The 72089-nt window shown below is 38.1% G+C and overlaps 2 protein-coding genes across 4 annotated transcripts; one reads left to right on the top strand and one right to left on the bottom strand.

The window, feature by feature from the left end:
* Positions 1–5181: 5181 nt before the first annotated feature.
* Positions 5182–17970, bottom strand: TEX36 (testis expressed 36). The gene is given in 6 exon segments (XM_032224974.1): positions 5182–5366; positions 5369–5494; positions 7270–7305; positions 7308–7350; positions 13695–13826; positions 17920–17970. Coding segments are annotated over 6 exon segments (573 nt in total).
* A 10040-nt stretch (positions 17971–28010) lies between these two features.
* EDRF1 (erythroid differentiation regulatory factor 1) lies at positions 28011–71601 on the top strand. Of its 3 annotated transcripts, none has more exons than XM_032225431.1 (25): positions 28011–28187; positions 31627–31841; positions 36219–36285; positions 38843–38968; positions 40363–40487; positions 41728–41887; positions 43739–43840; positions 44109–44230; positions 44855–44966; positions 46744–46891; positions 48293–48401; positions 50316–50427; positions 51492–51752; positions 53585–53656; positions 53749–53899; positions 56037–56225; positions 56951–57151; positions 60010–60228; positions 63158–63381; positions 64946–65104; positions 66410–66559; positions 66704–66857; positions 67066–67181; positions 67709–67875; positions 71275–71601. In XM_032225431.1, exons 1-25 carry the CDS (start codon positions 28074–28076, stop codon positions 71435–71437), a joined length of 3738 nt encoding a protein of 1245 aa, XP_032081322.1. In that variant the 5' UTR covers positions 28011–28073; the 3' UTR covers positions 71438–71601. The 3 variants fall into 3 exon arrangements, with proteins under 3 accessions (XP_032081322.1, XP_032081323.1, XP_032081320.1); XM_032225429.1 differs by having other exon boundaries at positions 28012–28187; positions 71272–71601; XM_032225432.1 differs by lacking the exon at positions 43739–43840 and having other exon boundaries at positions 71272–71601.
* Positions 71602–72089: the final 488 nt, after the last annotated feature.

Below are 72089 nucleotides of genomic sequence, written 5' to 3'. Positions count from 1 at the left end.
TACAGTAGAGGTTACAAAATTTTTTGAAACTCACCACTGACACACCATGCACACACACACAGAGAGAGAGACTCACACAGAGAAAGAAAGAGAAAGAAAGGGAGAAAGAAAAAGATAAAAAAGAAAAAAAGAAAGAAAAAGTGAGAGATGAAAGAAAAAAAGGAAAAGGGACAGAGAAACAAAAGGAAGGAAAGAAAGAGAGGGGGGGAGAGAACACATGGCCGGCAAGCCACTCCCACCAGGTCACATGGCCAGCAAGCCACACCCACAGAGTGGGTTGGAAAATTTTTTGAAACCCACCACTGAATTCAATGTAATGGCATTTACTTTTAAAAAACCCTTTGTGGCATATGGATTGGTCTGTGAGGGACTGTCACTTTCTCATCATTTCTACCTGCCCTATAAGATAGAACAAAGTGGCACAATTCATGGCCTTATCCACTAATCTATGTCATCTGATGGGATCTAGAAAGTTGTTGTCGTTTAGTGCTTGATTTTTGGAATAGCAAATTCCCTCCTCCCCTTTCCAGTTGAGACTGGCCCAATCCTGCATCTTTAAATGAACTTGAACTCATGCTCCCCCCACCCTACCCCCATATCTGGAATATGTCCAGCTGTGTATATCTGGTGTGGTACCTATTTCAGTTAGTGAATATCTTATTCCTTCATTATATTTACTGATTTTGTTTTGTTTTAGGCAGTGTGTTAATCTGTGTACTGTCCAGATATATTGTTGAGTGTGGCAATCTTACAAATATAAACGTTAAATAAGTAAACACGTTTAGATTTTGGAAAAAAATCTATCAGTGTAGTATATTTACTTAGGAAAATTAGATGTTTTGCATGCTTATTGATTTGCAGTGATTTTGATAAATGATTAACCTAAACAATATTCAGAGACTGAATTGATATCTGCCATTACATATAAAAGAAAATGCTTATAGCTGTAGATTTTTTGTTATTCATATGGGGTATTTGTATAGTTTTTAAACACTGGTTATATCAAAGTATAAGAATGTTGTGCCATATAATTTGGGGGGCATTCTCAATACAAAATACAGCATAAAAATTACCATTTCTTCATTATGAATGATTTCTACTCTACCTCCTTGACCAGAGTATAAGCTTGAATTCCCACTGCATCTAATTTATTATACTCTTGTAGATATTGTTTTGTGTTACACTACATAAAGTATTTCTAGAAATATATTGCAAAACCTACAGGGGAGGAAATGGCAAAATAAACTGCTTTGGAAGTTATTACATTTTTATAATAGACCAGCACATTATTCCCATAGAAAAGCACTTTATGAAATGGTTTGGATATTGTCAACAATTTTTTTTTTTACGCAAGCTCATTTTATTTAGACTTTGTGCTGGCAACTTGGAACAGATATTTCAAATAAATTACATATGATGTTCTAGTACATGACCTCTAGTGTCCTTAATTTTTCCCCCAATTAGCATCCCTATCAATGAACTTGTGCCTCTCATCAGAAACACAGGGAATAGGTGTTTTTTCTTCTACCTACTTTCAATTCTAAAACAGAAAAACAGCTTCTTTGCCCAAATTAAGCCCAACTTTCTGCTTGTACAATCAGAAAACTGATTGCATTCAAGTTCAGGGGTCTGATTCCCAATACATACATACAAAATACAAAATACAGCATACAAATTACCATGATGAAATTCTTGTAGTGAACTCCCTTACAACACTTTCTTCCCCACTGGAAAGATCTAAATAACTCCCATTTAAAGATGCTTGAGACAGCCTGGCAAGACTAGAATTTTCAAGCTACTTATATAATATGGCAATTACTGTATTCAGAATTATTATTTTTTTTAATCTGATATCTATATTTAAAAATGATATATGACAGGGTGAAGAACAGAGCGTTTAAAAATATTAAAACACTGCTTTTTGTTTGGCTGTATTGCTAATGACGAAATTCCTTCAATCTCCCAATGAGAAATACGCATCCATTACATATTTCTACTGCTAGCAACTTTTAGGGCTATGTGGTAATCCTTTATGGCAGTGTTTCTCAACCTTAGCAACTGAAGATGTCCGGACTTCAACTCCCAGATTCCCCAGCCAGCGAATGCTGGCTGGGGAATTCTGGGAGTTGAAGTCCGGACATCTTCAAGTTGCCAAGGTTGAGAAACACTGCTTTATTGGGATTTATAACAGATTATACAACATTCATGTGTCAAGATTACAGGCAGGGTCATGAGCAATTGGTATAATGCAATTGATGGCTTCCCTGCCTGAAATATGTGAGAAATCTTAATACTATTGTACTATTACTTATAAAGAAATAATAGTAATATGTTGATTTATTATGTTCTACTCACAATAATCTTTCTCATGTTACACTCTATTCTGGGGTAATATCAATGGTCCTTTTGTCCTGCTTTGCAAGTTCAAGATGCCATGCCATCTTCTATACAAAGCTCATTCATTTTTCAGTGCACAAATATTAGTCTAACCTGTTAATTAGAATGGATATCATCTAATGAACAGGGATCTACATAATTATGTGCAATTGAAATATAAAATTGAAAATCTTTATGAAATCTAGATTACAGGGGAATTAGGTAGAATTAAGTAATTTGGAATTTTTTGCTTGCTGCTGTAAAAAGGCTTGCTGTATTCACTTGCAATGTTAAACCTGAGATAAATATTACAAGTGTAAAAAGAATGCGTTTTTCCTTCCACGAGAGGACCCAGACTGCCCTCTTGAGTAGCACGGAGTACTTCACATACTATGCGACTGGCATGGATTTTAGTTTGGAATCTGCTCAGGGATGAAATTCTTGGCTAAAGCTCTGGAAATTCTGATACTGCAACAGAGACAGGCTGCTTTAATCAGTGATGACATAAGAAATCACTTCCTTTTAACAATGCCATGCTCTTGGCTTTGTTACTTTCTAGTGATAATGTTAATTGTTACTTTCTAGTGATAATGTTAATTATTCTGTGTTTCAAAATGTGCAGCACCACACGGGATCTCAAACTGGCAGTCTTTTAGAAACAAAATCCTCACCACCATTTTTACCATATTTGTTGAGGGTATATACTGCATTAGTTTGGAAATATTCCATAAAACAAAGCATATCATCAAATGGTGTACAATTAATACACTGAGTGTGCATACAGGACATAATTTAAATGAGATGCTTCTGTATTGGCTTAGAATTTTATTGCTGATTCATCTCGCATTAGTACTTTGGCAAAAAGTGTAAAAGACTTAACTGCATCTTCATGGTTCTATGCTTCAGACAGAAAACTGTGGAATCTTCTCACTTCAGTAAAGACAATTTTAGCAACTAGCCATGCGAAAACGCTGATATTTCAATCATTAATCCCAAAGGTGCTTTTTTCAAGAGGCAGATGGACTTTCTTGTTTTTCTTTGAAGACGTTTCGCTACTCATCAAGAAGCTTCTTCAGCTCCGAGGAAGCTTCTTGGAAGAGAAGGGAAATGTCCTCGAAGAAAAACAAGAAAGTCCATCAAGCATTCAAGCATTAAGCTAAATTCATTTCAGCCCAATTACTTAAAAGGCCTTGAGACTGGGTGGCACATGACCTCAGTGGTTGACAACTGTTGATAACATTCAGCAGAATTAATGAGATTGGGCAAAATAAAGAATAACTAGTGATATGGTCTGTACTGTAAAAAAAATGATGTCCAATAACCATGTATTCCTAAAACTTTCTTTTGCTGTGAAAGAATGAATTTATGAATATAGCTATAAAACAAGTGAGGTCCATGGATTCGTGTCTTGATCAGGGGATACAATGTAACTAACTGATAGGCCTTATCAATTAAACCTTCAGAACTCAAGTAGGCATGGAAAATCTTTGGCCAATTCACAATGACCTCAGTTGTCCACACTTCCTTTGCGTCATATTAGGGATATTTACTTTCATCCACTTTATTCCTGTCTTATGTTTCCTATCATTCAGATCATAGTTTCCAAGTCTTTTATTGTCATGCTTCAATCCCCCACAATTTATGCTTTCTGTATAAGAGATGGGAGCAAGCTAAGATGCATCTCTAATGTTATGGCCTTCTATAAACTGAAGGCTCAAAATGGAGACCTGATATCAGGTCTGATAGACTGGGAAGCTGTCAGGCAATCAGACAATTGCGGCAGTTTAGAGTCAATGAACCAGAACCGGTGGGATCGAACTCAAATCATAGGGGGCCTGATCCAGAATCTTAGTCCAAGATATACAACAATTATGAAGGGAAGGGCTGAAGTAGTCCAGCTCTTCTCCTCAAGAGACAAGTCCCTAATTATGTTATTCAGGAACCAGGGCTATGTAAGAGCAACCTCAAACTCTTCGTGGGAACAGCTGCCTGTTTTAGGACTGCCATGCCATTGGCTTCTTGTTCTTGTCTCTTTCCAGACAACCTGAACATCTGGTTATAATCCTGGACTCAATTCCTGAGTTTTCTGCCTTGGCCTGGCCGTTCTTGCTTGCAATTTGCCCTGATTAAAAGGTAAGAACTGGCCTTGTCCTGTAAATCGCTCTTATTATTACCTCTTAAAGTGCTATGTCTGTTCCTTAACTGTTGCATAAACCCCCTGCCCCTTCCTCGTTTAAACTGGCCTCCCTGAACAGGAGAACAGAGCTGGAAAGCAGGTTAATGGGGTGGGGAAGAATGGGGATTTTGCAGTATCCTTCCCCTGCCACGCCCACAAAGCCACACCCACAAAGCCACATCATGCTCACCATCCACGGCCACAGAACCAGTAGTAAATTTTTCTGAATCCCACCGTCTAGCACCGTTTTTCATAATAAGATGGCAATGACAAATGAATAGTCACCATTTAGTACATACAAGCAGATTGTTACCATACAGTAGTTAATTTATAGAAGTAACTAGCTGATGTCACAATAAAAAGTGAAACATTTTAATATTTAACTTGAGACAGGAAAACTAAATGTATATTCAAAGCAACATTAAAAAGTTTCCTTTTCCTACGGCAGCATTGATCTTTTAAGAAAATAAAGTGTATGAATACAACCACTCATCCAATTGCCATGACGTTAAGGCCATTTAAGTTCTGGAAATCATTCCAAAGAAAGATTGGATCCCTTGTGTTGTTTTTTTTAAAGTATTTTTCAGTCCTACATGAAATATGCTTCACTACTATGAAAACCTGAACAATTATTTTATTTCTTCTTCAGCAGTTGAAAGATTTTCAGGTTCTGAGCTTTTAGTAGCCTCTGTAGGTGCTAGATGGTTAGAACCAGTGTTAAATTTTGAAAACCACATGTAATCATTCTTAGGTGCAGAATGTAGAGCCATGCATTTATCGACGTGGCTTTTAGGAAAGCGACCGAGAATGGACTTTTAATATCTGGATATTGGACAAATGAAGACTGATAAATGGAATGGTAGGCATTGCTGCTCGGAATCTGTTCATGGGCCAAAAAATAGTAGTTTTGCGAATAGTGTTGACGCTTGTCTTGAAATTTTCCTTACTCCTAGTCCCTAAAAGGAATGAGAAGGCATTTATTTTAGATAGCATGTTCGGTATTATGTTAGCAAACCACCAGGAAAGGCTTTACTAAAAGATCTTGGCTAGCATTTTGATAATTAACTTGCAAACTATTTCTGAAACTTATTCTCATCTGCTACATAGCAAAAGTAAGCTTTTGCAACCTCACTGCAGTAGAAGTGTGGACTTCATAAAAACATGCAGTATCTTGGCAAGACCAATCTGTTTTCCTTAAGCGCAAAAGAGAAGTGTAATTCCTTCATTCATTAATGAAAAGATTTTTAATATGTATCTGTTTCTAATTGAAGTTGACTTTGTACTGTATTTTTTGGAGTATAAGATGCACCTTTTCCCCTCAAAAAGAGGCTGAAGGGTGTGTCTTATACACTGAATACAGCATTTGTTTTTTTGCCTCCTGAAACCCCGTCCCCTTCACCAAAATAGCCATGCATAGCTTGTAGGAGGCTTTCAGAGAGCTCCTGGGGGCTGGGGAGGGGCAGAAATGACTAAAAAACGGGTTGTTTTTTGCTCAATTTTGCCCCCCCCCAGCCCCCGAGAGAATTTTATAAGCTTCCTAATGCTCTTTTTTTAAAACAAAACCTGGCCCGTTTTTGCGAAAAACGGGGCCGTTTTGCTTGTTTTGCCCCCCACCCCGGAACACTCTACAAGCCTCTTAAGGGGTATTCATGCCCCTTTTTTTTTTTTTTTTGGAGAAAAACGGGCCCATTTTCATAAAAAACAGGCTGTTTTTGAGAGGTTTGCAGAGTGCAAAAACTTTTTTTTTTTTAATTTGTCTCTTCAAAACCTTGGTGCGTTTTATACTCCGAAAAAATATGATAAGTATTACAGGCATAAAGAACAACTTCTGGATGGATGATCTTAGATCCATCCTATACATGTCGAATTTTTTTTTGATAATACAGGTAGTCCTCGACTTACAACAGTTCATTTAGTGACTTTTCAAAGTTACAACAGCACTGGAAAAAGTGACTTATGACCATTTTTCACACTTATGACCATTGCAGCATGCCCATGGTCACATGATTTACATTCCAATGCTTGACAACTGACTCTCACTTATGATGGTTGCAGTGTCCTGGAGTCATGTAATCCATTTTTGTAACCTTTTGACAAGCAAAGTCAATGGGTAAACCAGATTCACTTAACCATGTTAGTAATTTAGTAATTAGTCAATGCAGTGATTCACTTAATAAATGGGGCAAGAAAAGTTGTAAAATGGGCAAACTCACTTAACAAATGTCTCACTTAGCAACATAAATTTTGGGCTGAATTGTGGTCATAAATTGAGGACTACCTGTATATATAAGTCTCTACATTTTCAAGAACTAAATAAAGATTGTATAGTACATGGGGGTCAAACTCGATCACGTCACGTGACGTATCGTTTTGCCTTTGCAGAGCCGGGGCGGGCATGGCCTACGCATGATGCATCTGGCTCGCGGCCCGCCAGTTTGACTGGCCTGCTCTAATAGGTCCCAAATTTGGGGGAAATATGAATTGCCTTACTAAATAATAAATACTATTAATATACCTAATTAATAGCCTATAAGTTGATATATTATCAGTTTAGTTACGTGTTATAACTGACAAAAAAATTAAATAAGCAGTCATCAGTTTTGTGATTTAGCTTAGAAGGAAATTCTGTAATACAGAATGAATCTAAAGATTATATTACATATATTACAGAGAATTATTAAAAATTGTTCTTAAGAAATATCATTAAAACAGAATACTTACACAATCTAAATACTCTCCCATAGTCAATAACTATGTCTATTGTCATGGATTGAAAATGGAAATGTATTTACTGGTTTCTAAAAGAAAATGAAAAAAAGTCTTGTGCATTAATTCAGCAGGAACATAGCTTTCATATTCTACACAAATTAAAATGACATGCATGTATAAATATGTGATATAAATCCACTGTTTCTATTAGTAAAGAATATATACTATATTAATAACAGAATTTAATTTCATCTAATCTTAAGCATGCAGTGTTATTGAATTAATCACTTTATATTTATGGGAACAAATTACTAAAATAATTTCAAGTTATCTTTTAGAGGCTTACTTCTGAGTCCACTGCTAATAAAAACTGAACTTCAAGAGAAACTCGTAATTAAATCAATCCTGATACTGTATATTAAATGGCAGAACATGTATTTAAAAGGATTAAGCCCCAAATCTAGAAAACATGGATTCATGCTATATTTTATTATTTGCCATCTCCTAGGTTTTGTTCTCCTCACTAAACAAAAGCAAAGAAAACTCTAGTTTTCTTTGAAACAAAGTCAACACATTCCCTATTTTTCAACAAGACCCTAATAATGTCAATATTCTTATTTTAGAATCATAAAATTAAATAACCAAGCAGTGTATTTACCTAAAATAAACAATAATTTTAGGTGTTCAAATTATAAACAGAATATAGAGCAGAAAGGAAATTTATCTAAATCTTCTCAGGATTGTGTTAAGAACTAAAGGACAACAAACACTTAGAACAATACATTTCTAATTTTCTGTTACTATTTTTCTGTTTTTCCACATTCAAATTATTACAGATGCATAAAAATAGTACAGTTCGTAAGCCTCTATCTTCTCCCCAAATAAACCGTTGGCATTACTTGAAAGAAAAGTTCTGTAAAAGCTTGGGTGGTCCTTCTTTAAAGAATTGGTACCACTGAGCTAATTAATATGCTAATTAATATACATACATATATACATACATGTATGTATGTATATGTGTATATGTATATATGTAATACAATATTTCTCTTTCTCTGTGTGTATATCTTCTATGTTTAGGACAGTTACTACAATTGATTGGACAATTCACTGTGATATATCATTAAATTTCATAATTTTATTTATTCAGCAATTTTAATTCTCAGAATGTCCTTCAGACAGGTTAATGGATCCAGTATCAAATTAAACATATAAAGGGCATTGCACAATATACAATATTCTTTATTTCCCAAGTGGGATTGGACATACAAGGAATTTGTCTCCGATGCATAAGCTCTCAATGTCTATACAAATCACAAAGTACTATAACAATTCAGTAAGATACCCATAGTAGAAAGTAATAGGAGAAAATAATATAATACAGCCCTACTACATGGAGTTGGAATAGTTTATGCCTTGGATGTGAGAGGTTTGTAGATATTTTTTCAGCCCTCTTTCTGGCTTGTGCACTATACAGGACCTCAGTGGAAAGCAGGCTGGTTGCAATTGTTTTTTCTGCAGTCCTAACTATCCGTTGAAGTCTGTCGGGTTGGGTTGAGTTGTTGCACCCGAACAATACAGTTGGAGAAGTACAAATGACAGATTCAACTCTTCCTCTGTAAACCAATTAATAAAAATGGAGATCCATATCTGATCTAAGCTTGTCCAAAAACCTTATCTTTACCATACCCAAAGTCCTTTCTGCAACCAATGAAATTGTGGATTGACTTTTCTTTGAATGTGTAACTAAAATATCAATAATATTCTCTGAGCTTTTTCATCCTTTATAAAAAACCAGATGGCACAATAGACAACTAAAAACCTTTTTTTTTGTAATCCACATCCCAAGTTTACTGTAGAAATTCCGGCAACAACTTGTATTAAATTGGGAAAATTGTACTCCAGCAATAATAAATACATTAAATAATAAAATCTCCAGCAATATAGGAGTGCAAGAAGGTCAAGATATGTCTTATATCACTCAAGATAGCTATCAAGACCAGAAATTTTTCTGTTTCATATATTTAATATACCTATTACTCCCTAAATTGAAAAAGGTGTAGCTTGATGTTATCTTGATTGCATGTAATCTTTGAAAAAGCTCTGTATCTTTTTACAAAAGACCAATTTCTTCCTTGGTTATTTCACTCAGCACTACATACTGATGTATTATTTTAGAGTAATTATATAGTTTGTTCCAAGCATCATTAATAACAGGATTGTTATTACTTAATTGCTGCTATTTCAGTCAAGAGGTCAATAATTGATCAGGTCTTTCATCTCATCTTTCATCTCACTCCCCATATGCTTGCTTTTTTACAATTCAGTGAATATGCTCTATATACTTCACAAAGGAAATTAAGTTCCAATTTCGCAGACATGAAAGGTTCATATAATTCCAGCCAACAGTGTTCAGATATATATGCCATAGGGAAGATGCTTCTGTTTCTTTAGTTTAAATGATCCCAGATCAATAAACATTTCTGCAATCTCTAGATTGAAAACTTTCCATGTCAGAATCTAGGGGAAAAAATTAAAATCTCAGGGGGAAAAAGACATTGTCTTTAATATCCCGTTCTATACACAATCTAAAAAATGCATTCCATTCTGGTTATCCTGCTTGCCATCCGAAGTATATATGGCCCTGTATTATAGATATTAAAAATCTCATAATAGGATTTGAATTCTGTACTGAATAGCAATGGAAGCACACACAATTAGCAGTTTTAATTTGTAGCTTATATTTCAGCTGCATTTAAAAAAATCTCTGTATATGTAAATTTGTCCCCAAAGATTGACATAGACTGATCTTGCTCAACTCCTCTCAGAAGTGTATCAGATTTAACACTATAAATAATGGAAACTAATATTTCTTGAAACCAATATATAGTTTTAACTGTTTGTAATTTATGAAACGCTATAAAAAAGAGAAAGCCATGAAAAAAACCTTTTGAAAATCTGCATTTTTCTTTCCTACTGTTAAGTATTTCCTATTGCCAATTAATAAACTGTAGCATATCCTTATAAAAGAACAAGTGTGTTAGATTCAGTTACTTTTAAAAACCATTACTAATTATTATATGAAAGTGTCAAGTGTGTACTTCAGAGCTCAGAGGTAGGATCATCAGGGTTAAAAATATGACTGTAACATCTACAGACAATACCAAAATTGAAGTGAGATAATAAATACCCTAGAAGACAGTATCACAACCCAGGAGAATCTTAAATGTTAAAATTATAAATCTTATAATTTATAAAATAAAATAATGGGTGGAATTCAATAAAATGAAATTTAAAAGGGACAAATACAAAGTTATACATTTAAGTAGGGAAAATCCAAATCATAAGTATAAAATGGGAAGGGATCAAACTACCAGTAAGCAGCAATACATGAAGTAAACATCTGGCTGCCTTGATACATCTTTAGTTGAACATGAGCTTCCAAAAAGCAAAAGCAATTCTAAGATGCTTCAAGAGAAATATACTGAGTCCAAGCCTCAGTCAAGTCATAATTCTTCCCTATCTTGCTTTGATGACATCACATTTAGTTTATTGCATCCTGTTCTGGGCACATTTTAGGAAGGGCGTTGACTAATATGCAAAGGGAAAAGAGAATGAGATAAAGAGACTGGAGAGAAATCCTAAGGATCAAGTGGAGCAATTGGATATGTAGAGCATGGAGAACAGAAGACTGCAGAACATGAAAACTGTTTTCAAATATCTGAAAGGCTGTCATTTAAAAGATGGGACAGAATTGTTCAGTTTTGTTCCAGGACATAGGACAAGAAACAATGGATTTAAAACACAAGGAAGTGGATTTTATAACATAAATACAATTATGTTGCAGCAATCAAATACCATTCCTAATAGATTTGATAAACCAATAAAGTGTAACCCAAACAATTTTCACAGGAATTGCCTACCTTTTCCTTTATTACTTAATATGTATAAAGTGTGCTTGCAATTACTACAAGCAGAACAGCTACCAGATTACAAAAACACTCAGATATTAGATTAAAAATGTCTCCTTCCCACAAAAAAAAAATCCCCTTCTCCATGAAAACATACCACAAGACATTACATTGATCAAAATGAATGAAAAGTTCATACACTGTACTGAGTCCTAGGTTACTTAACCATAACTGACTTTGAATAAGTTCACACCATTAAGCTAAAATCCATGGTTTCATAATACGTAATGGCTGGATTCATACAATGAATTAAATCACAATGTAGTTTCTTCACTTTCGGATTATCATGTTGTGTGAACATTGAGTAAGTCATTGGAGATAAAACCTTTTCAGTAGTGGCACCCTGTCTGTTCCAAGGAATTTTGACTGCCATTCTTTTTCTTTTCTTTTTGGCATGAGGTAACAAATTTATTATTTAACCAAACCTAACCAAATAGTTTATACTGCAAATCTATTATTCCTTTTTGGGATTAAGACATGTGAAATGAATAGACATCTATAGGATATGTTATATCAACCTACATGTTACTTTCAGTCTATTGAAATATCTGATTTGCAATTGTGTCTGTTAGACATTGTCCTATTTTCTTTTTTCAATTCTGAAAGCTATTGTGAGGGTTTAGGCTGAAGAGCAGCTAAAAAATGGCATGCATACATAAATGAAAAGGAATTTGGAATAACTAGTGGGAATAAAGCAGAGTTGTGATACATGCCACTTGGTCATTTTTATACCACAACACCTGCCAAGAAGTACGGCTTATATTTATGGCTCCATCCATGGTTAGTTAATTATTAGTTAATTCCTGGTTTCTGTGTACAAACCAATTATGCACAGAGACATCTAAGGTTGTTATCCACACCAGGATTCAGGAGGAGTTAAAAAAAGAGTGATTAAGCCTATTGATCAACATGCTAGTTATCATCAGATATGCCGCGAAGCAAAGAAGTAGGTGCCATACTTTGATATAAACACATGCATACTCTATCAGTCTATATAAAATAATCTTTTTCTGCTTTGGGTATAAATAGAAAGCAAAGTAAACTTCCATTTTTTATTAGAATAGACAGCTAAGCTAAAGCTTTAGGGCTCTGTAAGAACAATAAAAAAAAACTCCAGGTGCTATAAAATCATTTCATTACTATCTAGCACATTTCAGACACAAATCCTTCCTCAAGGGCTAATTTCAAAATTCCTCCTATAAATTCCATATCAGTTTTTGTTAGAAGCTGTGCTGTATAAAAAGTTTTGAAGAAATAAAACCTCTTCAGGATGGATTTGTATACTATCTAAAACATAATAATTTTATCAAGAGCCTGAAGCATTTTTGTGTCTTTGCTTCTCCCTCATTTTTTTGATGTTATGAAGGGATTAGTGTTGAGCCTATGGTGACCTTGATTAAGTGTTCTGAACCTAGAATTTCTGGCTCCTTAGAGAAGTTGAAGAAATATAAAGGAATTTGTAATGTTCATATCAAAAAGTGCTGCACCATGTGTCAGTGATCAGGTCAGACCATACTTATCTATAGACCATGCGTCTGAGAAAAGACAGACATGTTTGCTTAGCAAATGTCTATATAGACATATAATGTCTATATAAACTGTCCTTACACTTTCATAGAATGTAAGGACAGTTTATATGAAGAAAATGCCTTTAATTTGTATTCTTCTAACAAATGAATGGAATATTAATATCACTAAGGTACATTATAAAAGAAGCCAGATTATGGTAGTTTTATTTTAATTTACTGTATTTGTTAAAAGGCACAGGGAAATGACTTTAGGTCATGAAAATTCTGAATAAACAGGAATGTAGCATTGAAATAAAGACAATTTCACTACATTTTACTGGCAAGTGCTTATTCAGCAGCTAAAAATAATTATACATTTAATAGATTTATCAATTTCGCTGTACCTCGGTGCCTTCCCCCATGATAAATATTTGTGTGATGCCATGTGATTAAAACTACATAACAAATGAAATTGCTGAGATTTGTAGTTTTGGATATTCACTCTGGATTTTGCTAGGTGTTTCTGTAAACCCCCTAAAGGAATGTCTAGACAACTCAGAGCAAGTTTTGATAGTGCACCCACTTTGCCTTTGGAAGTCTGATTAGCTAAGAAGAGGGAGGGAGGAAGGGAGAGGGAGAGGGGGGAGAGGGAGAGGGGGGAGGGAGAGAGGGAGGGAGGGAGGGAGGGAGGGGAGACTGAAGTGCTCACAACAGCCCAGGGACTGCAACCAATCTGAAAAATCCTGCATTGGTTTTGAAATTCCAAATTAGATTATAATGTACCTGCAATTCTGTTAAAGTCAGAAACAAACAGCCTGAGAAAACACTCGTCTGTTACTATAACAGTACTAGCTTAGCTACAAATTAAAATTGAGAAATTTAAAAATGTAAAACAAACTTAGATTCGTATTTGTGGTTACCTGGAGTATCGTAAAAAATAGAAAAAATACTTACTTTCTCACGTTCTTTGTACATCTGTGGCACATTTTTTCCAGTTTGACAATTGTCATCTATATTAAATATCTGCTTTTGCATTGTAGCTGTAAGAGATTCTGGATATATTTGCAAGTTTTCACACTGTTTGAACTGCAAAACACAAACAAAATAATCTATACAATTCAATACTTAAAAAATGAACAAGAGATTCTATAGTCTGTATTTTATTGTTTGTATTACAGCAACACCTAGAGGCCCTATATAGAAGCAAAATCTCATTCTATTTTCACTTTATAAAAATAACATAAATAATTTCTATTTTCCAAGTTACATGATATATAAAAATTAATATATTTTACATACACACACACACACACACACACACACACACACACACCTTGGTTGGTTGGATTTGAACAAAATTATTTGATCTATGTGCCACCCATCTCATCTGGGGAGGTCATATCAACTTCATGTTGGAAGCACCAAGGCACTTCCAGATTGAAAGGATTATCCGGTGACATCATCGTTGTCTGGAGGAAGCCCAATTGGGGGCTTCTTTCATATCCCCTATAAGACATGAGCTGGAGCAAAGGGTGGGCTCATCCCGACTCTCAGCAAGGTACAAATGTTAAAGCCAGTAGACATTAAAATGATATAACAATAAATTTAAAAGTACAAGTAAAAGATAGGGAGGATAGGGAGGAGAAGCGCAAAGGACACGGAGAAGGGAGGGGTCATCTACAACAGAGTAAGAACTGTAACTGCCACTTGTGACCCGACAAATGCGCGCACGACTAAAGCGTGCTGACGAAACCGCGGCGAGAAAACCAAGACATCATAAATGCGCCCACAACAACACGCCAACAAAACCGCGCCCACAAAAGCGCAATTTCAGTTAAGGTAAGGGTTACGTTCAGGGTTAGGTTTAGGGATTTCAGTTAAGGTAAGGGTTAGGTTTAGGTTTAGGTTTAGGTTTAGAACTCGCGGTTTTACTTGTTTGTTGAAGGCGCGCTTTTGTCAGCGTGCTGTTGTCGGTGCGCTTCTGCGCTCATTCTCGCCGCAATTTTGTCGGTCGCGCTTTTGTTGAGCGCGCATTCGGTGAACCACTGCCACTATGTAGGACATACAGACTGAAGACCAGCAGATCATCAATGAACAACAAATAGTCAGATGACATGATCAAAACTTAAACTTACAACACATGGACAAAGTCAACTATAGAACACCATTAAAAAGAGACAATAAACTAAGAATGAAACAAAAATCAGAAAATATATTCTATAGTAACTAACAGCCAGACAAGCACAGATTAATATCAGAAAAGCAATCAAGCAGAAAGCCTGATCAAAGAACTACTAAGGAGAAAACCACACCTCCACCAACTGGTAGGCAAGCTACTGCAGATAAATAGGGAGTAAATTTTACACTCACTAAAACTGAGGATGTTAACTATTAGGTTAATGAAACATCTGCAAGCAAACACTTGAGCTGAGATGGCGCAGTGGTTAGGGTGCAGTACTGCAGGCCACTTTAGCTGACTGTGATCTGCAGTTCAGCAGTTCAAATCTCACTGGCTCAGGGTTGACTCAGCCTTCCATCCTTCCGAGGTGGGTGAAATGAAGACCCGGACTGTGGGGGCAAGTTGCTGACTCAATTTGCTAAAAAATTTGTAAACCGCTTAGAGAGGGCTGAAAGCCCTATGAAGCGGTATATAAGTCTAATAAATAAATAAATAAATAAACAAACACAAGCTCTGAAGAGGATCAAGGACTCCACATGAATTTCTATACTATGTTAACATTGAGTTTCTTAAAAATGGAAAATAGATAGAAAATACATATTATAATTTAGATTTATAATGCTGCCCAACTCAATATTGATTCAATGTACAAATTAAAAACAGTTACAATACCTACAAACAAAACAAGAAGTATAATGTACATAAAGGACTAAACAGACATACCATAATTGAAACACGCTGTGTGCCAATGGGCAAACTCCCCCTCAGTTTGCATGGGAAAATCTGTTTTTAAAAAAGCACTTAAGGCTTGAATGGAATCTAAACCTCTGGGTGGGGGAAATAATCCAAAAAAGAGGTATTGTCACAGAGACGGTGCACTTCTTAGGTCCCTTCAAATGACATTATTTAAGGGATAGGCACACCTTCTCGGTCAGATCTTAGAGGGCAGAAACGGGAGAGAGACAATTCCTTCAGATAGCCAGACCTTATGCATGACGGCTTTATTTCAATTATACATGCCAGGTCAGCAGCTTCATTCATGAGTTAGTTACAGAAGAGGGAAGACTTGTTATACACCAATCTGTTGTTTGTTTGCAAGAGTTCAGAGCAACTGAGGATCTAGTTACCTAGCAATGGAACTGAACAGTGGAAGCTGGAAGGCATAACTGGCATCAAATATTGACTGAGACATTAATATGTGCAAAACTGGTAGAAAGGCATAGATAATAACCGTTAACTCATAAGACATGAATGAAAGTCGAAAGAAACAAAACGGCTTTGTGTGCCACTTTGTGGGAATGTTTGTGTGCCACTTTGTGGGAATGTTATCTAGAAGTTGAGTGTGTCAGAAAAAAACATAAAAAATATGTATCAAAAGAAACATAAAAATATAGTTGGGATATGGTAATTAAGTGTGCAGGATAAAACAAGAAGCTTGAGAATTAATGGGTACTGAATGAATGTGGATTAAATACAAAAGTGCTTGACTAGTATAAAGGAAGTACATTAAAGCAGTTTGGTCATACAGAGAGAATAAATGAGGTTTGCAAAACAAATACATGAACAAAGAGAATGGAATGGAAGATTCATAAAGATGTGGATAGGCAGATTTGATGAGATTCTCAAAGAGAACTATGAGAACAGCAAAGAACAAAAAGCAATGTAAAATGTGTGAATTCAGCCAATTTTACTCAATGAAATAATGTTGAACAAATTATCCCTTAGTGCAGTACATAACCAATTAAGTATTATCATAGGAATAAAAAAAAGACAATTCATAAGAATAAAAGGCAAGCATATTTGACAAGGAGGGTTGCTATTAAGGCCAAATTAAAAGTGAAAAGGAAACATAATAAAGTATATCTCTAGCATGATTGCATTGTACATATTTTCAACAAGAGCTTTCATAAGTAAGTTTTACTTTGCATGATGTAGAACAATAGCTCTGTACATTCAATATGAAACAAATAATCTATATTAACACTATTCCTTATTAAAGCACAAGAGCAATTTGGCATTTCATAACAATAACAGTTACTGCTTCTATTGTATCATATACCCCCATTAGACCAAGGTAATGAGCCATTCTCTTGCCAAAAGGGGAAAAAAGAGGGGGGGGGAAGCAAATTAGGTAAGATTGCATGAAGAAGGGAAAAATAAATTGGAGGGTGGAAAAGGATGGAGGGAAATGCTACATTGTATACAAAGAAAAGCATTACTGTTATATATAATGCTTCTATATCACAATCATACTTTCTTCAAATAAAAATGAAGAATTGTTTAAGAAACCATTTTTGGAGGGGGATGCTGTTAATTGGTAACATTTTGCACAGACATCAGTAATACTAGGGTAGATAAATATTTGTGTATACGTTAGACTGCAAGTGTTATACTCAATATATTTCAAATTATTCCTTATTCTTCTGCCCCCTTTCCTCCAAGCAGTCAGAGCAACATTTACTAGCTTGCTCTTCTTCTCTTACAAATCTGGTGTGACAAAACTAGGATGAACAAAAAAGGGTCACTTCCTCCAAGATATTGTAACTTTTTTCACGCACAAGCTCTTGGTCACACTCAAGAGAAGAGGACAAGATTATTTCCATATTAATTTTTAAACTTTTAATCTATTCCACCCAGGCGTGTGCTGTGCAAATTATAATTCTGTTTCATAAGGTTTGAAATTATTTTCCTTAAATCGCACAAGGAGACACGGGGCAATACTTGGCTAAGAAGAGGGAGTGCTTTTAGTGCTTTCGTGCAAAAGACGGGAATCTCTCTGTATTTATACCACAGAGGCCGGGATTAAAAAGAAACGAAGGGCGAAACACAGGCGTCTTTCCTTGGACGAAGCAACGTTTGGTAGCCCTAGATCGGAAACTATGACGCCTTTTTCTTTCCCGCGGACCGCCTCTCCTTCAGGCGTGGGCTCTTCCTTGCCTCCACGTGCCAAATCGACCAAGCGAGCCGGACTCTGAGCCTGACCGTTGCCACCTTCCTTACCCAGGTACCGTCCCGGATGGTGCTCGGATTGGCCCGGTTCCCTTTCGGCATGGTGAGGAAGCTGAGGCCGAGCCCCTCCGATAAGGACTCCTCGCGTGTGGGCGGGTTAATTTCGCCAGGGAACCAGAAGGAAGGGTCGCCCAGAGCAAAAGGTGCAGGAGGCAGTTCTGGTTGCCACGGCTACCGTTGCCAAGTTCCTTGCTTCTGCGTCACGCTGAGGGAATCCCCCCCCCTCCTTCTGTTGCGTCCAGCGCTCCGAATGGCTTTCCCGACCGTTGAAAAAAAGGCGGGAAATTGCTTCTGCGTCTCCTTACTTTTCTTCTTGAGGTAGTTTCTGTCTTTTAAAGAGCTTCCAGAGACATCTAAGGAGTCTCCTTACTTTTCTTCTTGAGGTAGTTTCTGTCTTTTAAAGAGCTTCCAGAGACATCTAAGGAGTCTCCTTACTTTTCTTCTTGAGGTAGTTTCTGTCTTTTAAAGAGCTTCCAGCGGACATCTAAGGAGTCTCCTTACTTTTCTTCTTGAGGTAGTTTCTGTCTTTTAAAGAGCTTCCAGAGACATCTAAGGAGTCTCCTTACTTTTCTTCTTGAGGTAGTTTCTGTCTTTTAAAGAGCTTCCAGCGGACATCTAAGGAGTCTCCTTACTTTTCTTCTTGAGGTAGTTTCTGTCTTTTAAAGAGCTTCCAGCGGACATCTAAGGAGTCTCCTTACTTTTCTTCTTGAGGTAGTTTCTGTCTTTTAAAGAGCTTCCAGAGACATCTAAGGAGTCTCCTTACTTTTCTTCTTGAGGTAGTTTCTGTCTTTTAAAGAGCTTCCAGCGGACATCTAAGGAGTCTCCTTACTTTTCTTCTTGAGGTAGTTTCTGTCTTTTAAAGAGCTTCCAGCGGACATCTAAGGAGCTTAGGTTGATGCGGGAAATCGTCAGGCGAAGAATTAAAGAAAGGGGAAGGGATTGTTTTGAGGCGGCAGTGAACAGACTCCAGGGAGAATATTATCCTTCGTTAGTATGGAGCGATGTCAACTCCATCTTTCCGCATGTGGCTTCTCAAGCAAATATGTGATAATTGAATTGCACAATTTAATTTATTGGTGAAACCGATCTAATTGTTGCATCACGTGTTTCTGTCGCAAGTTTTCATCAAAATCTAAAAAATAATAAGCCGCTTGGAGTCACCAAGAGTAGGACGGCTATATACATTTTCTTAATAAATACAATAAACAGCAGGAGCTATAAAATGCTTTTTAGAAGTTGCTGACATGGAAAATAAATGGTTGAGTGGTAGTTTCTTACAGTGACCATTTAGGAGAAAGCTGATGATTAGGATTTCTACCGCAAAGGAATGACTGGAAGAAAAAGGTGGGAAGGGATGACCAATGGGTTCACCGACAAATGCGCGATAGACATATGCGACGGACAAATGAGCGCCGTCAAAATCACTAATTGATTTTTGACAAATGCGCGACGACAAAATCGCGCCAGTGAGTAACCCTAACCCTAATAGTAATTTTTTCAATTTCAATTTGTCATCAGGCTTTTGTCGCGATTTTGATGTCGTGAATTTGTCGGCGCGATTTTGATGTCGCATTTTAATTGGCGCTATTTTGTCGGCATGCATATGTCTAGCACGCAATTGTCTCGGGTCACGGACCAATGTTCATATGTTCATTTATCAGCCCAAATACACCTAGACTTCAATTTACAACAGTTCATTTAGTGACCGAAGTTACAACAGCACTGAAGTTATGACCATTTTTCACTTACAACTATTGCACCATCCCCATGGTCACATGACTCATATTTAGTGTTGCAGTGTCCTAAGGCCATGTGATCACCTTTTTCAAAACTGACAAGTCAGTGGAGAAGCCAGATTCACTTCACAACAGTGTCATTTAATAACTGCCCTAATACACTTAACTCTGGCAAGAGAGATCATAAAATGGGGCAAAATTCACTTAACAAATGTCCTGCTTAGCAACAGAAATTTTGTGTTCAATTATGGTTGTAAGTCGCGGACTACCTTCAATTGTATGTATGTACTGTAGATATTGGGAAACATTTATATTAAATGTGGATTCTATTAGTGTTTAGTTCTGTAGCAATCTTTTATGGATCAATTATGGGGCATGTTAAATAAGCAGACCATTTGTACTTCATTTCTAATTTCAAAGCTTTTGACCTCATCTAGAGGTCAATTTTTCCACAAACCCAATGTCATACTTAAAATCAACTTCATAATTTTAGTGTATTTTTTAGTGTATAAAACATAATAACTTATAAAATAACTCTGTTTAGAAAAATACATTATCCTAGATTGCTTTATAATTTCCTGCTGTGATTTCTTCTTGCCCAATTACTTCATATTCCTACTGGAGGCAATGAGACATTCCGTAAATAAGGCAAGATAATATTTTTTACTTTTACAAAGAAAACACCAAGTTAAAGAAGTCCCTAGAAAATTGGCAGTCAGATGCTCTAAACTTTTTTGGTTGAAATCTTAAGAACATTTAATAGGCTCTCACAAAATACAGTAGTTGCTATGGAAAAGCTTTTTCAAAATGTCTGTCATAGTGGTTACTACTAAGAGAAAATATGCTACCAAAACTTCACCCTTACATTTTTTAATTTATGCTTTAGTTTGCTATTTTATTTATGCTTTAGTATTTTGCTTTTCTATCTATATTATTTGTTTTTATCAGCTTGCAAATATGAACTAATTATGTTTATAATTTAAAAAATTCAACAGTAAAAACAAAATTAATAATCTATGAAGTAGATTATGGCCATCACAAAGAGTAATGCATAGTTACAATGACCATATGCCCTTTATTATAAAGGAAATTCAATGTTTCAGAAATCTGTTCATTAGACTGATTTTTTCAAGATCTCACTTTTGTTCTTTAATGCAGTCTTTCACATTCATGTCAAAAATATGGAATTTGAATTTCAGATATTTTGATTAGCATGTCTTTTTGTTTTGCTCCTGAAGTTTCCTTTGTAAGCCAAAGTTATAAATAATTAACAGTTTAATCTTAATGAACCTTTTTCAGATCTGCTCCTTTTTCACTTTTGTCCTTTTATGTTTGCCATTTTTATAATAGGCTTTCTGCTGTGACTGTTGTCTGTCATGCTCCTGAATAAATTTCACCTCTACTTCAAGCAATTGTCCTGTATTCTCTGGAAAATCTGGCTTGGATCAAACCAATAATTTCTTCTTTATTTATTAAATTTATATGCCTCTCGCCTCACTGTCAAGCAACTCTGAGTGGCTTCCAAACATAAAATAAAGATACAAAACAGTAAATAGTAATATTATCAAAGCTTAAATAAATTTAAAAAAAACCAGAATACAACGGGATAATAATGAGATCTTCTTCCTATTTCACTATCTTCAATATGGAATATCCCCATTGGGGCTCCAGGCCAATTGGCAAAGCCAGGTTTTGAGGCTGTTTAGGAAGATCAAGAGGATGGGGTGGATCTCACCTTGAAGGACATAATATTCTGGAGGATGGAAGCCACAGCAGAAAAGGACCTTCTCTTGGAGCCTACAAACCAGATCCTTTTAAATTAATAAGGTTTGTAGCATGCCCCTTCTGCCAGAATGAACAGGGCAGGCCAGTTCCACTGGAGAAACACTGTTCCTTAGGTAGCTTGACCCATGCCATAAAGTTTTGCATTCCCTTTAAAAAGCAGGCCTGCAGTTTGGGACAATTCTGTATCTTCCATTACCACTGGATTTCCCTTTAGGGCTAGTTTTACATAACCAATACTATGTAATAGTATCTGTGGCAAGGACTGTAGGGAATTACTTCTAATATAATCAGAGTTTTCAGGTAAACAGAAAAGATAAAAGCTAAAGCTGAATTCAAAATAATCACACAGTAATAGAATACTGCTGGGTATATTATAATTTGCTGCTACACATTCACAAAATACTATTCTCTTTTGCAGTAAAGACTGTTATTTCGAGTAAGACGAGTAAGTAAAAAAAATGAGCTACAGGAATTATGAGATAAGCAAAATAAAAAGAAACATAATTAAACTGGGTTATCTCAGCACCATTAACAATATCACTTCATATATCGGTTTCGGTCGGATCTGGACTCCACCCTTGCAGACCCAGCCGAGGCACGAGTGGACGACTTGGTAGACCAGCGCTGGGTTGAGTTTCAGGACGTTACCCCCGGGGACGTGGACAAGGCCATGAGGGCTGTGAGTGCCTCCACCTGTGTACTGGACCCGTGTCCCTCCTGGCTGGTAGCTAACAGCAGGGAGGTGACACGGAGCTGGATCCAAGCGGTTATTACCGCCTCGCTTCGGGAGGGGCACTTCCCCACCGCACTTAAAACGGCGGTGGTGAGACCCCTCCTGAAGAAACCATCTCTGGATCCAGCTGTACTTAACAACTATCGTCCAGTCTCCAACCTCCCCTTTATTGGGAAGGTTGTTGAGAAGGTGGTGGCCTACCAGCTTCAGCGGTCCTTGGAGGAAGCCGATTACCTGGACCCCTTCCAGTCCGGCTTCAGACCTGGTTACAGCACAGAAACCGCTTTGGTCGCATTGACCGATGATCTCTGGAGAGCCAGGGATGGAGGTCATCCCTCCATCTTGGTTCTTCTTGACCTCTCAGCGGCTTTCGATACCATCGACCATGGTATCCTTCTGCGACGACTGCGGGAGGTGGGGGTGGGAGGCACTGTTTTGCAGTGGTTCTCCTCCTACCTCTCGGACAGGTCGCAGTCGGTGTTGGTCGGGGGACAGAGATCGACCATGAGGCCCCTAACATATGGGGTGCCGCAGGGGTCGGTCCTGTCCCCCGTACTATTTAACATCTACATGAAACCACTGGGCGAGATCATTCGGAGGCACGGGATAAGATACCATCAATATGCGGACGATACACAGCTGTATCTGTCCGCCCCGTGCCAACTCAATGAAGCGGTGGACGTGATGAACCAGGGTCTTGAGGCCGTTAGAGACTGGATGCGGGCTAACAAGCTTGTACTCAACCCAGAAAAGACCGAGTGGCTGTTGTGTTTCCCTCCCAACAATTTGGCTAGCATTCCATCACTCAGGCTGGGGGGTCAAATTTTACACCCCTCAGACAGGGTTCGCAACTTGGGAGTCCTCCTGGATCCACAGCTGACCTTTGATCACCACCTGTCGGCTGTGACCAGGGGGGCATTCGCCCAGGTTCGCCTGGTGCGCCAGTTGTGACCCTACCTGAATCGGGAGGCTCTCACAACAGTCACTCGCGCCCTCGTGACCTCCAGGCTGGAATACTGCAACGTGCTCTACATGGGGCTGCCCTTGAAGAGCATCCGGCGACTTCAGCTAGTCCAGAATGCGGCCGCGCGAGTGATTGTGGTTGCACCTCGGTTCACCCACATAACACCTATCCTCCGCGAGCTGCACTGGCTACCTGTTGATCTCCGTGTGCGCTTCAAGGTGCTTCTTACCACCTATAAAGCCCTCCATGGTAGTGGATCTGGGTACTTGGGAGACCGCCTCCTGCCGATTACCTCCTCGAGACCGATTAGATCTCATAGATTAGGCCTCCTCCGAGTGCCATCTGCCAGCCAGTGCCGGCTGGCCACTACGCGGAGGAGAGCCTTTTCAGTGGTAGCTCCGACCCTCTGGAACGAGCTCCCCGTGGGGATCCGTACCCTCACCACCCTTCAGACCTTCCGTGCAGCCCTCAAGAACTGGCTATCCTGCCAGGCCTGGGGGTAGAGATTGATCTGCCCCCACCCGAATGTTGGATGAATGTTGTTTACTTTTTAATTATATGTAATGTTATATGTTATTGTCTGTATCCCCCTTCCTATGAGTTGTTAGCCGCCCTGAGTCCCCCCAGGGAAAAGGGCGGCCTATAAATAAACCCATTCAATTCATTCAATTCAATATATAATTTTATATTCCTGCAAATGAGCCTCGGTTCCACTACAGCTATAACACTGCTGCATAATTTTCTATTCTCTTTACAATTTTAACTTCTGTCATTTGAGGATCTCATGAACTCATCGGGCATTCCTTGGCCTTCTTTTTGATTTACTCTTCCTACATATATATTTTTCTGCAGGTCAAACTTCATTCATTCACTATACGTGACCAAATTGGATAAAGTATATTGCTTATATTTCATCATTATCATTAACTTTTGTATTTAAATCAAGTCATTCAATAACCATATATTCTTAATCTATCTGTTCTTGTTCTACCACACACACATTTCAATAGCTCTATTGCAATAATTTTCTCTGTAAGATTCAACTATCTTGGTTTTTAATACATTAATTGTGATATTTATTCATTGAGATATATATTTATATATGTTGTATCCACCAAAACAATTGTCTACTTCTTTATGCAATACAGAAAATACTTCTATATTGATGTCTCAAAGCAACACACCTCTAATATCACAAACATTCCTAATGTGTTTATAAATTAACCAAGAGGAAATCATATAGCATTCTTTCTTCCTGTACAGTGCTAAACTATTTACTATGCATTCTATTTATTTCACATGTAGCTTATTTCCATAATATATGCCTTTATCTATTCAGCAAATAGTTCAATATTTATGCAAAACATTTAATGTAATATCTATTTACTTTATTGTAATTTGCAGATTGCTACCTGGCAAAAATGCTATTCTGCACTCCCAAATTGTATTCATTTTCATTCAATCAAAATTTTGTCAAACTACCTTCCCAGGGATACTGAAGAAAAGGATTCCCCTGAAGTTTATATACTCACTCTTCCTTCCTTTCCCTTTGTATAGAATAGCATTCTTCCAGTCATCAGACAGCAATACTGTCTTTACATATTTCTAATGTTCCTTCTGCATTCTTTCTCTACTTAATGTCATCATTTTTTAAAACTTCATTTCCACAGTATTTCATCATTTTTTCTTGGATAATAAAATTTATTCATTTCAGTTCTACTGTTTAGTAGTATATCACTAGCATTCCTATATAGTAACTAAAATATTTTTTCCAGCATTCCCTTCCTTCAATTACAACCTTAACTTCATCGCTTTTATTTTTAATTTTCTTCATTTTTGTGGAATTACTTGTTTAATTTTCTTCATCCACTTCAAAGCAATGTTGTATTTACATCAAAATTCCTGGGCATTTATTCTGCCTCGATACCTTGCTCTCTTTGACTATTTTCTTCAACAAACTTTCCTCTGGATACATTATATATTTTATCCTGATGTTTTCTAGCAATGATTATATACAACCTACTCCACTTCAGGATTTCACCAGACATCCTTTTCAAATTTCACATGAGCACACTTCTATATTCTGTGGCAGTATGTAACATTTTCACTTTGTTCTGAGCAATTTCCTTATGTCAATTTCCAATCATTCCTTTGTGCGACTAATCTATTTTCTAGGTCATAAAGGATTTATATGACTTTTTCACCTGTAACATGTACATCATTCCCAGCTTGGGCAGTAACAATTCATTTTTGCATAGTTTTACAAAACCTGCCATGCTCAGGCTATTCTATATAAGCAAATTTCTAATTTAGAGGCTTATCTTGAAAACCAGCATATTGTTACTCCAACTCACCAACTAGATTTATGCAGTATATAAACACACTTTGAAGTCATGAACATCTGTTCATAATCATAATCCAGTGTAACTTGTATAAGTTACAAATACAATAAGTGAATTGGGCCACTAATTTAAAAGGCATTATTTATGGCTTAGCTAAATCAGTCTACTTGATAATGGTTAATAGCAGAGGTGGGTTCCTACCAGTTCGCACCTTTTCGGTAGAACCGGTTCGTCAAATCTACCGAACCGGTTAGAAGAGGTTTCACCAGTGGACCCGGAAAGCAGGCCACACCTACAGAAGAGGTTCCAAAATTTTTTGAAACCCACCACTGGTTAATAGGCAATTCTATTCTTCTTCCCTCTTCCTGGAAGCCTAACTATAACATAAGCCTTAAGGATGAATGTATTATATTGACCTAAAGTGGCTGCAGTTTCAAGGCGACTTTTAGACCAAGGTTAAAAGGTTCTGTGGAAAACAGCGATGGAGAAAAGATGGAATTTATACCAGAAGTAACCAAAATAGTCTAGCAAATCATGCACAAAATCCAACCAATTGTGGTTTATTATAGAGCTAATCATGGGTTAATACTATGCATACATCTGGTCATGCTAAATTTTCAGATTTTCTATATAGTAAAACCTATTATGGGCTGCAAAAAGAAAATATGATCAATTTCATTGTGTACTCAAGGCTTACCAGAGAACTTGCAGCACTGGTAGACAGAGGGTGGGGGGAGATAGCATGTACTTGTGCTTCACAATTCTTACTGTTCTTATTAATGTGTTTAGTTTAAAATATTAAACAACAGTAATGTTCTCAGTTGTACAAAAATTACTTTGCAACAATACAAGACCAGGCAGAATTTTGCCTTGGGTCATGATCGGAAGGTAAGATGCTTTGAGCCTGAGATAATACATAGCTACTCTTATCAAAGATCCTGGTTTGACCTCATTTGTTTCAGGTTTGTGCTCTAATCCCAGCTTCTTGCTAAATTGCAAAAATCTTGGGACTACTCTAGACAAATGCAAAGAAAACAAGCACCAGCACTAGCAATAACAATCTTTTCCCCAATTTAGAGGAACAGCCATTGGATAAAATTCACACCCTCTTCCTCACATGCGGAAGCAAAGGGAAACACTTTTAAATGGCTAAATCTATGCTCACCCTTTGTAAGAGGATGCACATTTGCCACATACCAGAAATTGCAATATGAGTTTTAGAAGACGCAACCCTGTTCCCTAGTTTTGCCTACTGACTGGCATCTTGCCTCAGTTTAACCACTAGGAAAGCACGTGACCCGTCAAAACCGTGCCCGACTAAACCGCGTTGCTGACATCATCAACAGGGCGACAACAGCCAGCGCGGAGAAAGAAGGGTGCTTTAAATAGCGCTTTGAAAGCAAGCCGATTCAACTTAAGGTAAGGGTTAGGTTTAGGTTAAGGGTTAGGATTAGGTTTAGGGTTAGGTTAAAGTTAGGTTTAGGTTTAGGGGGGTTAGGTTTAAGTTTGGGGGTTAATTTTAGGTTTAGGGTTTACAGTGTGCTTCTGTATCCGCACTGTTGTCGCCCTGTTGATGACGTCAGCAATGCGGTTTAGTCGGGCGCGGTTTAGTCGGACGCGGTTTTGTTGGTGAACCAGGAAAGCAATGTATTAGTATTTTTTTGGAAATGAAAGTTAAAAAAACAACAACTTTAAGCAGCATTTCTAACTATTTCAACTTAGAGTGTTATTCCTTAAAAAGTTTGTATGGTTCTTTAACGATTAAAAAAAAAAAGCAGCAACCTTCCCCCTCAGTGATTTAACATAGGTGTATGTCATTTTACCTGCGGTCATTTCATGATATTTGAATGTACATATTGAAAAAAAAAAAGTTCTGATTTCAGCCAAAGCCCCAGCATATCTTGAGAATAAGTTTCCCGCAACGAACTCGTTTTGTACGACTGAAGAAGTCGCACAAATCGGATTGGAAGTATTAAAACCAGATTGGAAGTCGCCCATTTGTCGCTGAAGCAGTAGGCGTCACTAATTATATTAAGCAAAAGATTTTTCGACTATAACTCTCCAAAATACTTAAAAACGCTGCTAATCCTGATGGGGGTATATAGAAGCCTAGACTTCGTCTGAAACGGTATAGGGGGGTTTCCTGCCTGAGGCGGGGTTGGACTAGAAGACCTCCAAAGGTCCCGTCCAACCCTGTTATTTTGTCATTCTGGATATCATTCTGTCCTCCCGAGTCGACGAGCAATAATGGCCACGAATCGTTTTTTTTTATGATTCTCCTCAGCGAAGCGAATCGTTTTTTATGATTCTCCTCAGCGAAGCGAGGAACGGTTGTCCCCGCTCGCCTCCTTTTTCCCGCCCACAGAAGAGATCTCGCGAGATCTCGCCTGCGCGCGGGAGCTTTCCCCCCATCTGGCGAGGAACGGAACCAAAGAAACGCGGCGAGAAAGAAAGAAAGAGATCGCTGGGCGGTCTTTTTCCGGTGGTTTTTTTAAACTGCAGGAAGCTCCTCCTGCCAGAGGGGGGCGTCCGACTTCCTGTGGCAACCGCTGCCGTCTTGGCGGCCGCGGGGCCGAGCGGAACGAATGGGAGACGTGTGGGGAGCGGGCGCCGGGCTTTGCCCCGATGAAGGGAGCTACCCCGGGACGTCCGAAGCCGGGCAGGTAGCGCTGACAGGAGAGCAAGAAGAGCCCAAACAGGTATCTCGACGCGGCTTTACGGCAGCTGCTCACAACTCCTTCGTCCACACACACACACAGTGGGGTCCCAGCGGTTCCCTTTAGCTCCCCGGATGGGAGACCCGCGTCTGCCAGCCGCCTTGGGCTTGAGGGCCAGGTGAACAAACGCAGCAGCGCCCACATCCTTTCTCACACGGCCAAATGGGTGAAGTTGGGGCAGAGAGAAGGCAAACCGTAACTGGGACCCAAAGAGAAGCCAGTTGTTTTTTTTCTGGGACTCCTCACGCACAACCTCTTTCCGTGGTTAGTTACTTCCGCGGTGTTTGTGGTTCCCAGTTGCTTAAAAAGAGAGGAAGACAAGAGGAGTCCTGGTGAAGTGGAAATCCAGGGATAATATAATGAGTAGAGTAGAGTAGAGTAGAGTATAATAAATATAATATTATAATAATATAATAATAATATAATATTATTATTATATTATTATATTATATTTATTATATAATATAATATAGGAGCCGAGGTGGCGCAGTGGTTAAATGCAGCACTGCAGGCTACTTCAGCTGACTGCAGTTCAGCTGTTCAAATCCCACTAGGCTCAGGGTTGACTCAGCCTTCCATCCTTCCGAGGTGGGTAAAATGAGGACCCGGATTGTTGTTGGGGGCAATATGCTGACTCTCTAAACCGCTTAGAGAGGGCTGAAAGCCCTATGAAGCGCTATATAAGTCTAACTGCTACTGCTATTGCTATTAGTGCATTGTGTGCAGATGGGCATGCACAAAGTATGTTTTTTCAAGATCTTCTTATCCTTAATAGATAACAATAGAGCCGAGGTGGCGCAGTGGTTAAATGCAGCACTGCAGGCTACTTCAGCTGACTGCAGTTCGGCTGTTCAAATCTCACCGGCTCAGGGTTGACTCAGCCTTCCATCCTTCCGAGGTGGGTAAAATGAGGACCCGGATTGTTGTTGGGGGCAATATGCTGACTCTCTAAACCGCTTAGAGAGGCCTGAAAGGCCTATGAAGTGGTATATAAGTCTAACTGCTATTGCTATTGCTATTAGTGCATTGTGTGCAGATGGGCATGCACAAAGTATGTTTTTTCAAGATCTTGTTATCCTTAATAGATAACAATAGAGCCGAGGTGGCGCAGTGGTTAAATGCAGCACTGCAGGCTACTTCAGCTGACTGCAGTTCGGCTGTTCAAATCTCACCGGCTCAGGGTTGACTCAGCCTTCCATCCTTCCGAGGTGGGTAAAATGAGGACCCGGATTGTTTTTGGGGGCAATATGCTGACTCTCTAAACCGCTTAGAGAGGGCTGAAAGCCCTATGAAGCTGTATATAAGTCTAACTGCTATTGCTATTGCTATATTATATTATAATATAATAATTATAATATAATATATTATAAAAGTAGGGGTGACATGATAGCAGTATTTCAGTATTTGAGAGGCTGCCAAACAGAAGAGGGGGTCAAATTATCCTCCAGGGATAATATAATATAATATAAAATTAGTATAGTACAGTATAGTATAGTATAGTATAATATAATAATAACAATATATATATATAATATAATATAATACAACATAATATAATATAAAAGTAGTGGTGACATGATAGCAGTATTTCAGGATTTGAGAGGCTGCCAAAGAGAAGAGGGAGGTCAAATTATTCTCCAAAGCACCAGGGGAATAATGGATGGAAACTAATCCAAGAGAAAAGCAACCTGGAATTAAGGAGAAACTTCCTAACAATGAGGACAATTAACCAGTGGAACAGAAGTTGCCACCAGAAATCGTGGGTGCTCCATCACTGGAGGTTTTTAAGAAGACACTAGACAATCACTTGTCTGAGATAATATAGGTTCTCTTACTTGAGGAGGGGGCTGGACTAGAAGACTTCCTGGCAAATGGGTGAAGTTGGGGCAGAGAGAAGGCAAACCATAACTGTGACCCAAAGAGAAGCCAGTTTTTTTTCTGGGACTCCTCACGCACAACCTCTTTCCATGGTTAGTTACTTCCGTGGTGTTTGTGGTTCCCAGTTGCTTAAATAGAGAGGAAGACAAGAGGAGTCCTGGTGAAGTGGAAATCCAGGGATAATATAATGAGTAGAGTAGAGTAGAGTAGAGTAGAGTAGAGCATTCGCTGGCTGGGGAATTCTGGGAGTTGAAGTCCGGACATCTTCAAGTTACTAAGGTTGAGAAACACTGGAGTAGAGTATAATAAATATAACATTATAATAATATAATAATATAATATAATATTATAATATAATATTATAATATAATATTATAATATAATATAATATTATAATAATATAATATAATATAAAAGTAGGGGTGACATGATAGCAGTATTTCAGGATTTGACAGGCTGCCAAACAGAAGAGGGGGTCAAATTATCCTCCAGGGATAATATAATATAATATATAATTAGTATAGTATAATATAATAATAATATAATAATATAATTAATAATAATAATAATAATAATATAATATATAATATAACAAGTAGGGGTGACATGATAGCAGTATTTCAGGATTTGAGAGGCTGCCAAAGAGGAGAAGGGGTCAAATTATTCTCCAAACTTCCTAACAATGAGGACAATTAACCAGTGGAACAGAAGTTGCCTTCAGAAATCGTAGGTACTCCATCACTGGAGCTTTTTAAGAAGAGACTGAACAGCCACTTGTCTGAGATAATCTAGGTCGGGGGTAGTCAATCTTTTTATACCTACTGCCCACTTTTGGTATCTCTGTTAGTAGTAAAATTTTCTAACCACCCACCAGTTCCACAGTAATGGTGATTTATAAAGTAGGGAAGTAACATTACTTTATAAAATTTATAAAGCAGAGTTACAGCAAACCCCTACCGCCCACCATGAAAGCTGGAACGCCCACTAGTGGGCGGTAGGGACCAGGTTGACTACCACTGATTTAGGTTCTCTTACTCGAGGAGGGGGCTGGACTAGAAGACTTCCAAGGTCCTTTCCAGCTTCGATTCTATTATATTCCTATTCTACTTTACTCTACTCTACTCTACTGTTGTAGAGGGGCATCAAAACTACTTCAATGCATTTACTAGTCTTCCTTTTTTTGTGACAGTAGAAATGTATATATTCCTCAATTGGTATTGAGGATCCACAAGAAGGCATTTCCCATTACCCCTTGGGATGAACTCTTGTTACACAAACTGCTGATAGGCTTAGTTGTCACATATAAAGCTTTTTGCCTGAGAAGCGAAACGTCTTCCAGGAAAAACAATGAAAGCCCAGTTACCTCTTGAAAAAGCACCTTTGGGACAACCATGACCTGGGTGACTGGGAATCTCCATAGACCTATCAAAACTGAATAGTTATTTTTGATTATATTTTTTATGATTTGTTTCGAATGTGATCAAATGAGTGTTCATAGTATGTGCAGTTGAATTTCGTAATTCATTTTTTATATACAATTTAGGGATCTACTGGTATGCTGTTGCTTGGTGGCAATGAAATAAAGAGCAGTGCTGTGGTGAAATATTCATCTGCACCACCACAAGCAGCCTTTTCCCGTCTTCAAGAAAAGACGGATCTAAAACTTCCACCTGCTAACTGGTTGCGTGAAAGTGCAAAACTGGGAGCAGCAGGGGCAACTATCCTTGGCAACAGCAAGAAAAGCAAACCATTTTCAAGGTAAATATTGGGAATCCTTTTTATCCCTATCTTAGTAAAAATAATCTCAAGTTTGTTAAAAGACAATTTGTGAGTTAGGATTTACAGATAAATTTGATTGTGTGGAAGGTAAAATACAGGATCTAAAGAATTTTCAACCAATTCACTAATTAAAGCCCTTCATGGTATTGGACCTGGGTACTTGAGAGACCGCCTGCTGCCAATTACCTCCCAAAGACCCATTAGATCACACAGAGCAGGCCTCCTCCGGGTTCCGTCTACCAGCCAATGTCATCTGGCTACTACCCGGGGGAGGGCCTTCTCTGTGGCGGCTCTGGCCCTTTGGAACGAACTCCCCGCAGGGATTCGGACCTCACCTCTCTCCAGGCCTTCCAAAAAGCCGTTAAAACCTGGCTGTGTCGGCAGGACTGGGGTTGATGAGTTCCCTTCCCCTCTCGAATCGTGTGGCTGTTGGTTGTTTTTAAATGCCCTGTATTTTGTAGTTTTTGTGTCTTTCCCTTCCCCACCTTGGGTTTGTGCGCCGCCCTGAGTCCCGCCAGGAATAGGGCGGCATATAATAAAATGAAACTCAAACTCAATTCATTCATTTATACACACAGCACACATACCTTTGTGTGTGTATATATATATATACATATATACGTGTGTGTGGGGGGGGGAGTGTATGTGAGAGAGAGAGAAAGAGAGAGAGAGGGAGGGGGAGAGAGAATGAGAGAGACTTAACATTGTCAGCAAATGGGAAGCTGTTGGAGAAAACAGATATATAATTGCATTGGGCTCTTAATAGTGTGAGGTCCAAATAAAGTTGCTGGTTTAAGAACCAATTAATTATAATCCCAAAGTTTAGCTTATGAAATGGTGATTTGACAGAAAAATTGACTAGAGAAAATGGAAACTGGGAGAAGCAATAGTGTAGAACTAGGACGGAATATTACGGAGGCAGTGCAGAGGAACCCTTGAAATAATATAATTTAGAGACAGCAAGGAAATCTCTGAGGTGACTACAGTTTCTGGGAGGAGCAGACCTAGGGGTCCCTAATTAGGGCTGTAAAAAATTAGATGACCATTAGATAGTATAGCAAATATTTCTCTGTACTGTATCTGTGTGTTACCTAATGACTGTCCCACATTTTGTAGCCCAAATATAGTATATCTGCCAACATTATTTTATATACATGTATACATACCAGGGGTGGGTTTCAAAATTTTTACAACCTATTCTATAGGTGTGACCTGTTTTATGGGAGTGGCTCAGTGGTCATGTGACGGGGGCATGGCTTGGTGGGCATGTGACCGGGTGGGCATGGCCAACTTGGAAAATGTGGTGAAACTCACTTAACAATGCTCTTACTTAGCAACCAAAATTTTGGGCTCAATGTGATCATAAGTTCTCTTTCTTTTTCTTTCTTTCTCTCTCTCTCTTTCTCTCTCTCTTTCTCACACACACACACACACACACACTTTCTTTCCTTCCTTCACCTCTTTCTTCTCTCTCTCCCACTTCCTTTTTCTTTCTTTTTTCTTTCTCTTTCTATCTTTGTCTCTCTCTCTTTTCTCTCCCTCTCCCTCCATTCCTTCCTTCCTTCTTTCCTTCCTTCCTTCCTGAACAGGTTCCAAAAGGTATGCTAAATTTCACGAACTGGTTCTGGCGTACCGGTGCGAACCTGGAGAAACCCACCCCTGATACATACATAAGTGCATACATACATACATACATACATACATACATACATACATAATTAAAATGTATAAGCAAAATAAAAACTAACACAAAATAATATAAAGTAAGGATTAAAAAGCAAAGAAAAAGCAAAAAGTGGAAGAAAAAAGATGTAAAGAAGTGGCTTCTGATAACAGTTATAAGTACAAATATATTTTAGTCTCTCTAATGTTACGCCATATTACGCTTCCTTCTATAATCTAATAATCAAAACCATAAATTACAAATTCATTTCATTCAGATATGATAAATATCTAATACTTATAATAAGCCAGTTTGGTTTAGTGTTTAAAGTACCAGGCTAGAAAGCAGGTTATTGTAAGATCTAGTCCCATCTTAGTCAGGAAAACCAGCTGGGTGACTTGGGCTTGTCATTCAGCCCAACTAACCTCACAGGATCGTTGTGGGGAAAATAAGAGGTGCCTTGGATATGTTTGTTACCTTGCGTTATTTGTAAAAATAATAAAGGCAGGATACAAATAAATAACATTCATCTATTCTGGCAAAATCTGTCAACTTCATCAACCGTTCCTCCATAATGGGTAGTTTTGAATCTTCCCATGTGTACATCTTGCCACAGTAATCACATATATTGAAATAATCTTTCATGGCTTTTTAAAGTTTTTATTCATTAATCTTAAATCTACCTAACAAAATTCTGATCTGAAGCCAATCTTATTTTGATGTGTGGGCCAGTGTGTGTATTGTGTAGGAATAAACCAGAGTAGTGAATAGTGTTAGAAAGGAACAGTTGTATTTTCTGCAAGAATTTGATGGAAGTCTGGCTTACAGTATAAATACAGAATGATACATTTCTAATCAGCTCTCCTTCTCCCCACCCTGTGTTCATTATAATAACTAAGCATATATAGGTAGTCTTACCTATATATATATATTTGTTTACAACCTATATTTGTTTAGTAACAGAAGTTACAAGGGCATTAAAAATGACTTATGACCGGTTTTCATATTTGCGACCATAGAACCGTCCCAGTGGTCACATGATCAAAGTTTGGGCACTTGGCATGTATTTATGATAGTTGCACTGCCCCAGGGTCATGCATTCACCATTTGTAGCCTTGCTAGCTGGCTTCCAACAAGGAAAGTCAATGGGGAAGTCAGATTCACTTAACAACCACATCATTCACTTAGCAACCGCAGTGATTTTTTTTTAACAACAATGACAAAAAAGGTGCAAAATGAAGCAGAATTCATTTAACACCTATCTTGCTTAGCAAAAGAAATTTGGAGCTCAGTGATGGTCATATGTCGAGAACTAGAACTAGAGCCGAGGCGGCGCAGTGGTTAGGGTGCAGTACTGCAGACCACTTCAGCTGACTGCTATCTGCAGTTCGGTGGTTCAAATCTCATGGGCTCAGGGTTGACTCAGCCTTCCATCCTTCCGAGGTGGGTGAAATGAGGACCTGGATTGTTGTTGGGGGAATATGCTGACTCTGTAAACCGCTTAGAGAGGGCTGAAAGCCCTATGAAGCGGTATATAAGTCTAACTGCTATTGCTATTGCTAACTATCTGAACCTTTCTTATTTGAATTTCCTACTTCCATTTTTCTTTGGTGACCAATAAAATATGTTTTATATATAGTTAATACATTTTGTTCAGGAGAGAAATGCATTCAAGTAGTCTTTGGCTAAGGACCAGTTGTTTAGTAACCTTTTGAAGTTACAATGAATCCCAAAACTGGGATTTGTGACCAGGTTTCAAAGTTTCGATGTCACATGACTGCATTTCTGGTACTTGGTAATACAGGCAGACATTTATAGCTGCTTACAGCACTATGAAATCACATGACCACGATTTACAATGTTTTGCCAGAAACCAGCTTTTTACTTCCAGTTTCTAGCAAAAAATGCCCCATAGCAAACAGTGAGGACTATGCACTTAACAACTTCTGCAAAAGTCTTAAAATTGAGTCTAGTCAAATGGTGACTTGTTTTATAAACATAAGTGTGATTTGATGACTACCTGTACATTTTGTTTTTGTTTTTTCTGAAGAAAAATAATGACAATACTACGTTTAAAAAATATATTTTCTGAGGAAAAGGACCGAGATCTTTTCCTCTAAAAATCATTAGCATTTAGACACACTAGTGCTCTTCTGCTCTCTCTAAACGGTTTACAGAGTCAGCATATCGTCCCGTCCCCCCCCCCAAATAGCAATAATGTAGATGGTAGATTGTGGTTCTCTTTTCTTGTTTAAAACTGAATGAGTGGTAATGATGGGTTTCTTAGCATCTCCCTACACATCCTTTCTGCCAAGAGGTCAGAAAAAAAACAATGGTCTAATCTTCTGATATTTAAATAATTTATAATGTTGTTTAGATAATATAATTTGGATTACGTTTGAAAGCTATGCATTGATTAAATACTATGGAATACAATCCTTCGGCAGTTCTTCTTTCTTTTTTGGTTTTAGAGAAGGATAATTCCCTTTTTAGCCAAGCTTTTTGAATTAGATTATGGTGATTTTAACACCAGTTTTTAAGTAGATTTCAATTTAAAAAGAAATCTGTTAGCTGCTTTAAATGCCTTGGAGATGAAAAGATGGGGTACAAAACTGAAATAATAAAAAATTAGTACATTCATTTTGAAAAATAAATGCAATGCTTGATTAATTTCATATCTCTATTTAAAATAGTTTTGGCATGGCATATGATTTTATCGACTCAGTTGGAAATGATGTGGATGTTGTATCTGATTCTGAGGTATGTATATTCTTAAGTAACATAACATAGCATATAGTCCAAACTTGCTAGACTATTTAATTGATCTTACTACTTTAAAGAGGGAGAGTTTCATGATAAATTATTTTATTGCATTTATATTGCATTTATATATTATATTTATTACATTTATATTCCACATTATATATTTGTACTGTTATTTTAGTGTTTATTGTCAATTTTGATTTATATTATATTGCTATATCAATACTGATTTTAGTCATACTAAATAACAATTACTGCTACTATTTATCAGCATTAAATACTTACAGTTTTTAATATTGAGTTAGTCATATTTTAGAAGAATAGGATTATCTTTTAATAGTGTAATTGGCAAAATCTAATTCAAATGTGATGGATTTTATTCCAAAGGAACGTGAGAGGACAGGTTATCTGCAAAATGCCAGGCTGTTGGTGCCACGTCTCTTTCTAGCCAGCCTAACAATGTAAAAGCTGAGCAGAGAGGCAGCAGAATGTTGTGATGTTGGAGTTGTGGTGTGAGTGTGAGAGACAAGGTGCTTTGTGTTTATTTGGGGAACTAAAGGAGCCTTGAAGTAGCCTTACTGTTCTCAATAAATAGGGCTCAAAAGAGAAGTAGTAGTGGAGTAGCAGAAGCTGTAGTAGACTAGGAGAAAAGTGTATCGTGAACTGTGAGTGTATGTTGTTGTGTTGGCTAAAGGCTAGGTGGGGTTGTGTTGGCTCTCCTGGAGTTTGGAGTCCACTAATCTGGGTTTACGTAGAAAAATCTGTGACAGTACCTTTCCATTCAGAGAAGTGACTTAGGTCGAATCAAACTTTCATGAATTAAAATGGGACAATTTATTAATTCCCCAGAATTTGGAATTTCTTCTGCTACATTCAGTAGTTCACGAACCTTTGGTATATGTTTTGTTTTGAGTGGGGAGATAAGGTATTACAGAAAAGAGGATGGTCTAAAATTTTGTAGAGATCAGTCTTGACCAACTTCCAGAATACAGTCGATGTTCAAGCAAGTCTCACTTCTAAGAACAGATTTCTTCATAGCTCTCACAGATAGATGCCATGATGGAGAAATATTGCCCCCTGGCCACTGTGCCACTAGTTGTGTAGAAGTGCTATGGTTTGTTCCATTCCTGAAATTATAATATTTCTTAAACCAGTGGTTCCCAACTTGGCAACTTTAAGACTTGTGGACTTCAACTCCCAGAATTCTCCAGCCAGCATTCTGGGAGTTGAAGTCCACAAGTCTTAAAGTTGCCAATTTTGGGAACCACTGCCTTAAATCTTCAAGAGTTCTGAGTATTTTCTCATATTAGCATAATTTGTTATTTTTGTAGTGTTTTTAATAGCAATTTTTAAAAATCCTATTTAGGTATATAAAGATGCCAGGCTAATGACTTATACTTCGACTGTTTCCAGTTGGAGATGGTTAAAAACAGTAGGTGCTGATTATGCAGTTTAGCACACTGTCTTCACAAAGACATGTTTTCACCTTTTCCAAACCAGGAATGTAGCCTTAGTTTGCAATAGATTATGGATTTATTTTTGGTCAGGGCAGATCAAAGTAATATACATGTTCAGGTTATTCGTTCCTAAAATAGGAGTGGGCGATTTCTGAGTGAAAAAGAAATGTGGGTGTTATTTTAGAGTGAGACAAGGATGCAAGTCATTGAGATCAGGCCACATGAAGGGCTGGAATTAACACTTCAAAAACAGTTCTGGACCTCAATGACCACCGCTGTTGTAATATTAACCAGGACTATTGCAAACCAAAATCAAAATCAAAATACTATAAAGTCCATTAACACTTTTCTATTCATACTTCTAGCTTACTCCCACTTCCACATAGGAATTTTTGCAAGTTGTACTATTTGACTGCATAATAATTAGATAAACCACGATTTACAGCTTTTCACTTTCCCTCTGCTTAACGTTTTTAGTTTTTAGTTACAGCAATGCTAGGATTAGAGAAATATCCACAATTTGTTAATTTGGATAACATTCCCCTAATTTATGTTTAGTATAAAACATACAGTACAACGTCTGGTCACGACCATAATTCGTTCCATAACTTTGGTCGCAAACTGATTTGGTCGTGACCCAAACGTAATTTTAAAAATTTGGCGCTTACAAAAAAAAAAAAAAAAAATGACATGGCAGAGGAAATCGGCCATGAAAAAAAAGAGTGAATATTTTGGTTGGAACCCAATTTGATTGTGGTCAGAAGTGTTTATGACCAGAGGCTCTACTGTAGCTTCTGAATGCTTTTGAAACCAACATTTCTGATCACGATTTCAAATTTATAGGAAATGTGAGGTGCTAATTCAATGTTACACCAAACCGTAAGGCGGCTTCCTTAATCAGAATTCACAGAGATTTTGCAGAATATCTGAACTATTTAGCCTTTCAAAATTCTGATGGTGTTCACAAGTATTAGTAACTATTCGCTAACACTGATTCATTTGTCTTTTATGATTCCTCTCAAGTTTATCTGTGTGGAAACTTCTGAGCTGCTGATCTGCTTAATTCCTTAAAAACATTATGTTTTCTTATTCTGCAGAATATTAAAAAGCTCCTTAAGATACCTTACAGCAAATCGCATGTCAGCATGGCAGTACATCGAATTGGGAGGACGCTTCTGTTGGATGATTTAGATATTCAAGAACTCTTTATGAGATCATCGCAGGTGGTCACAATATATTTTGTAATATTTTATTTAGTTTACAGTGTTGCTATTTATTCTTCAATTATATTATCAGAAACACTTATGATTCTTTCTAGGAGAGTTGGGGGGGGATGAAGCAATTTGGTCCTCAGGAGAATTCTAGGGTTAGGATTATGGCAGCCAATTCTAGTTTAATTCTGTGCAGCATCTATCAATACATTTTGATAGAGGTGTAGTAGCCAAGGTGGCGCAGTGGTTAAATGCAGCACTGCAGGCTACTGCTAGATCAGCAGGTCAGCGGTTCAAATCTCACCGGCTCAGGGTTGACTCAGCCTTCCATCCTTCCGAGGTGGGTGAAATGAGGACCCAGATTGTTGGGGGCAATATGCTGACTCTCTGTAAACCGCTTAGAGAGGCCTGAAAGGCCTATGAAGCGGTATATAAGTCTACTGCTATTGATGAAAGGCATGCCTCTTCATTTTTTTAAGAATTTTGTCTGATGAAGCAGTTGAAAGAATTCAAAGGCTGAAGTTATTGTACATAATGTGTGTTGTTATCATAATATATAACTTCAACAGCTGGAGACACTATTATTAGACAAAGTAGGGAAAAAAACACTAAAATAGATGATCACTAAATAAAATACATTATCTAATTTTGAACAATTAAGCTTGACCTTCTAAGGTTCATATTGGCCAGTCTTCCTAATGTATAATTAAAGAGGTAATTCGTAGACTAAGGATACATACATTTCAATGAGCCATTCCAAATGAACAGATCTCTTAACAGATGTGAGTTTCAGGATTGTAAACTAAACCAAAAAGTTAAAAAAAGGGGTGAGGTGGGGTTGAAAACCACTCATTTTTAATCTTTTACAGGTAGTCCTCGACCTATGACCACATTTGAGCCCATAATTTCTGTTGCTAAGCGAGACATTTGTTAAGTGAATTCTGCTCCATTTAATGATCTTTCTCGCCACACTTAAATGAATAATTGTTGTTAAGTTAACATGGTTGTTAAGTGAATATGGCTTCCCCATTGACTTTATTTGTCAGAAGACCCCAGGACACGGAAACTATAGTAAATGAATCAGTTTTCAAGCCTCTGAATTTTGATCACGTGACCATAAGACTGCTGCAACAGTTGTTAATTGTGAAAAATGGTCGTAAGTCACTTTTTTCAGTGCCGTTGTAACTTCAAACTGTTGTAAGTCGAGGAGTACCTGTATTTCAGAATTAGGTGTGCTTCTCTGACTACGGGGCTCTATGTATTTATATACTGTTATCAAGAAAACTGGATATGTCAGTGTGGAAATCGGAACCATATTTAACTCAAGGGAATCTCTTTATCTTTTTTTAACCATTAATGTAATTGCTATTTACCTTTTTGAATACTTATTTTTGTTTGTCATTTAGACTGGAGATTGGACATGGTTGAAAGAATTCTACCAGAGATTGATAGATCAGAAGTGGCAACGAAAGAAAAAGAGCAAAGAACATTGGTACCACAAAGCTATACTTTCCAAATTTTTATATTACAGGTACCTTTTTGGTATATTATTTTTTAATTTTGTTAAAATTGTTTTTTTTGTGTGTGTGTGTGTTTAACCTAGACTGTATCTACATCCTAAGTAAAACTTGTCATTTCAAAGCTTATGCAACATTATATATCTTTTGTTTCTGAACTTTGATTGAAAAAAGAAGTGTGCATACCAGGTGATTTTTCTCTCCTGATTTTATAGTCCCTCATTTCTCATGGAATGTCATTCCAAAAGCTCCTCATTTGGAGAGCTGCAACTGCCTGTAGCTAGGCAAGGAAATATTAAAATTTCCATGAACATGTAGCACTTTGAATTCAGATGTAGTACAAAAAAATGAATGTTTTCTATTTAATATTTTCCTAAAGTATCTAATGAAATTTAATTAGCAGACTGTCTTATTGCTACAAAGACAGGCTCATAAGTTTATACTTTTGTAATGGTGAATCCATATAGTTGAATGGCAGCAAATTGCACGCCTAGGAAGATATATGACTTTTCAGGTCTAATATCTAGCTATCAGAAGCAAAATGATGAGACTCAGGGACAGGTAACTTCTTCAGGAAACTGGTTCCAAAGCAGAGACAAGGCTGAATCCCAAATTATATATATTGACCTATACAAATTATGCCAAAATAGTGTTTCAGGGAAAGTAAATAGATGCTCTCAGAAAATGGCAAATAGAATAATCTCCACAAAAAGAAAGACAGACACACACACACACACACACAAACACTGTATGTTACATCAAAATGCACCAAGATAAAACATGGGCAACATATATTCACATACTATTTACTCATCCCTTATTTAGTACACTCATGATACTTCTCCATTATCCTTTCTGCATGTGCTCGCCGGTAGCTGGCATTGTGTTAAACTGCAAAGACTTTTATAGGATTATCCTTGGCAAGAAATACAGCATTATAAAATTAAGGCTAATTTTTTAAGTATGGTAGACTCCCACTTAAAAATGATAAATCTATTATGTTGCAGTTGCTTGGAATATAGATACCATCTTCAGAACTTTAGTTTTATGTAGATAAAAATAAAAGTGGCTGATTGAAAAATGTAATACTTATATTCTCTTCCGTTGAAACCATGCTATGGTATGTGATAAAAATACATTACAAAAATATGTTTGTTCACGTTGTAACTATTAGGATGTTATTAAAAATAACTATTAAAATGTAATGTTTTGTGAAAATGGTTTAATTAACATTCTCCGTTCCTTTCTTATCAGTATCAATGGTGATGAAGCTGCTCAACCTGTTCCTGGTTCCAAAGAGCAGAATCAAGAAGAGACAACAGAAGATGAAACGGATGAACCTAGCAGGGTTTCTTGGCCAGCTCCTTTTGAAATGCCTTCCTCTCTTTCTGAAGATGCAAGTGCTTCTAATCAGGTAAATATTGTGTCCTTCCTATCTTGTTTCTTACAGTCCCCATTGCCAATGTCTACTCTAGTGACGGTTGAACAGGGGGGGGAAATTGCTGCTTTCTGCCCTTTTTTATAAGTAGATGGGAGCAAAATACATCTTACAAATGAGTGTGCAAGAGCTCACTACATAGCATGGTGTGAAGAGTGTTCAGGATCTCCAAGTCATTTATGTCCATGATCTTAAGTATAAGTCCAATATAAGTTAGACTAATTGCTTTGATTTGCTTTGATTGGGTTTCAGAAGAGATTATAAAGTGCTACAGGTAACATGAATATTTGTGAGCTTCCTAGTTATATAGAAAGTAAAAAAGTTTGAGAAAAATACTTAAGTTATGCTCTTATCTGGTTTGAAATGGTTTTCTTCCTGTTTTAAGCTCTGAATGGAGAATGGAAAAGAAACTTGGAAAAATAGGTTGTTTAAAGCCTATGTAATACCCCATGTCCTTATGCCAGGCCATCTTAAGTTGTTATTACTTTGCTACAGGTAATCCTGTTAATAAGGAAAATCTGTAATTCAATCTTCGTATGTTGTTAGTAAAAAATGTGCCAAATCTCTGCTATATAATCATTACTTTTGCTGATGATATAAGATGCTCTTCGAGTATATTTCTGTTCTTGAATTTGTTCCAAAATTTCCCCAGTCTCTTTATGGTCCATCTTTACAGAAATTCTGGTGTAAAATGTTCCAGAGTCCCAAGTATCCCAAAAAAGGAGAAATCTGTGTTTTGGCCAATCCGAAACTTCCCCCAACCCTTTGCAGCACTCTTATGCTCCTAATCTGGAACGCCTGCTGCTTCTGTTTAGCAACCCATGCATTTTGAGATTACAACTCTTAAATGATGTGATCACATGATGTTGTACTTTGCAAATACATCTCTTACTAATAGCAATTCCATCCAAATTGCCATCTTAACCTGACAACTATCTGCACTTGAGAAAATTCCCTTTGTATCAAGGTCACGGAATAGAGAAAGACAGACATAGGAAGTCAGAGACTCAAAGTTGGAAGAGATCGCTTCCTAGTGGAGGAATCTAGAAATAAAATACAAGATTGGATAACTGGCCAAGTTCAACTTCGATTTATTCAACGAAGAAGACAATTACCTCCCTAAGTAATTGTCAAAACTGCTCTGATGTTCTGATTTCCTATAATCTCTCTCTTCATAGGATTTAACTGCCAGTTGCTTGATCATTCCCTTTTAAGTTTCAGAGGGCTCCGAGTCTGGTTCTTAAATAGGATATGACACTTTTGAGGTGGGGCAGCATAGAATGAGATTACTGAAACTAGGAAAGCAAAGTCGTTCCTCCGTGCAAATATAGTTCTTGTTCTGAATATGAGAGCTAGTCTTAAAAGAGAAGTCAGGGTTTCTTTTTCCATGATTGGGCTCAGAAGTTGTGAGAATGAAAAACAGTTAATAAAACTCAAGACAATTTATAATATAAATGCAAGCAAACATTTTGTCATCCATTGGGAACATTAATAATTTTATTATTGCAAAACATTTCAGTACCTGCTAAGTACATATAGAAGACTAGTGTGTAAATAATCTTGCTTGAATTTTATGCAGAGATTGGTAGATTCATATTTTCTAGATAAGGCTGCTTATATGAACAAAGAAATTGCAAAGACTTAACAATGAGTTTGTTTATAAACAATTTTCATGATGGCCTGTTCAAAGATATTGGTTGAAGAAAATATGTATGTCAGTGAAAAAAAGCCTTCACAGATAGGTTATCCAATGTGCAAAACTTTATTGAAAGCAGAGTTTATATCATTTCAACATTAGAATCACTTATGCCCTTGTGCTTTTCACAGGGAAGTGTACCTCTTGAATCCTCATATGTAGTGGGGCATGTGGCCTCAGCCCCCAAAGAACAAAACCTAACTACTTTGTTCAGTGACGGGGAAAGCAGTCAGGTATGATTTTATGTGGAATTTGACATGAGGAAAACCCTTTGCTCAGTTTGATTTACACTGCAGCTGAGGGGGAAAAATCATTGTTATCAATTGTTTTGTGGCACCTTGATTTTTTTTTATTATGAAAATCTAGAATAGCTACCATGTATTATGGCTTATTTGCTCTTTGTGCATCTTGCTTTCTGTTAAGTCTGCAAAGCTTTGCTGCATTTTCTTTTATAATAAAGAGAATAAATCTTTATACGTGGTATGTTCTTCAAATTTAAAGGGTCTTAAAAATGACTTCGTTAGGAACATCTTATGGACATTTGAAGATATCCACATGTTGGTAGGTTCAAATATGCCTATATTTGGAGGAGGAAGATACCCTGCTGTCAGCTTGCGTCTCAGGTGAATTAAGTGAATTAAATTAGATAGCTCCCTGTTGAAAAATGCTTCTGTCATTTTTTACTTATAACTTGTTGCTAATAAAGTCACTTCAAAAATGAATTCCTTGTCCAATATGAACTAAGCATAAGTAGTTGCAACGGATGAGGAGCTTTCAAAAAGTCTAATCTACGTTTTACCCATTTGGCAAAAAAACCCCTGTTCAATGTTGTTAGTATATTAAATTTGAAGGATTTAAAATATGCAAAATATCGATAGGTCAAACTTATATTCTGGGTTCTATTCTGTATATTTTTCATTTTTTACCTCTGTAGTTCACTTGCAATTAATAATTTAATTTTTGTGATCTTCTGATTAGTTGGTTTTAAAGGACAATCTTTAAACTTGCTTCTTAAATTGAAGTTTCCACTACATAATAGAAATAAAATTACAAAAATGGTCATTATTTCAAAACCACTTTTGATTTCATATCTGCTGCAAATGTTTCCATTTTCCTGTTAGTCCTGATAGCTAATATTCACAGATTTATATTGTATTAACAGTATTTAATTTGAAACCAACACTTCTATTTATATTTTAATGTCCTAACATTTTGTTGAAATAATACTAGAACATTTTTATTTGAAGGGATAACAATAAGCCAATTAATGTGCTAACAGGAATTGATTATTGGTTGGACAACTTGATCTGCAATGTTCCAGAACTTGTTATGTGTTTCCATGTCAATGGGATTGTTCAGGTATGTTTTCAGTCAAAACATTCTGATTGCTTTCTTAATCTCAATGAGCAAAAGAATAAGTCAGAGGAATAAAGTATACTTTTACTATGATTTTATCCAATGTGGTATCCTCCTATATATATATATATATATATATATATATGTGTGTGTGTGTGTGTGTGTGTGTGTGTGTGTGTGTGTGTTTGTTATATTTATGCTGATAAATAAATAAAGGGAGACTAGTATAGATCTATTTCAAGCTATTTAGCTCTCATCAGCTAGCCATACCCAAGTTTGGGAATCGAACCGGGTATGGCTAGCTGATGAGAGCTAAATAGCTTGAAATAGATCTATACTAGTCTCCCTTTATTTATTTATCAGCATAAATATAACAAATGTAACAAAAAAGGCAACAGTAAAAAATATTGGGTTTCTGTCTGGATGGTCTCTTGTGACGAGCCTAATGACAGAGAGTGGAAGTGTGACCTTCCTCCCATACTTGGGCATACCAGGGGTTGTGACTTTAAGTATGTGTGTGTGTGTGTGTGTGTATGTATGTATGTATGTATGTATGTATGTATGTATGTATGTATGTATATATATATATATATATATATATATATATATATATATATATATATATATATATCTCCTGATGTAACCGTTGAAGTTCCTATCTAGCTTAGCTGATTACTGAAGAGCACACTAGTGAAAGAAAATGAAAGGCATCCATTTGCTAAATGCCAGGTCTGTGGTTCACAAAGCTCCCCTCGTCCGGGACCTAATTTTAGACGAGGGGGCAGACCTGGCATGTAATACTGAAACCTGGCTGGGCCCGGAGGGAGGAGTCCCCCTCACTGAAATGTGCAGAAGGTTTTCAGGTGCTTCATCAGCCGCGATCCCAGGGAAGGGGTGGGGGAGTGGCTGTCATCGTCCGAGGGTCTTTAGCTCCTCGTAGGATCCCTGCTCCAGAGCTTGTCGGGTGTGAGTCCCTGCTGATGAAGTTGGACCTTGGAGGTCAAGTGGGTCTGTTGCTAACGTACCTACCTCCCAACAGCGTTGCAACAGCCCTCCCCTCGCTCCTCGAGTCAGTAGCCGAGTTGGCGGTAGAGTTCCCCAGGCTTATGGTTCTGGGGGATTTCAACGAGTCCTTCCGGAGTGGGCGGCATACAAGCTCAATAAAACGAAACGAAACAAAACATTCAAGGAAGGTTGCTATAGCAAGCAGATAGCAGCCATCTAAGACTTCATTGTGAATGTCTTTTTAAGCATGTTTAATTTGTAAGCAGTACTATACTGTCTGCACACAAGAACTTACATTTATGCATGTTAATAACTGTCAGTTCTATATTATACATAGAATATATCACAAAAGGTTATGCAAGCTTTTCAGCTTTATAGATAATCCTAGTGGAGCCTGCCCATTATAATTGCAAGTGGTGACAGCCATTAAGCCTTGCTTAACAATCCCCACCCTCTGCTCTTCCTGATGCAGCCATTAAACAAACCCACGGGTCATTAAATGGAGTATAGAGTGCCTCGATGGAGAGGCCCTGCCTGTCCTGGGCCTCCCAAGATCTACCACACCTCCTGAGACTCCCCAAGCCATACCCGCCACTATACAGGGACACTGCAGTGGCCTTAACTTCAGGACCAGGTTGTTAGTAGCTTTGGGGGCATCCACCATAGCTTCAAACAGTTGCTAAATGAGGACTGCCTGTATAATGAAACTTTTGAAATGAATAATCCAAATAGTATTTTTTTTTCCGTTCCGAAAATTGTTCCATTTTTGTTGTAGAAATATGAAATGATTAAGACAGAAGATATACCCAATTTGGAGAAGTCCAATTTCTCTACTAAAGTAATAAAAGATATTGCTCAAAATATTTTATCTTTTCTGAAATCAAATTGTACAAAAGAAGGACATACATACTGGCTGTTTAAAGGTAAACTTCCCCCTGACCAATAGGTTTTTTTAAAAAAAAATGTTTTTGAAAGGGTGATTTGCAACCTGGCTATGACTTGGAATGAAATACGGTACTGAAGGCTCACAGTTCTTAAAAAACGAAGAAGATAGTGAAATAGCAATAGCAATAGCAGTAGACTTAGACTTATATAGCGCTTCATAGGGCTTTCAGCCCTCTCTAAGCGGTTTACAGAGAGTCAGCATATTGCCCCCAACAATCTGGGTCCTCATTTTACCCACCTCGGAAGGATGGAAGGCTGAGTCAACCCTGAGCCGGTGAGATTTGAACCGCTGAACTGCTGATCTAGCAGTAGCCTGCAGTGCTGCATTTAACCACTGCGCCACCTTGGCTCTTAAATAGCAATCTCTTTCCCAAAAGTTTCTAATCACTGGTTACACTGACAATGCATACAATGAAGAGGTGGGTTCCTACCAGTTCGCACCAGTTCAGTAGAACCGGTTCATCAAATCTACCGAACTGGTTAGAAGAGGTTCCACCAGAAAGCAGGCCGCACTTACAGAAGAGGTTCCAAAATTTTTTGAAACCCACCACTGACACACACCCACACACACACAGACTCACACAGAAAGAGAAAGAAAGGAAGAAAAAAAGAAATAAAAAAAGAAAGAAAAAGTGAGAGATGAAAGAAAAAAAGGAAAAAGGGACAGAGAGACAAAAGGAAGGAAAGAGAGAAAACACATGGCCGGCAAGCCACTCCTACCAGGTCACATGGCCAGCAAGCCACTCCCACAAAGGAGGCCACACCCACAGAGTAGGTTCGAAAATTTTTTGAAACCCACCACTGATATAATGTCTCTCTTCATTTACACCAACATAAGGAGATAGTATTTTGTGTATTTAAGTTTGGGTTTGCCAATAGTGATCTTGTTAGCTTTTAGGCTTCCAGGGAAGGGGAGTAATAGCAATAGCACTTAGACTTGTATACTGCTTCACAGTGCTTTACAGTCCTCTCTAAGCAGTTTACAGAGTCAGCATATTGCTCCCAACAATCTGGGTCCTCATTTTACTGACCTTGGAAATCCTCAGAAAGCTGAGTCAACCAAGATCAAATTCCTGGCAGTCATCAGAATTAGCCTGCAATACTCTATTCTAACCACTGCACCACCCTGTCTCACATGTCTAATACCTTCATGTGCAATATGCACATAGCTGAACAGGAAGAAAGCTTCCAATTTTTCAGTTTTCTGTGGTTGAAAAACTTTGAGCCATAATAATGGTTAAGTAAATTGAAAGCAGAGCAAATCTTTTTCATTAACTTTATATTCTAAAATACAATAGAATTACCAACAATTCTGGCTTTTTATTCTTTGGACTTCTAATTTTATCAGACAAACTGATAGAAAACATTTTTCCTTTTAGCAAGTGGAAGTGATATAGTGAAGTTGTATGATCTCACTACCCTGTGTGAAGAAACAGAAGATAAATACCAAAACCCTTTCACAATGCCAGTAGCAATTCTTCTCTACAAGTAAGTTACTCTATATATCATGAGGATTCAAGTCTCTATAAAAGAAGGGTTCGGTCACCCTTCTTTTACACATGTACATTCAAGACCTTTACCGGAAGTAAAGTGTTAATCTTAATGGCTATGTAAAATGTTAATCCTCTAGGCAATTGTTTTGATGCAGCACTTAACTTTTTAAAAAGTAATTAAAGGGAGTCTGGTATTGGTATTTTGTAGGAGGCAAAATGCAAGGAAAAAAGCAAAATATTTTGTTTGAGCAAATTGTTATATCATTATAATGATAACATACTAGGGGAGACATGATAGCAATGTTCCAATATCTCAGGGGTTGCCCCAAAGAAGAGGGAGTCAAACTATTCTCCAAGGCATCTGAGGGTAGAACAAGAAGCAATGGGTGGAAACTGATGAAGGAGAGAAGCAACTTAGAACTGAGGAGAAATTTCCTGACAGAACAGTTAATCAGTGGAACAGCTTGCCTCCAGAAGTTGTGAATGCCCAACACTGCAAGTCTTTAAGAAGATGTTAGATAGCCATCTGTCTGAAACGGTATAGAGTTTCCTGTCTGGGCAGGAGGTTGGACTAGAAGACCTCCAAGGTCCCTTCCAACTCTGCTATTGTATTGTATTGTATTGTATTGTACTATCTGTATAGCAACCTGTTCTGACCCTCCCCCTCCGTACGGTGAGTCACGCTGACACAGTGTGACTGTTAGCCAATTTATTCACAGTAATTAACTCACAGACAAGACTTTGGCAGCAACCCAGACTTCCACAGATAAGAAATACACACAAGAGCTTCTCCAGCTTTAGTATAACGGTTGTGTCCTGCAAAAGTCCTCCTCCCAAAGTCTCTTCTTATATACTCTCTTGGGAGGAGCCTAATCACAACCACCTGGGCATGATTATCTTCTACGTCTAATTGCTGCCGGCGCTTATCTGCCCGTCTCTGCCTGGCGTCCGGGACCAACTCCCTTAGCTCCTCCCCACTGCTCCAGGGCCTGACGTCAGGGACAAACTCCCTTTGGCTTTCACCGCTGCTCCACGCCTCAGGCGCCTCCTGATGGCCCACCAGCCTCTCTGGTCCCTGCTTGGAGTCTGAACCCTGCCCAGGGTCCTCCACATCTTCCCGAGCCGACTCATAGGATCCCTGGCTATCTGTCGGCAGCTCCAACGGCTCCTGCTAGGCCACAACAGCAACCTATCCTACCCTATAAGTATGTTGAGTAATGCTTAGTAAAAATTACATCTCATTAAATGGTTTATTGCAGTATTTGATCCCAAAGTTGAAATACTAATATTAATAAAAATTCTAATTTGTGTCCAAGAAAATTAGAAAATGCTAATTAGTTGCATTTTATTTTAGTTTTGTAATCAACTAGGTACTTGAAGAAGTTGACAAGAAAAAATTTACATTATATCTCATGCTGGTTTGCACCACAAGGATAGACAATGTCTTTTGGGGGGGAGGGTTGTTCAGTTTAATTATTTTATCTATTAAAAGCAAAGGAAACATTACGCCAACTTTATTTAGCTTGCTTTAGCCAAAGGGAGCAGCTGTGGGTCCATTAGAACTAAAGTCAGAACTAAACTCTTTATCCGAGAGTGAAATATCTCATAATCTTTATAGGATTTTTGTCACTTCTAAGGCAAAAAGTAGGTGGGAAATGTGTGTTATGTGTTTAAAAGCAAAACTTATGCTGAAGTACTACAAAGATAACATTCAAACGAGTACATGTGTGAAGTTTAGAATTAATGTAAAGCATGTAGGAAAAGATTGTCTTCAATGACGTCAGCATTTTCTTGTCATTAAAATATTTACAATGCATTCTTTACTCGTACATATTTAAAATAAAATTTTAGTAGATATTTGAAATGTGAGAATTTTTATTTCTTTTTCTGTTCCCTTACTCTTGCTTAGAGTTGCATGCAATATGATGTTGAAAAAAACTCAAAACCGGAAATATTATGGTACTATTAGAACTTTACTCCTTAACTGCGTAAAATTATTGGACAAAGGCAGGCATCCCCAGGTAAGAATTAAATCTGCATGCTCCTGTTTCCATATCAACTAGTGAAAACATTTTATATAGACTGGTTAAAATTAAGTATATATTTGATCTCCAATTACAATGGAAGATTCTTGATGTTTATGCAACTTCACTGAATTCTAGATTGCACATAATGCCAAGCAGTGGTGGGTTTCAAAAATTGTTCGAACCTACTCTGTGGGTGAGGCCTCCTTTGTGGGAGTGGCTTGCCGCCCATGTGACCGGATGGGAGTGGCTTGCCACCCATGTGACCGGATATGAAGATGCCGACGACACTTGTCAGAACCACCTTAAATTACCTCACACACAGCACTGGCATGCATAAGAATATGATGTAAACTTGTTTTTTAAAAGGCATCTTTGGTTTGCGTTAAAACAACTTCAACACACGCAATGTTTTGATTGCACCACAAACGCAGTAGCCATCCTTACCTTTCACAGAGGCACTGAGTTTTATAAATATGAACATGATAGTGTAGAATAATCATATCCAAGGACCAGTGGTGGGTTTCAAAAAATTTTGGAACCTCTTCTGTAGGTGTGGCCTGCTTTCCGGGTCCACTGGTGGAACCTCTTCTAACCGGTTCGGTAGATTTGACGAACCGGTTCTACCGAATAGGTGCGAACTGGTAGGAACCCACCTCTGATGGCAAGTCACTTCAATGAACTTTCGCTGTATACCTTCTCTTCATGTGGTTTCAAATATCTGGAATTTGTTGTATTTGACTGGTAGTTGAACCTGGCTTATTTTAATAAAGCACAACTTAAGTTAACTCAATTTGCCTTTTTTCAGCTATAACAGTTAAAATACCAGAACAATGTCCTCACTGGGAAATTTTGGGTTGAAAACTTATTCACATACTGCCAAAATAACGTTTAGGGTTATAAGTGAACTTAATGAGTACATCCTATTCTACCATTTAAAATAATCAAGCCTGATTTAACTACAATTTTACCTTTAAATCCATTTTTAAGGTATGTGTAAAAAAAAAATCTAGCGCTGGGAGACCTTTTGAATTCTTATTTCTGTCTTTATTTCAAATAAGATTATTGCTTCAGCAAATTACATGCTCTCAGAACTGTTCCAATTAGATGAGCCAAAAAGAGAAGAAAGCAGCGAATTTCCTTTAAATGGCAACTCTGATGAAAGTTACAGTGAAGAAGAAGAAGAAATGCCTGATAGTGACGAAAATGGATTGTATAGCACCAGCTCAGATTTTCCAGATGACAGCAAAGCCGTTGCTATAATCAAATCTGTTGGAGAATTGTCGGTACCTGAAAAATACAAGTCTACTCATCAAATACGTGTAAGTTTATCTACTGCATTTGATACGCCACTTCAGTTAACGTTGGGATTGTATTTTATGGTCTAAATCAGAGGTGGGTTGCTCCCGGTTCGGGAGCAACCAGTGGAATTCAGGCCTGGGCCGCAGAACCGGCAGCAACCCAGGCCTGCCACGCCCCAAAACTGGTTCCTTTGCCGCCCCTGTGCCGCCGCCATTTTGGTTTTTAGTGACTGCGTGTGCGCAGTTCACTGTAAATTGTTCTGTGCATGCATGAAGAACCATTTACATTGAAAAGCACACATTGGTTGCGAACCAAGAGTAGCAACCCATCCCTGGTCTAAATCTAATACAAGAGGAGTAGTTTTCAGTTGAAGATTACCTGGGTTACATTGGGTCCTCAGTGGAATAGCAATAGCAATAGCAGTTAGACTTATATACCGCTTCATAGGGCTTTCAGCCCTCTCTAAGCGGTTTACAGAGTCAGCATATCGCCCCCAACAACAATCCGGGTCCTCATTTTACCCACCTTGGAAGGATGGAAGGCTGAGTCAACCTTGAGCCGGTGAGATTAGAACCACGGAACTGCAGATAACAGTCAGCTGTAGTGGCCTTCAGTACTGCACCCTAACCACTGCGCCACCTCGGCTCATACATGTCTTTCAAAAATAGATATCCAAATAATTTATTTCAAGTAAATAACTCCATATTATTTTTTTCTAACCCCTAACCCTATCAACATTTTGGCTGTTTAGAATCTTTTAAACTTACATTAGATGAATCAGTTAACCTACCACTTTTTTTTCTCCTTTCTTCGTTCTTAATTCCAAAGATGTGGTTTTTTTTTTAAATTTGCATGTATGACCCCTATGCATAATATGGATTATATCCGTACACTCTCAAACAATCCCCCAAACTCCAACAATATCATTTGATTGTATATATGACCACCTCTGCCTCTGGTTGTCTTTGATGAGAGTCTTACTGCAAAGGATCATTGGAAAAATACTATATTCATAACTTTCTGGAGTGACAACAGGGAAGGGTTCATCATTACTTCGGTGTGTGTGTTTGAGGTATTCCAGAGCAGGAGAACTATTGTGCAACTAAGAGGCTCTACTTATGAATACTGGATTTGCAGACACCTTGGGAGGAAGACTTTATAACATGATCTCTGAACCCATAGATATTGAATAGACAGTTTCTACATAAAGTAGATGGTTCTGTCGGCCTTCCTGGACTGTTTTCAATAATTAGTGAAAAAAAAGTTTCCATTTCAAATCTCAACAGTTATTTATACATATTAGAAACCACATAATTTTCATTTGTATATAATTCTAATTCTGTCCTATGTCTGGTGATTTTCTGTCCCTTAATTGTGTATATAAAAACCATTGAAAAGTAAATCCTGCAGTCAATTGTTCTCTTGATTTCATCTTAAGCTTATGTTCTTTATAACAATGGCTTCTCTGTTGCTTTTCAACGTGACCCGACAATTGCACAATAGACATATGCGCGCCGACAAAATAGCGCCGATTAAAACGCGACGTCAAAATCGCGCTGACAAATTCGCGACGATAAAAGCGCGATGACAAAAGCGCAATGACAAGCACAATAAAATCGAAAAAATTAGGGTTAGGGTTATAGTTTGTTGATGGCGGGATTTTGTCGTCACGCATTTGTCAGCTCGCTAGTGTCAAAAATCAGTTAGCGATTTTGACGGCGCTCATTTGTCCGTCGCGGTTTTGTCGGCGTGCATATGTCTATCACGCATTTGTCGGTGAACCGCTTTTCAATGAGAATATAAGCTGGATTCCACTAGTTTCATGAAAATGTCTTTTGTCTTTTCTATAAAGCCTAGCTGTGCCTTTCCTGTTTGCCATGACACTGAAGAACGATGCAGACTAGTACTCAGCTACGTTCTTGAAGTAAGTGATGTAATTGAGCAGTGTGCTATTTAACAGTTTTTTAATGTGTACATTTTGGTACAGTATTGAAAAACTTTTTCCTTTAATGATAGGGCTTAAAATCGGTTGATAGTAGCGTCAAGAAGGAAAGTGACCTTCCTGCAGCGGACCCCAGTATACCCATCCCTTTAAAATACGAAGATGAATCATCAACCGTTGGCCCTGAGTGCCTTGAAAAACAGATGGCCTTGTTTTTAGGCAAGAGTAAGTCTGCTTTGTTGCACCCTAAATGGCTTTCCACGGATGGTAAACTTTTTTGGTCAAGAAAGCCTTTAACCCCCAAATATCGCTTTCATTATAAAGTGATTGCATTACTTTGAATTATATGTAAAACTTTGCTTTTTTGAATGTTTGAATGTTTATTTTATTTATATGCTGCCCTTTTCCCCTGAAGGGGACTCAGGGCGGCTCACAACTCAACCAAGGGAGGGGGATGCAGACAAAAATTAAAACGACACGCAACAATACATAATTTAAAACACATAAGAGTCATACCATTCGAGAAGGGGGTAGAAGCTTTTTAGCCCCAGGCCTGTCGGAATAGCCAGGTTTTAAGGGCTTTGCGGAAGGTCTGGAGGGTGGTGAGGGTTCGAATCTCCACGGGGAGTTCGTTCCAGAGGGTCGGAGCAGCCACAGAGAAGGCTCTCCTCCGGGTAGTCGCCAGTCGACACTGGCCGGCGGATGGAATTTGGAGGAGGCCTAATCTGTGGGATCTAATCGGTCTAGAGGAGGTAATTGGCAGCAGGCGGTCTCTCAAGTACCCAGGTCCAATACCATGAAGGGCTTTATAAGTGACAAATGTCTTTGTCTACATTTAGTGTATTTATTATGAGATCTTGGTCTAGTGGTGAAGGCACCAGGCTAGAAACCTGGAGACGGTGCGGTCTAGTCCCTTCTTCAGGCATGAAGGCTGGTCTCTTTCTCTTTGCCCATGATGTTGCGCTTGGGTGTTATGCTTTGTCAATTCCTGTTTCAATCAATGGATCAATACTCGAATGGATCAAAAAGAAAAAAACAGCAGATCCTGCACTTGGATGAAAATGCTATGACAAAAAAATCATTATGAGATATTTGAATATTCAGTTACTGTTTTAACAGTAATGTTAAGTTGTTGTAGACATATTAATTGCTAAGATATATAGCAATAGCAGTAGACTTATATACCGCTTCATAGGCCTTTCAGGCCTCTCTAAGCGGTTTACAGAGAGTCAGCATATTGCCCCCAACAATCTGGGTCCTCATTTTACCTACCTTGGAAGGATGGAAGGCTGAGTCAACCCTGAGCCGGTGAGATTTGAACCGCTGACCTGCTGATCTAGCAGTAGCCTGCAGTGCTGCATTTAACCACTGCGCCACCTTGGCTCTTATATATATTTTATATTTATATTTTATATAAAATATTATATTTTAGATATATTTTAAGTGTCTTTAAGTAATTCAGTTTGTAGACAGAACGTTGTTTCGATTCTATATATTTATTTGATCTTATATATATATATGGCTAGCTGATGAGAGCTAAATAGCTTGAAATAGATCTATACTAGTCTCCCTTTATTTATTTATCAGCACAAATAAACACACACACACACACACACACACACACACACACACATATATATACATATACATATACATACATACATACATACATACATACATACATACATATATATATATTATTGATAAAGTAATAAGCAAAAGTTCTCTAGGCCAGTGGTAGTCAACCTGGTCCCTACCGCCCACTAGTGGGCGTTCCAGCTTTCATGATGGGCGGTGGGGGGTTTGCTGTAACTCTGCTTTGTAAATTTTATAAAGTAAAGTTACTTCCCTACTTTATAAATCACCATTACTGTGGAACCGGTGGGCGGTTAGAAAATTTTACTACTAACAGAGATATACAAAAGTGGGCGGTAGGTATAAAAAGGTTGACTACCTCTGCTCTAGGCCTTCAAAATTCATGGCACATATTCAGATTGTTTTATAGAAATGAAAAAGTGAGCAAAAGCTAAAACAGTTTAATTTGAATAAGGAATTTTACTTCAATATTCAAAATGGCTAAATTGCTAGTTTGAAACTAAATTGAATTAAATTGCTAATTTAATTTCAAAATGTAATCCTTTTAACTTTTATTGATTGTTTCCTGATTGCTTATTTGTACCTTATGACTATCATTAAGTATTGTACCTTATGATTCTTTATGTACACTCAGAGCATCTGCACCAAAGACAAATTCCTTGTGTGTCCAATCACACTTGGCCAATAAAGAATTCTATTCTATTCTATTCTATTCTATTCTATTCTATTCTATATTAAGATTGCTAATCATTGTTTTTAATTCTAGTGGGGTCATTCCAGGAAGTAAAACATTCCAGTCAGTCAGGAATGATCCCTGGAACCTGGCAATACAAAATGAAACTTCAGCTGATTTTAAAATCTTCAAAGGCTTATTATGTTCTCTCTGATGCTGCTGTGAGTCTTCAGAAATATGGGAGAGCATTACGGTACATAAGATTAGCTTTACAGTGTTATGGTAAGTAGGACTTTTATTATATATCTCAGGTGTATATTTTTATATCTACTTTTTCATAGTTTCTTGATATCTGAGGGTTTTAAACTGACTGCTTTTACAATTTTACAATGTATTTTACAATTTAATTATTTCTAATATCTGGAGAAGTCAGTCAGCAGACTGGTGAGGTTTCTTCCTGCCCCTCATCCCCAGCTTCCTGGAATGCTCGGACCCACCCCGGTTCAGTCCTAACCCTTTCAATGAAGCAGGGGCATTAGGTTATTAAATGTATAAATAAAGCATTGAATTGTAATATATATATTCTTAATTTCTAAAAATTTCTATGAAAACTGTGGGGAGCCCAGAGGTATTTTATTCCATAAATATGATGCTAGCAGTTTGCTTTACTACATGTGTCGTCTGATTTGCTATTTTTTAAAAATCAAATTATTACAAAATCAAGAGAAGCAAGGAGATTGGCAATTCACTGGTACCCACAATCTGAATATAAATATGGATTCAGGCAATTATATTTGCTACTAGCAAAACACTAGTAAACACTGCTCTTAGCACTTGCAATTTGTTTAAGCAAGCTTGATGTTAGGAGTTAGATAAATGGACTTTTATTTCTTGAATCTGCCCGAAGGTTTGAGGCTAGAATAGTACAATTCTTCATAATGTGGTTCCTTAGTAATGAGATATTCTAACTTCCAGTTCAATATAATTTCTGATTTTTCCCCAATTAGATGCATATTGCTGCCTCTTCATGAACATGCTCTCTGAAGTACTCCTATTTCTTTGTCAGAGTTTAACTCTTTGTGGTGATATTCAATTAATGCTGGCCCAGAATGCAAACAACAGAGCTGCGTATCTTGAAGAATATAACTTTCAAACAAAAGAAGATCAGGAAATACTGCATAGCCTACATCGAGAGTCTAGCTGTCAAGGTAATCACGACTGTAACCTGTTTATAACAAAATATCAGGCAGCTCTCCAAGTCAAAATAAAAGAACTATACTTTTTTCAGCAGCAGTACATTGCCTTTTGAATCATTTTGGCAGTAAAATGTCTGGGTCCAGTAAAATAAGCAGTAGCTGTGCATTTTATTATATAATTTAAGGATATGTATGTGTATGTATGTATATGTATGTATGTATATGTATATATGTGTGTATATGTGTAGGTAGGTAGGTAGGTAGGTAGGTAGGTAGGTAGGTAGGTAGGTAGATAGATGATAGATAGATGATAGATAGATAGATAGATGGATGGATGGATGGATGGATGTTGTGACTCAGCAGAAGTTTGCTGTGAGTTGAGTCGGGATGCAGGAATAACAATGCAGCTGGGGCTCGTTAGTGTCGTCTTCTGGAGATAAAAGGACTGATGGTGCCACGCCCTGGTTGCAACGTTCACTCGTTCGTTCGTGGTTGGTCGTTCATCTATCGTAGTTTGTTTGTGAGAGGCACTTGGATAAGTGATTTGCTTTCTGTAACCCTGATTCAAAGAGACACTTGGAGAAGTGATTTGTTTTGCTTCCTGAAAACCTGGTGCTGTAAGAGTTTTGTTTCTGCATTCTGCTGCGTAACCCTTGTTGCCAGAGACTTTATCTATGTTTATTTTGGGCTCGCAGCCAGCGTGAGCCAGGACTGAGAAAGTTATTCCCTTTTAAGTCTGTCTGACTGTCGTCTGTGAACAAGCGAAGAAGTGGGGTCAGAACAGATATAGATATAGATATAGACACATACATACATACATTCATACATATATACACATACATATCCTTAAATTATATAATAAAACATTGCCAAGACAATCTCAATCTTACAGGGGAATCTTTAAGGAATTGTTTGAAGCTCTTGTCCAGCCAATGTCATTATAAGAGACATGTACACTCTATGTAATTTCAGAATAATTTGACTATTGGTAGTTCTTGTTTAACAGTTCATTGACTGTTCATAGTTATGAGAGTGATGGAAAAAAAAATAACCTTACGACCATTTTTCACATTTATGACTTGTATGTCTCTGGAACAAAATAAAGCTGAAGTAAGGTCAAAAAGGCAGTCCTCATTTAGAACTGCCTAACTTACAACAGGAATGGAAAAGTGACTTTATGTCTAATCTTTACATTTATGAATTTTGCAGTTCTGTAAGCTAAAAGAAAGCTGAAGTAAAAATCATAAACAAAGATGTAGTTTCACTCAACTGACCTGCTGGTCTCAATTGTGGTCTAAACAAGGACTACCTGTAAAGTCAACAGATATAGTTATCCGGTATTGATATATCTATATAGATACAGATATAATAGTAATCCAATTGGCTGTAATGATGGTGTATAAATAGGCTAGTATAGACTTTTCTAAAATCTGAATGTTCAGGTTCTGATCTGTATTCCAACTGATAGATAGCACATTGTAATTAACCTTTTATTTGTGTTTGCCGATATCAAATTTATACATGATAATTGATTTAGAACTTGAATTTTTATACAGTATTTACGCTTTTGTTGGTCTAAATCAGTGGTAGTCAGCCTGGTCCCTACCGCCAACTAGTGGGCGTTCCAGCTTTCATGGTGGGCAGTACGGGTTTTGTCCAATATTGAAGCACTTTCTTTTTAAAAATTTAATTGACTTTCCTACTTTATAAATCACCATTACTGTGGAACCAGTGGGCGGTTAGAAAATTTTACTACTAGCAGAGATACAAAAGTGGGCGATAGGTATTAAAACGTTGACTAACCCTGGTCTAAAAACAAAAAAATAGAAGCAGTTGGATACAGCAGTAGACAACTTTAAAGAACTGAAGCCATCTTAAAAGATGGTGGTAATGTGGGTCAGAAGGATTCTGCTGACAGTATTGAAAAGTATTAAGAGGTACAGCAAAACCTAGAGGGGCATACTCCCTGAATTAGTTTATGGTGTACTATGGCCATTGAATTTGGCTACAATGGCCAAAGATTCCATTGCATATCAAATTGGAATGGATCTGAACATAGCTTTAGCTAGAAGTATCTAGGACGGAAATGCAATAGGATGTTTTTGTCTTCGTGGTCAACAATGGATCATTGGCTCAGTTTATACATACCGTATTTTTCGGAGTATAAGACGCACTGGAGTATAAGACGCACCGAGGTTTTGAAGAGGCATTTTTTAAAAAAAAGTTTTTGCACTCTGCAAACCTCCCAAAAATGGCCCATTTTTCACGAAAACGGGCCTGTTTTTTTTTCAACAAAGGGCATGAATAACCCATAAGAGTCTTGTAGAGTGCTCCTTGGGGGGGGATAGGAGGGAAATGAGCAAAAAACTGCCCATTTTTTTGCAAAAACGGGCCCTTTTTTGCCCCAAAAAGGGCATGGATAGCCTTTAGGAAGCTTATAGAGTGCTCCTGGGGGCTGGGGGGGCAAATTGAGCAAAAATGGCCCGTTTTTGGCTCATTTCTGCCCTCCCCAGCCCCCAGGAGCTCTCTGAAAGCCTCCTACAAGCTATGCGTGGCCATTTTGGTGAAGGGGGCGGGGTTTCAAAAGGCAAAAAATGCTATATTCAGTGTATAAGACGCAGCCAGATTTTCAGCCTCTTTTTTGAGGGAAAAAGGTGCATCTTATACTCCAAAAATATGGTAATAGCTCTTACAAACACATAATAAACTTTTGCATGTACAAAATAATACTGAATGTATAACTAACAGCTGATTCCAGAATCTTCCCTAAATTGTTTTTCAATAGCTTTTCATGTACTTCCATGTGCAATGGATTTAATATAGAAATATCTATATATTTGTCCATTTATTATGCTATTTCTTTCTTGCAGTGTTTTCTTGGGCTACTGACCTGTCTACAGATTTGGAATGCCAACTTTCAGTCAGCTGCAAATGTTATGAGGCAGCCCATGAAATTTTGCTTTTCAGTCATTTAAAAGAGCAGAATTCAGAGCAGTATGCCCAAGTGGTGAAGAGAATGGGCAATATTCAAAATGAAATTGGAGTATTTTATATGAACCAAGCCGCTGCTTTACAAAGTGAAAGAGTAGGCAAGTATATTTATTTTAGTCATGTGTATATGTTTATATTCTGTTGGTGTTTTAAGCGTGGATCTACAATTATCAGAAAACAATCCCAAAAGTAGAAGATAAATGTGTTGATTGTGTACAATGTAATTGAGAAACTGCTGTGCATAAACTAATTAAGTATAATTGTAAAGCATTATGATGTAACTTCCATAAAAGTAGATGATACTGATTTAATATACATATAGTATTGCCAGTTTAGGAAAATAATTGACAATGATGCTCCTCTGCCTAGTGTTTCTTTCAAATGCCAAGCTTATTTCTACATACTTGAGAGACCGCCTGCTGCCAATTACCTCCCAAAGACCCATTAGATCACACAGATTAGGCCTCCTCCGGGTGCCATCTACCAGCCAATGCCATCTGGCTATTACCCGGGGGAGGGCCTTCTCTGTGGCAGCTCCAGCCCTCTGGAACGAACTCCCCGCAGAGATCCGGACCCTCACCTCTCTCCAGGCCTTCCGAAAAGCTGTCAAAACCTGGCTTTGCTGGCAGGCCTGGGGGTGATGAGTTCCCCTCCCCGCTCGACTTGTATGGTTGCGTGATTCTTGCTTATTTTAATTATCTGTATTCTGTTCTATGTTCCCCTTTTTCCCCTTTTTGAATTGTTCGCCGCCCTGAGTCCTTCCTGGAGAAGGGCGGCATACAAATAATAAAATTCAATTCAATTCAATTCAATACTTAGCTACCAGTTGCACATTAGTGGCAGAAAGCAGAAATAAAATTTGTTTTATAATTTTTTTATTTATATATTTATTAAACTGTCTGTTGTCTCAGTAGACAACAGAGAGATTAAACTACGTATAAAGAAAACAATGTAAAACATATAAAAATCATTTTAAAAGGTAAATACTATAAAATATTTACAAAGATATAAACTATAGGTGAGAATAACTATAGGAATATAAGAATAACAACAGTGAAGCCAACTAAGAAAGTCTCTAGTTCCCTGGGAGCCCCAGGCCTTAAGGGCCTTCCGGAATATTGAAAGGTTTGGAGTTGGGGGAATTGAATTGAATTGAATTGAATTGAATTGATTTTATTTGTAGGCCGCCCTTTTCCCTGAGGGGACTCAGGGCGGCTCACAGAAAACCAGGGAGGGGGGAATACAGCACTAAGACGACAACACATAATAAAATAATAAGCAACATGCATACAACATTCGGGCGGGGTAATGGTCCTTATCCCCAGGCCTGACGGGTGAGCCAGTTCTTCAAGGCTGTGCGGAAGGCCTGGACGGTGGAGAGGGTACGAATCTCTACGGGGAGCTCGTTCCAAAGGGTCGGGGCCGCTGCTGAGAAGGCCCTCCTCCTTGTGGTTGCCAGCCGACATTGGCTGGCCGATGGAATGCGGAGGAGGCCTAACCTATGAGATCTTATAGGTCGTAGGGAGGTAATTGGCAGAAGGCGGTCTCTCAAGTATCCAGATCCACTGCCATGTAGGGCTTTATGGGTGATCAATAGCACCTTGAAGCGCATCCGGAGATCGACAGGTAGCCAGCGCAGCTCGCGGAGGATAGGTGTAATGCGGGTGAATCGGGGTGCACCCGCGATCACTCGCGCGGCTGCGTTCTGCACTAGCTGAAGTCGCCGGATGCTCCTCAAGGGCAGCCCCATGTAGAGCACGTTGCAGTATTCCAGCCTAGAAATCACGAGGGCCCGAGTGACTGTTGTGAGGGCCTCCCGGTTCAGGTAGGGTCGCAACTGGCGCACCAGGCGTACCTGGGCGAATGCCCCCCTGGTCACAGCCGCTATATGATGGTCGAATGACAGCTGTGAGTCCAGGAGGACTCCCAAGTTGCGAACCCTCTCTGAGGGGTGTAAAATTTGACCCCCCAGCCTGAGTGTTGGATTAATGGCCAAATTTTGGGAGGAAAACACAACAGCCACTCGGTCTTTTCTGGGTTGAGCACAAGCTTGTTAATCCTCATCCAGTCCATGACGGCTTCAAGCCCCCGGTCCATTACGTCAACCGCTTCATTGATTTGGCACGGGGCGGACAGATACAATTGAGTATCGTCCGCGTATTGATGGTATCTAATCCCGTGCCTACGGATGATCTCTCCCAGCGGTTTCATGTAAATGTTAAATAGTAGGGGGGACAAGACCGAACCCTGCGGCACCCCATATTTCAGGGGCCTTGGGGACGATCTTTGCCCTCCCACTAACACCGACTGCGACCTGTCCGAGAGGTAGGAGGAGAACCACCGTAACACGGTGCCTCCCACTCCCACCTCCCGCAGTCTTCGCAGAAGGATACCATGGTCGATGGTATCGAAAGCCGCTGAAAGGTCGAGGAGGACCAGGATGGAGGGGTGCCCTTCATCTCTGGCTCTCCAAAGATCATCCATCAATGCGACCAAGGCGGTTTCAGTGCTGTAACCGGGTCTGAAGCCTGACTGGAAGGGGTCTAGGTAGTCTAGGAAGGGGAAAATGTTCCATAAGGCCAATGCCATGGCATTATGATTATTATTTATTAAATTAAATTGGCATGGCAGAGAAGGCATGTTTCTTGGGACCCACCCACTGTAGGGTTTTTGAAGAATATTCTGTCTTAGGAGTAATTTTCCTGTGAGGTCTAAGAATTTATATTTAGATCCTTAGCTATTTATGACTTTCTCACAATCCTGGTAACCATCATGGAATCAACAACTTCAGGAAGAAAAAAAGTTGGAAAGAGCTTTTAAAAAATATTTATTTACTTGGTTTTGTACTGCCACGCTGCTGTCTCCTGACAGTTTCCAATCCGTCTCTTGGAAAAACAAAAACATTTGAAATGTTCTTTATGCATTTGCAGTAAACATATTTTTGCTTCATTTTCCAGAATTGTGTTCAGATGTTATTTCTGATTTCTTTGAATGAAATGGGTCCCTTTTCCTTTTATTCTGTTACAGAGAGCAAAATGGCATCCGCAGCAGAGCAGCAACTTTGGAAGAAAAGTTTCTCTTTTTTTGAAAAAGGGATTCAGAACTTTGAATCCATTGATGATTCAACCAATGCTGCTCTTCTGTTGTGTAACATGGGCAGGTTAATGCGTATTTGTGCACATGCGCACTGCACGGTGGGTGGAGACTTCAAAAGAGAATTTTCTCCTGAAGAGGCTCTTTATTATAATAAGGTAAGGCTAGGCCTAAACATTTAATTGGACTGCAATTCATCATTAGAATAATATGTACATTAATTTTATTATCCTGGCATGGGCTTAAGTTTTCAAGTATAGTACGATAATATTAGTATGATAGCAATAGCAATAGACTTATATACCGCTTCATAGGGCTTTCAGCCCTCTCTAAGCGGTTTACAGAGAGTCAGCATATTGCCCCCAACAATCCGGGTCCTCATTTTACCCACCTCGGAAGGATGGAAGGCTGAGTCAACCCTGAGCCGGTGAGATTTGAACCGCTGAACTGCTGATCTAGCAGTAGCCTGCAGTGCTGCATTTAACCACTGCACCACCTCGGCTCCTAATATTTATTCAAAATATTTATTAATATTTATTATGCAGTTTTATCTTTGCTATGGGCAAGAAATTCATGTTAGCCTCCTGCCGATTACCTCTCTCAGACCAATTAGATCGCACAGGTTAGGTCTCCTCCGGATTCCATCTGCCAGCCAATGTCGGCTGGCGACTCCCCGGGGGAGAGCCTTCTCTGTTGCAGCTCTGGCCCTCTGGAACGAGCTCCCTGTCGAGATCCGGATCCTTACTACCCTCCCGGCCTTCCGCAAAGCCACCAAGTCCTGGCTGTTCCAGCAGGCTGGGGGGAGCTGAGAAGCATCTACCTCCACGGAAATTGTGAATGTTGGTTTTGTTTTTAATATGTTGTCTTTGTCTTGTTCCCCCCTTTCCCTTGTCTTTTGTAAGCCACCCGGAGTCCTCCGGGAGTGGGCGGCATACAAGACAAATAAATAAATAAATAAATAAATAAATAAATAAATAAATAAATAAATAAATAAATAAATAAATATTATCCTGGCAATATTGTTTAAAATCATTCTTTCAAACTTATAACTGCTTAAAACATTTTAATAGGTTTTTAATAAAATATGGAGAGGCAGCTTTTAGTGTTCTTGATTCAGATTGTTTTTCCACTGGAGTATTTATATTAGTAACTACTCACATTTGGGCTTCGCATTGTAACATTAGATAAATATGTTATGGAAGCCCAAATAGTTCTTTACTTTGTCTTTTTCCACATTCTTTCCTTAATAGAAAAAAGTACCAAGGGAACTATAGAACATAGTTTTTTTTTTTAAGCGTAATGAACACTTTGGGTATAAGATCTTGATTTGTGATCATAAAAAGACAATTGCTTTGGATATACAAGATTTCACACTGAATCTTTCATTGATTAATATTTGAAAACTCGATAAATTGTGAAAATATTTTCAGGATCCAGCATGTATAGAGAGATTTAAAAGCAAAGTAATATTCCGTAACTTGTGACTCTTTGATATACTCAGATACCCCAAATTCCCAATCAGTATTCCCAAAGGCTAGGAATTCTATAGTCCTTTATATCTGGAGATTTCCACATCAAAAAACTCTGGACAACAGTTCTCTAAATATAATTGTATTTATACTTAGCGTTACAAATCAGCCAGCACTATTGACCGCCCTTTGTGAGACTTGCAATAATATTACTAATACTGGTTTCCGTAAATGTCTCAATTAAATCTTACAGGCTGTTGATTATTATCTGAAGGCCTTACGATCATTGAATAAAAGAGAAATCCATTCAGCTGTTTGGGATTCTGTCAACTGGGAACTGTCCACTACGTATTTTACCATGGCAACTCTGCTGCAAGATTATGCACCATTATCTAGGAAAGCTCAGGAACAGGTATCAGATTTGACCTGATTTTTGAAAATCAACTATTCCTTTACCAATGGGTAAATAACGAGCATCTATATATGACTTGTTAAATTCCACAATAATGTGATTGTTTGTTACTGAATGGCTGTGTTGCTTCTCTGTTTAAGCTTCCATCGTATAGTTTACAGAATTTAAACTAAAGTTTAAAACAACTAAATTAAAACTGTATTGTAATATACACACTTAAAAGGAATGAAAAACCTGATACAGTGATGCATCTTGATGAAACAAATTAATGATTTCTGACACACTTTCAAGACAAAAAAAAAATCATGCAAGATTGCAATAAATAAGGAAGGCTGTATTAAGATAACAATTCCTTAGAAATCCATTGGATAAGATTATGAACAGGATTTTCAAAGAGCTCTGTGATTGGATTGGTATACTTGGGATTTTTTCCCCAGGAGATAGGTGCCCCCCCCCCCAATTATTTAAGACAGAAATGCACCATCTGAGGTTCTTTTCAGAGCCCCATTTCAATGATTTCTACCAAATTGCAAATACTGTATCAGGGGTGGGTTTCTCGCCCCGTTCCAACCGGTTCGGTTGGAACGGGGCCGGCGGCGTCCTCGTGCACGTGCGCGGTGCACGCATGCCTACTAGCGTCTGCGCGACACTCCAGCTGCTCCTGGAGGATCGCGCAGGCGCTGTATGCATCCTGCGCATGCGTGGAAGCGCAGAACTCGTCAAAACCGGGTAAGGACCGCGGGCGGGCGAGCAGGCCCTTCGCCGTTCCAGGAAGTTACTTACTTCCGGGTTCGCCGACCAACCGGTTCGCAGGGACCGCCGCGAACCGGTTGAAACCCACCCCTGTACTGTATGATAAAAAGGGGCAAATTTTGTATGTAGTAAGTATTCACTTTAACTGCATTCTGTTCATGTAATTGAATTGTAAATAAGTATACCGTACTTCTAAATGAAATCAGATCAAGTGTATTTTTTTTTGTCCTGGCTCTACTGACCATGCTTTAGAATGTCATACCATTCCCCTGATGTCATTGTCAGCTTTGGAAACCTGGAAGGAAATGCAGGGAAATCAAATATCATTTTGCGTCTCTCTCTGACATAGGTCATTCTTGTGGGATTACCAATGCAGTTTCAATGGTGAACCTAGGCCTGAAAATAGATTTCATGTGACACCATTGGGAGACAAATTATATGATCACCGTCAAGATTTACAATACATTATCATTTTGGACAGGATTATAAAAGAGTTATAAGTTCAACTGATTTTAATATAAATTTTGAATGTTTTTCTTTTGTGTATTTTAGATAGAAAAAGAAGTTAGCGAATCAATGATGAAATCTTTGAAATACTGTGATGTTGAGTTAGTGACTACAAGGCAACCTCTTTGCCAGTACCGGGCAGCCACAATTCACCACAGGTTGGCTTCCATGTACCACAGCTGTTTGAGAAATCAGGTATTTTCTCCAAAATTGCACAGTTAACATGGTCTTTCTGTGAATGCGCATGCTTATAAACATGTATGTTGGTAAAATGTCCTAATATAAAACACTGGTTGCTATTCTCTTGAGCTGACTTGTCAAACTACGTTATTGATATAGGTTGGGGATGAGCACCAGCGTAAACAGCACAGGATACTGGTTGATCTTCATTACAGTAAAGCCGTGAAGTTTTTTCAGCTCTTGAAAGATGCACCGTGTGAACTTCTCCGCGTGCAACTGGAAAGAGTGGCGTTTGCTGAATTTCAGATGACAAGTAAGTGAATTAAATTAAAAGCATTTCCCTAATTTAGTCTACAATCCTATTTTAAATAGATGAGTAGTTTTCTGAGAACCTGTTGGTGGTGGCGGCTTTGAACAAAATGTTTACAGTATGTGTTCAAAAAGGAAAGACCTGCAGATTTCTATTTTGGGGCCGGGCAGGTATGAATTAGTTACATTGCTTACCTTTGTGATTCCACTAGGTCAGAATAGCAGCACTGGAAAACTGAAGACTTTGTCTGGGGCCTTAGATATAATGATTCAGTGCCGGTCTGTTTTCCAATCTATCAGGAAAGAGCTTGGTGCTCAATGGGAACAGGTAACTATTACTTTTCATATTTGCATATTATGTTCGGATATGCTTGCATATTATATTGTATATCATGTTTAGTCAAAGCATCAACGTTCATATTTAGCAATAGCAGTTAGACTTATATACCGCTTCATAGGGCTTTCAGCCCTCTCTAAGCGGTTTACAGAGTCAGCATATTGCCCCCAACAACAATCCGGGTCCTCATTTTTACCCACCTCGGAAGGATGGAAGGCTGAGTCAACCCTGAGCCAGTGAGATTTGAACAGCCGAACTGCAGAACTGCAGTCAGCTGAAGTAGCCTGCAGTGCTGCATTTAACCACTGCGCCACCTCGGCTCTTAAATATTTCTTACAAAAAGTTCATATATTTGTTATGAAAAGATTTTTGACTGGACAGGTTCAATTTTATCACTTCATTTTAAGTACTTTTTCTAAAATTGTACTATTATAGAATTCTGACTGTAGAAGTGAATGAATTTCCGAAGGCATGCTACGTAGACATTACAGTAATTCCATAAAACCCTTTCTGTTCAGAAATGTGTTGATGACTCAAACAACGTGGAGAGAGTTCCTGTTGAAGATCCATCCACTAACCTTAATAAAGAAGAAGTATTGAAGCTCCTTAGTATATTTGAATCTCGATTGTCTTTCCTTCTTCTTCAGTTCATCAAGTTGCTTTCGTCAAGCAAGAAGAAAACTGGGTAAGTTCCAGCATGTTGTGTTATTTTCATTTAACTCTTTATTTCATAACCATGGAGAAATTTCTTTTTAAATGTGAATTTGAATCACTGGCTGGGTATCAGTACTCCAAATAGTTTTATAAACTCTGCAGTTACCCCATATGTGTGTTCTGTATATCTGGTCACATTTTTGGATGCACAAACTGTTGGATAAACTATTCATTTTAGTGTTTCATTTTCATTTACTCCATGTTCTTATCTAGTGTGAGCCTTGCTAAGTGAGGGAATGCTTGTTTATCTTTCAAGATAGCAATAGCAATAGCAGTTAGACTTATATACCGCTTCATAGGGCTTTCAGCCCTCTCTAAGCAGTTTACAGAGTCAGCATATTGCCCCCACAGTCTGGGTCCTCATTTCACCCACCTCGGAAGGATGGAAGGCTGAGTCAACCCTGAGCCGGTGAGATTTGAACAGCCGAACTGCAGTCAGCTGAAGTAGCCTGCAGTGCTGCATTTAACCACTGCGCCACCTCGGCTCTACATATATGCTACATATATTCTGTTAAACATAGAAGATTTAGATAAGAACTGAAGATATAGAAAAGGGGTATGACCCTTGTTTTCAGGGATCTATACGTATCAGGCAAATTCTGATTCCTTTCATATGTGCTTAATTCATACATATATTAAAGGTAATAAATTACATGCTTTTGTTGTGTAGTTTACTGAATCTCAGCTTTTATATCAAGTCATGAAAGTTTTTGTTTTTAGCATTAAGCTCTTATTACTTTGATTCAACCAAATGCGGGGGGGGGGGGGGGAATATGCCAATGGTTTGTTTTTTAACAAGAAGGAAAGGGAAAGGAGATACTCTACAATCTTGCCAGGAAAAAGTCAATAATCAAATTAAAACTGATAATGTTAGCATTCCAGGACAAAAGATATCCATAAAGAAAAGGAGATGAATGTACAGCTGGTTATAATTGTAATAGAAGGTTCACAGGAATTGTATTAGAATTTCTAAATCTCCACAAGATGGCAATATAAATATAGAACATAAAGAATATAATTCCTATTTCAAAATTAATTCATTTGTTATATAATCTGTTGATACCAATAGTTGCTCTAATTCTATTGGTACTAGTAATAATAGAATATACTGGTATTATAGTAATAGAAGTTTATGCCTGACCATAGTTTTAGAAGTTTGAAATTTTCATTTGGGGCAGATGGAAGGAACTAAAATCAATATTTTTTTCAAAGAGTATGATATAAATAATCAGTTGTATAATATTTTTCTCATTCAAATATGATTTCTGAAGGACTATATATGTAGTCCTTATTAACAACTGTCTCGTATTATATGACCCATCCTCACAACTATGCCCTTTGCAGGCCTGTAAAGCAAATCAACATAATAAATCCAGTTGTGGTTTTACTTAGTAACCACTTCGCATCACCAACCTGGTCCCAATTGTGATCTCTAAACAAGGACCGCTTGTACTTTTGTGATATTTTTGAACTCTTTAATTATGGCTGATATTATAACACTTCTGCGTGCCAGCAGTGAACAGCCATGATAGCAGGATTGCCAATAGTCCTGTGGTTTGGGACTTGGTATCTAAATTCAAGTTTTAGGTTTGTGAAATTTTAATCAGCATATTGTATTGTATCACAGTTTTAGGGAGATAGATGCTGTGAATATTACCCTGGTTTGCCATCTGCATTTATGTAATTTGATAACTTGCACATGTCAACAGAATCCATTTAGAACAGTGTTCATGCTGTGACATTGAACATATTCAAATATTCAAGTCACATTGTAAGCCCCACAGAAAATAAATAAAAGGGCAAAAGGCACATTTTTAGAATTCTTTTCGAATATATAAAGTTAATTTTGCTATTAAGAAACGAAATAACCTTAAGCTACCTAGGGAAACATTTGAGTTCAATATTCTGCACAGAAAGATTAGGGGTGTGTCTTGAATTTATTTCAACTCTGCTAAACTTCTCACTTTGAAATATTTCAGAGCAGTGACGGTGTATTTAAGTACAGTATTTTAAAATACAACAAATTCACAGGGATATGATTTCTTAATTTGATCCATTTCTTTGATCAAAATAAAATGTAAGAGATTTCCTTCATGGAAACCTATAGGCAATATTGCATTAAGAGATTATATAACCCAATCAATGCAATTGCAGTGCACGAACCAGGTTGCTATTACTACATGTCTCTCAATATATTTGGCTACATAATCCATTTTAAATTGATAATTAGAAATACAATTCTGGATAGTCTGATAGAATTGTTGGAATTAGAATTGTGTAACTAGTAAGTATAATAATTTAGGCTGTTCCTTCTGTTGCTAAGCGTTAATACTTTAATCGCTTCTTGTTTTGAGCAAAAATATTTGGGGAAAATATCTGTTTTCTTATTAAAAAGGATGGGAAAGGAACATGCAAATAAATGTCTTCAGTTAACTTTATATATGGATGCAGTTCTGAAAGAATATAAGCTTTTGATCCAATAAATTGCCACCAAAATGAAGCTTTCTCTCCTCCTGAAAAACTATTTTTAAGGATTTGGATTATTTTTAGAAGCAGTATGAGATGTGACTGAAAAACCTTCAGTGAGGAAAAAATGGATGTAAATTAAGGAACTCTCCCTCTTGAACAAACGGAAGTGTCTCTTGTTCCTATTAATGTCCTATAGCCATGATGGGGAAGCTATGGCATGTGGGCTACAGGTGGCACGCACAGCCATTTGTTAGGGCACGGACGGCATTGCCCTGTCAACTGGCCAGCATGCATACATGCACTGGCCAGCTGATTTTGACGTTTTGAGGCCATTTTTCTCAAGGAAGCCTCCGGAGCGCGAAAAACCGGCCCTACGGGCAAACCAAAAGTTTGGGAACATATTTCCAGATTGCTCGTAGGGTCAGTTTTAGTCCTCCGGAGCCTTCAGGGAAGCCTCCTGAAGGCTCCGGAGGATTAAAACCGGTCCTACGAGCAAACCGAAAGTCTGTTCCCAAACTTCCGGTTTCCCCGTAGGGCCGGTTTTTACGCTTCGGACGCTTCAAGGAAGCTCCTGTAGCCTCTGGAGGGCCTCCGGGGGAGGGCGGAGGCGGCTATTTCTCCCCCCCCCCCCCAGCTCCTATAAAACCTCTGGAGCCTGGGGAGGGTGAAAAAAGCACTCCAAAAATGGGGGGAGCGCTGCTCGTGCGTACATGCATGCTGGGGTCATATGCAAAGCATTATGGGTGTGGCATGCACATGCACGACACCTCTCCGCTCCCCCCGCTTTTGGCACACGAGCCAAAAAAGATTCACCATCACTGTCCTATAGCAAAGACAGTATTTTTCAGAGTTCTTTATGCATTTGGATTAACTTCTGTTCCACTCTCCTTTTTTCCAGCAGTAAAGATGAAGAAAATCTTAAGGTGAATAAGTACGCTTACTCACTTCTCTTGCGATCAGCAGCAAACAAAAATCTAACTTTACTGGAAAGAACAGACGTTATTTTAAATATACTGCAACAGCTGACTCGGGACAATGAAGGAAACAATCTGGGAATTCAATGATCCACCTTAATGCTGGCATTCTGCATTGTGATAAATCAGTGCCTTGATCAAAATGGAATGTGTGTTTCTGTCCAATATGGACTGCTTGATTTTATTTATATTGTTACATATTTAAGATTGTACAGTTGGAGAAATAAATTTTGACCATTATTCTTTAAATATTACTATGAAGGGTTTTTTTTTTGTTTATTTTATTTATTTGTTAAATTTATTTGCCACCTATCTCACCATGGGGTTACTCTAGGAGCCTTACAATAATAAAAAGGAAGAAAAATGAACAGACGTGGTTCACCGACAAATGCGTGCACGACAAATGCGCGCCGACAAAACCGTGGTGAGAAAACTGTGATGTCGAAATTGCACCCACAACAGCGCGCCAACAAAAGCGCCCCATCAACAAACAACGCGAAAACAATGTAATAACCCTAAACCTAACCCTTACCTTTACCCTAATCACGCTTTTGTGGGTGCGATTTCGACGTCGCGGTTTTCTCGACGTGGTTTTGTTGGCGCGCTTTTGTTGGGTCATGAACAGATGTTTAGAAGACATCTGAAGTGAACTAATAGAGCAGGGGTGTCAAACTCACGTTGTCCCAGTGGCATCACTTGACGTATTGGGACTTTCCCCTTTGCTAAAACGGGAGTGGGCATG

This window comes from Thamnophis elegans, chromosome 10 (assembly GCF_009769535.1).
Source record: "Thamnophis elegans isolate rThaEle1 chromosome 10, rThaEle1.pri, whole genome shotgun sequence".
NCBI lineage: Eukaryota > Metazoa > Chordata > Lepidosauria > Squamata > Colubridae > Thamnophis > Thamnophis elegans.
The sequence above is the reverse complement of the archived record's forward strand: the minus strand, read 5'-3'. Positions and strand labels throughout refer to the sequence as shown.

Coding starts and splice junctions, on each gene's coding strand:
- EDRF1 (XM_032225429.1), top strand. CDS start 28,074: ATGGGAGACGTGTGGGGAGCGGGCGCCGGGCTTTGCCCCGATGAAGGG. Junction 31,842..36,218: donor AAAAGCAAACCATTTTCAAG/GTAAATATTGGG, acceptor TATTTAAAATAG/TTTTGGCATGGCATATGATT. Junction 60,229..63,157: donor TTTACAAAGTGAAAGAGTAG/GCAAGTATATTT, acceptor ATTCTGTTACAG/AGAGCAAAATGGCATCCGCA.